At 41.4% G+C, this 72089-nt stretch overlaps 1 protein-coding gene across 2 annotated transcripts; it reads right to left on the bottom strand.

Moving 5' to 3' along the window:
• Positions 1-1231: 1231 nt before the first annotated feature.
• On the bottom strand, positions 1232-52252 carry RANBP3 (RAN binding protein 3). 2 transcript variants are annotated; one of them, XM_066205912.1, is made up of 18 exons: positions 52147-52252; positions 40290-40345; positions 32139-32342; positions 25897-25933; positions 25722-25808; positions 23196-23267; positions 21931-21996; positions 20906-20998; positions 19687-19790; positions 13803-13922; positions 13119-13222; positions 10758-10836; positions 9746-9848; positions 8762-8886; positions 6725-6845; positions 5376-5518; positions 3552-3732; positions 1232-2680 (listed from the first exon to the last, which is right to left on the bottom strand). In XM_066205912.1, exons 1-18 carry the CDS (start codon positions 52166-52168, stop codon positions 2637-2639), a joined length of 1761 nt encoding a protein of 586 aa, XP_066062009.1. In that variant the 5' UTR covers positions 52169-52252; the 3' UTR covers positions 1232-2636. The 2 variants fall into 2 exon arrangements, with proteins under 2 accessions (XP_066062009.1, XP_066062010.1); XM_066205913.1 differs by lacking the exon at positions 32139-32342.
• Between the last annotated feature and the right edge of the window lie 19837 nt (positions 52253-72089).

Consider the following 72089-nt stretch of genomic DNA (forward strand, 5'->3'; position numbering starts at 1 on the left):
AGTAACATTTCTGCCTCCACTACAAACATTTATGCAAAGCTTCTAGCTAAAAATAAAATCTGCATCAGTAAATAGTTGCTGAATTTTTTAGAAAGCTGTAGGTGACTTTGTACCAGGAAACCCCAAATCAAGAATGCTTATTCCATTTTTCTGAATCTTCATGCACCACCAATTGCATTTTAGGTAAAACATTTCAAAGTGAGACTCAGCGCAGACCCCCACAGAGCCCGGGACCAGGAAATAATGCCTATTTTCCCAGAAGTAGGCTGTGGTGGCCAAGACACCTTATCAATTTTCCTTATGAACAAGCTGCTGACAAGAAACAGCTTTACAATGTAAGGGTATTTGAAAAGCGTAGTTTAAATCTGAGTACCCCAAGAATGTAAAAAGATTCCACATCCAAAATGCAGATCACTTACTTGAAAGTCCCCACACTTTGTGGTGCAGAAACAATTGTGATGAGTACTAGGGAACCTGCCATGTTCCTTTTGAAGCATGGCAAGAGTACAGGGCCCAGCAAGAGGTCTGTTCATTGGTAAAAACCCCTGTAACTCTAAGGCGTGAAAAAAGAAAATGCGAGAAGGCATGAGCAGACAATCCAGGGAGGTCAAGATGCAGTGGCACAGCTTATCATTAGCCCTTTTCAATTGCCAGAAAGTAAACACAGATGTTCCTTCAACTGACTATGAGGAAAAGTAAAAGCACCCTCTGCCCCAACAGCATCAGTCTTCAGTGATGGTCAACAACAGAAATCGGGAAGACTTGTTCTTGACTGCCAGTGAAAAGTGTGTTTCATTAAAATAGAGGCAATAAGGACTGTTTTGCTATATGAATACTCAATTTCAAAGTTGATTCTGTGCTATAACCTGGGTTTCTGTTTTAAATTCATGCTATATCAAACGCTTCTTCCTCTTTCACTTTCTTTTAGGCGATGCATTTTAGATCCTTAACCTACAAAGGAGCAAGCATGCAAGTCAGAAATTATCTATCAGCAAATTATTTATAAAGGAAATAGAACAATTTTATAGTGAAAGTGACCTGGTGACTACCAAATTCCAACCTTGCTGGACAAGAATATACCATATGTTTCAATAAGAAAATAAAACTCAGCTTTCACACAAAAGGCTCAAATGATTAAAAAACACCCAAAAAAAAAAAAAAAAAAAAAAAAAAAAAAAAAAAAAAAAAAAAAAAAAAGGTGGGTTATGGTTACAATAGGAGTACTTTAGAATTACACACAGAAAACCACATTCTTGCTTTTATTTGTGGTGGAACAGAATACAATAACCTTCAGCCCAAACTACTCAAGGCTGGCAGTATTACCTTTTTCTTCATGCTGCAAGACTTCAGGAAACAGAATGGGGACAGGAAGGGTTAGAAGTTAAATTTTATATTTAAGGCCATTAATTCAGCAAGATTTTTAAAAATGTCCTCAACTTTAAGCATGAAGAGCTGCATTGACTTCAGTAAGATAATACACATACAGTAAAGTCAGGCAAGTGCTTAAATGGCTTGTTGAATCAAGCCATTAAATGAGAGTTGCTTTATTATACAGATTTATTTTAATGGCTTGCAGAGCTCATTACATGAGCCTATTTTATTCTTCCAAGGGCTAACAGCTGTTCTGTCTTTAACTTTTCTGAGGGTGTAACCTGTATGCCTCCTGCACTTTACTGTAGCCACAGAAACATAAAATTTTCTAAGAAAAATTGTATGCAACACCTATTATATATAGTGGCTTAGCTCTCCCTTAAATAGTAACAGAAAAGAACAGTACAAAACAATAGTTTCACTTTTTCAACACACAAGAGCATCTTACTGAAAAACTAAAATAAAAAAGTCTCACCACAATAAAAATCCCCCCAAAAATAATGAAATGGGAAGAAAAAAGGAGTTAGCAAGATGTCCTGCAGACTTTAAAGTCTCTTATTATCACATTAAAAAAGCTTTTCTGATGAACAACGTTTTGCTTCTTTCTGTTTACAAACCCACTAGACAGCAAACAATGGCGTCCACATCCACAACTATGTTGGGATTAAAAGGTAAAAACATAACCTGCCCCATCTGCAGTCCAAAAAAAAAAAAAAAAAAAAAAAAAAAAAGGAACCCAAAAGGGCAGCCAGTGAGCATAGGAGCTGGTGAAGACTGGGTTTCCCTGTGTAAAGGGGAGTAGGGGTTATAAAACCAGAATTCAAGTTGGAACCGTGTCAAAAAGTTCTATCTTGGAGACCTGCAAGACATGAACTACTGAAAAAACAGCCAAAAGGTCCCAATGAAAAGCTGTGACAAGCTGTAATGTGCCATTTTAATTACAAGGAAGAGGGGAAATGGTTAGGGGTAGTTGATTTTGTATTTTTGTTGTTTTGGGGTTGGATTTTTTTTTTTTTTTTTTGCTCATCAATATGATGAGCTTTCAACGTCCCAAACCACATTCAGGTAGTTTCCAAGTCTGCTTTTTTTTTTTGTATGGAATCTACTGATCCAGACCAAAAACCCAAATGAACAGAACAGAGATGCACAGTTCTTAAGTCCTGGAGCTTTCAATACTGCCTGAAATAATCGCTGGCCTGGGGTATCCAGAGATGCCTGCAAGATGGTGTTCATAGCAGCCTTGCAAGCAGATCGGCTCACATCTGCTATGTGCTGCCGATGTTCTGCCCATCACCTTCATCATTAGGACCTGAAACAATAAAAGTAGTTCTTGGTCATAAGAAGTATCTTTTGTTTCTTGCCTTGCAGTGAGAGAGCCATCCCAAGCAGCCTACTGAAGTCTCAGATTCAGGTGTTCAATGAGAAATGAGAACTCTAGAATTCCTCCTCCCTTGCCTTGAATATGCCTTCTCCAGACTAAGATCTCCCTACTGTAGAATTTTATGTTCTTGACTAATCTGGTTCAGGAAACCCAGCAGCATCTCAAAACCTAAAAGCTCAGTTTTCAACCTCTTCAATTTTCCCACTGCATTTTTTCATATTAATTTCTTTTTTCCCCCTTCTGTGAATCAGGATGGAGGACTTTCAAACTTTGCTGGATGTTCTCAGCTGCAAGAAAGCAAAGCACAGATGACATCCAAGTTGAGTGTACATAAGGAAGCCTCCCTCAAACTGAAGACTAGTATTTTTCTTAAATTATGGTCTCCTCATGCATAATAAAAAACCTTACACTCCTTCCATGCCCCTCCGTAAATCTGCTTTCCAGACAGCTCTCTACTGAAAAGTCAGTCTGGATGCTGTCTACTGATTCCAAGTCATCTCGGGTTTAACAAGCAACTCCTGGCCATGGTGAAGACAAAAATGAAACTCAGAACTACCCTCAAAAATTCTGTAAATGATAAAAGGCACAGAACACCTCTGCTTAACTGTGGCAAGTAACTCAGAGGCAGCACATGGCCCTTTAACCAGTTTGGAGAAGCAGCAAGAAGTAGTTGCATTCAAAACGGAAATCCATGCAATAGTCCTACTCCACAGACATACACAAAGAGCACAGTCTGCCTTAAGAAATGACACAGGAAAATGCATGAAAAACAGGAAACACCACTGTCTTTCTTACTTACCACTTCCAACTGATCCTGAAGCTGCAATGACATCGTCATCACTGTCTTCCTCATTTGACTGTGTTACCTCTGGCTCAGGTGCTACATTCTTGACTTCTTGCTCTTGTTCCACTCTACTGCGCAAGGCCAAGATCCGATGGTGTAATGCAGCATACAACTGCCCTGTATCTTTAGAGCTTGCCTGCATTTTTTAATATTCAGAAATAAGAAAAAGGTGCACGGAATTATAACACAATAAAACACTGCTGACATAATGCACACCAGTCACGCCAATTTTCACAATATACTTTTTAGTTTTCTCAAAGTGTTTTTCAAACCAGTCAGAATAGGCTGTGGTACACACAGCAGGACATTAGATACACAGAACTCCAGTGGTGAGAATATATTCCTCTGCTTAGTTTCAACTTTCTCTGGCTAACATACCCAGTATTTGCTGATCTCATATAGCCTTCTTCACACAGAAATCACAAAACTTTCCTGACACCTCCCAAAAGCTCATATTAAAAAGACCTTCAATTAAAATCTTACAGATTTTTGCTGGCCTGTCAATAATTTAACTTCACACATTAGTTAATCATAATCAAGCCAATTGTTTCATGAGGTACTGGCATAAAATTTCAATATGAGCTATGATGAGAAAACTCAATGGACAGTCAGGCTGGCAATTATTCCAAAAATTTTTTGAACAGTTCTCTGTTTCAGAGGGAAGCATTTTTGACAATCTGTCAAATTCTTTCATAAAAAATAGTTTCCATCTGCCCTGACACCTGAATCTGTCACCTCTGTATCTGCAAAATTCCCCTGCAATGAGCTGTAATGAAAAAAATAATTCCAAACAAGACACTTCTTATCAGTACTAAAATCAAGAGTGAATAACCTGATCACAGATTAACTCAAAACTTTTAAATCTAGAAAAATATGGAGAAAAAACTTATCCAATAATTTCAGTTCTTTTTCTTCATCAATGCATATTTGGTATCCCTAAGTTCCATTTTGGGACTTCAGATCCAAGCCCTACAAACCTAATGTCACAGGGAAAGCTGACCATTTGTTGATGGTCTCAATTTCTGATCCCTAGGAACACTAAATCGAACACTAAATCTTTTGCAACGCCTTGTGTAGAATCAGTGTAAATTAAAAGGATGTTTTCAGACCTCTCCCTATCTATAAGCACTTCAGCAGGCATTAGGGAATGACCTTTCTTCCTTGCTGACTGTATTATCAGATCACAAGTGTTTTAGTAATTCTGGCTGGGGTTGCCGTTCCCCATTTAGCAAGCACAGAAATCACTTCCACTATCCTGTTACTGCTTTAATACTCTGCATTAAAAGAAAATTGAAGATAAAATGTGTTACCCTTAACACTAACATGATGTTCTTCACAGTTTTAGAGTTTCCTTTTCAGTAGGCATCTATCCACCCTCCCACGCTGCAGACAATGACAGCTTTCCTGTGCTGGAAGTTCCAGCAGATCTAATTTTGGTTAAACTAGTGCATAGAATTTATGAAATAATGTTCATTTTTCTTAAATCAGAAAACAATCTGTATTAAACACTATAGTTAAAGTCTCCATATGTATGGAACAGATCCCATGACTCCATGGGCAATGCTCTGGCTTCCTAGGGCAGCCTTTGATGTAGCATTTTTTCATAACTAGCAAGACTTTTTAGACAAGCAAATATGCCAAGTGCCTTATCTTTGGGGCAGGGGTGATGGTAAGACAGTGTAGGGTGCAAAGAAAAATGGGAATGCTACCTCAACTACAGTTTAAGTAAGTACCAACTTTAGTATGATAGTTAAGACATAAACAAAAAACTGTACTCACTGATATAAGAAAAACTTTAACTCCTTGGTCCTCTGTATCCATGGCAGTGATCCGGATACTCTTCTCACTGGCTTTATCGATCTGCATCTGAGCCCACAGCTTGGTATTTAAGATTAACCTGAGACTCCCCTGAGTCCTCATCACTAAAGCCAAGTTACAAGATCAGTTAGGTAGAAAAAGACACATCAGGAAGCTCAAAACAGTTAAGACACTATTTATTGTATAATGGTTTCAATCTTTCTACAAATAAGCCCTCTTTGGCTTTTGTCACAATTGTAAATGAGAAGAATTAGGCTTGTGCTGGTTTTGGCTGGGGTAGAGTTAACTTTTCTTCTCAGTCATTGGTATGGAGCTGTCTTGGGTTTGTGCTGAACATACAGTTGACTATATAGAGATGTTTCTGTTATTGCTGAGCAGTGCTTGCACAGAGCCAAGGACTTTTCTGCTTTTCATGCTACTACACTGATGAGGATGATAGGAGTATGTGGGAGGTTGGGAGCAGACACAGCTGGGACAGGTGACCCAAACTGAACAAATAATACCATGCTGAGGATATAAAGCAGGGGGAAGAAGAGGAAGGGAAGATGTTTGGAGGGATGGTGTTTGTCCTCCCAAGTCACCATTACATGTGATGGGGTCCTGCTGTCCTGGAGATGAACGAACACCTGCTTGCCCATGGGAAGCAGTGAATTAATTTCTTGTTTTGCTTTGTTTGCATGCACCCCTTTTGCTTTCTTAATTGAGGTGTTTTTATCTTAACCCAGGAGTTTTCTAACTTTTATACACTTCCAGTTCTCTCCCTGATCCTGCTGGAGGGGGAATGAGCAAGTGGCTGCAAGGGGCTTAGCTGCTGGCTGGGTTTTAACTGCAACAAGGCTAATAAAGATTATGAGTCATATCTAAAGCTATTTAGTCTGAAGCATTATATGTTAATAAAATAAAGTTCAGCAGTTGTATATGAGTAGATAATCTCAGACTAATGCGCATTCCAACCAGCCTGTTTGAATAGTGCATGATTGCTCAGACTTCCCCCACCACAAGCAACCCACCCAGAACAGCCAGATCTGAATGATGTTACCATAAATTTCTAAGCAAATATTCTAGTTAGTAAACATGGTTTGCTTTTATGGGGGGAAAAAGTAACTGGAACATCTGCTGTAATAGAAGGGTATGAAGATACTCTTTTTGGAGGCAATATTCACTAACTGAAGCAAAAGAAAAGGTCCAAACTGCTTCTGACTTGCTGGAGCTAAGACAAACTAAAGTGAATGCTGCTGTGTGTCAAGGAACAACCTTATGAAAATAGCATGACTGTCATCCAGTATTGCATTTCCCCTGGTTCCCCTTACCCAGTCGAGATTGTAATGTTCCATCATCTGTTGAGGCCATATCATTGAGTCTCAGGAGCCCTCGACCTCTTTCCACCCAAGACTGAGAGATTTTATCAAATACGAACAGCTTGCACTGAATCTGTAACAGAAAATATCTCTATGGCATAGTGGTTGATTGAAGTAATCATTTATTTCTTAGTCACCTACAATTGGTTAAAAAAATTTCAGATTTTATGTTGGAATTTTTTTTTGTTTACAGCTGTGGAAAACGAAACAGTCATCGTCTCTTTTGCAATAAATTTCTCAAAATATGCTGTCTGTTTTCATCAGGTTTTATTAAAAGAACCTATATATTCTTAAAGAATAAGAGGGTTCAAGGTCAAAGCAAGTAATTTTCAGGTAATGTCGTAAGAGACTACCTTATATCAATCAATTCTTTTAAAAGCCTTAGGTATATATTGCACCACTGAAAATGGTATTTGCTGCTGGTAAGACCCAGCAAATATAATGAAAGCAAAGCAAAATTCTTCCTGTAAGGAAGCAAAGGATGAACAAACATGCTAGCTAACTATCAAAGCCTGAAAGACACAAAGTCATTAATAAGTGAGATATTTTTAGTGACTCCAAGCAGGGTTCATGGGTTATAAAAATCTAAAGATGTATGTATTTTTTCCAACAGTAGGAATACTCCTTCTTGACCTACAAGCTCCCTTTTTCTTCCATGCCAAACATCTCTGCTCTATACCACCCTCTCTAATCCAACTTCACTGTTACTGGTGAGGTTTTATACCTCAAACCATCATCCCTCAAGTTCCTCACAGATGAGCATGCACTAAGTGGAAAATATACTAAATATACTTCCATTTTCATTCCCTCCATTTCCCATTTTCTTCACCCCAAAACATCTAGCTCTGTATGTTTCTGCAACATTAACATAGTTCTGTCTGTACAAGTCCCATTTGGAATTTTAATGCATTCCATTTCACAAGAAAAAAAAAAATTAAAGGCAAGAGGTTGGTTAAATTACAACATATTCACGCAACTCTTAATAGAGTTGTGGTTTTCCTAAGTGAAACAGGATTCTTATCTCTTTAGTATCTTGGTGTCTTATTCAATTATGTGAAGCATCCAGACATTTCTGAATTACACAGAAACAGAGACGTATCAGAAGAACCATTTAAAGACCATTTATATCTGGTAAAAAGAAGTCCAAGAAGATAAACATTATAGAGTATCATTTTGTAAGGCAATACAAGTATAACTGGTAGGCATTAGATACTGACAGTGCAACTGTTTGGTGTCAGAATAGATCATCCTGTCTGTAATAATAAAAAAGCTATCCTTGAAAATAACACAGTTCAAATGCTGCGGAACAAAGTATCTCAAGGAAAGAATGAAAGTATAATTGGAGGATAAAGAGATGGTAAAAAAATATATATACCACTTCATTTTATATGAAAACTCTGCTTTTAAGGATATACTTGAGTTATTTAAGTAAGAATATTTAAGTTAATGAATAACTACAATGTTAAATATATCATGATTAAAATCAGGAGTCTAAGTCATGACTAAATATTCTTCTACAACATCACTAATTCAATTAAGTACCTCAAGCCAAATTCCTAAGTGTTTGTGATATAGTTTCTGTTTTGCAAGAAACTAGACTGCTGGCATACATAGTCCATTCTAAGTTTTAGAAAATCTTCAGTAGTACAACAATTAAAGAACTTAAAAATATTTAGTTCATTTCAATTTTCTTCAAATTGCCTCATAGAAAATAAAAGCTTCTATGTGATGGATCTAAGAAAGCTTAAGATACTCCTGGATGGCTTATACACAAAAATTTGTTCAAAAAGAAGAAATTAAAAAACAATGGATAACAAGTTAATAAATAAGGATCTGATACAAATATCTAAAGTTTGCATTTTAATACAAGAAAATACATTAGCGATATAGAGGAAGGCTGAGTTGTAGGGAATCAGATGGTCAGCATTCACTGGACATCCATATGAATCCCCACAAACTCATATCTCCTCTACTCTATCTGTTTCTTACCTGTAACACGTTACTTTCAGCTTCCTCCCCAGTAATCACTTCTACCTTCGCTAATAAACACTTCCTTGCTGTTGCTTTAGTATAGGCTGCTGCAGACTCTGCCAGTGATTCTGAAATATTATTAGCTGAACAACATTTTGAGAGTCTGAGAATGATTAGTATAAAATTTTATAAGATGTACAATGGTCTCACACAAGTACACCAGAGTTTTGAGACCTTTTAAAAGTATAGAAGACAGACCTTAATAGAACATGTAAAAAAGGATTGAAATTTAAGCAGAAGTTAAAGTTTGTCTTTTAATACTTGTTTTACAAGCATAATGGACGAAAGAGGTAAGTTCTCAAGAATTTTTGTCCCCACACACAATAGTTCAAAACCTTTGCATGGACACCTGCTTATCTGCAGATGTTCCAGCAGTACTTGCCAGCCATACAGCTGTGCCTGTGCATGGACAGTGCAATTAATTTTCCACTTTCATTTGGGCTTGCAAGCAGTTTACTGAAGAAAACCCATAGTTCCCAGAATTTCCATAATATCTTGACAACTTGAAGTCACAGAATCCAGCAAACAGTTCTGAGTTCAAGCAACATGTGGGGCACCCACTCAATGCAACACACATTCGAGTCAGAAATTCAGTCACTTGAAATAAAACAGAATTGTTAGAAAAAAGTTTGCCTCGTTTCTCCTACATTCTCTACCACGTCCTACTACCAGTTTTGTTAATTCCCTCTAATTTTATTCGGTTGAAGATACTCCCACTACCACAAAATGACAATGAAAAAGACAGTGCAGCCCGTTCATGTTTAATATTAGAGGATCTACAGCATCCAGCGATTTCCACACCCACACCCTCTATCTCTGGTTACAGGAGATATAAAGGCAACATAAAAATCTTATGTTTTTGAAAAGTAACATGATATTGAAAAATACAGTAATTTAAAAAATTATTAACTACCACTCCTAATATAATATTCTGTTTTTCACCTTTTTCTGGCGTGGCCTCCTGAGAAGATGATTCAGACCCAGACTCTGTAGCAGCATTCTCCTTATTACTCTCGGTACTACCTTCATTTGATTTTGGTGGACTCTATTAAGAAATAAGAGGAGGTAAACAGAAGAGAGAAAACATATACTAATTCTGCTGAACAGGACTAGTGACCAAGTACTGAGGGCAGCTCCAGTGTTTATAAAACCATATGGTAAAAAAAGAATCTCACGGACAACATGCCTCCACAGTTAAAGCTATCCTACTACCTCAGCCAAGGAACTGAATGGACTGTGATGTAAAAACCAATTCAAATTATTTCCCCGTGAACTGACACCAAATTTCAATCCTTATTTTGAGGCTTTTTGGCTTGCTTTGTTCAACACAGCAAATCAACTTCAGCTACAGCGACTCATGGCATAATTGACTGAACTCCCACTTAGTAGCTGGGTCTGAACACTCAGCATTAAATGTTTCCATTTTGTTCCAGCACAGGAATAAAAACAACAGCAGGAAACAGTGAGGTACTAGAAGTTATTCCTTAGGTTGGTACATCATAAACAGCATTTCCAGAATCATACCTCAGTCTTCAGCAGAGGCAGCTGCTTTACTGCTGGGCTTGAAATCCCATCCTTGGGGGGGTCACATGACTGAACTGCTCTCAATTTTGAGGACATAAAATACCCTCTAATACTGATACTCCAATAGCCATTTAAAGCAACAAGCTGTGCCATAAAATGCTTGGGCACATGAACCACAGGCACTAGAGAGACAGCACTGAATCTCCTTACATGGAGAGACTTTGGCAGGGAAATCCTGAAGAGTATTGCTGGGCAGACAATAGCTCATAATGAACTTCCCATGTGGCACTCAAAGTTAACTTCAAGGGAAACCACTGAAAAAACCCCCATACTCAAGTGACAAGTATTATTAAAGGCTCTCAAAATTCCTGAGTGAGAATCCATAACAAACTGCTGGCAAAATTACAACATATACATAGTGGATACTCACTAGGACTCGCTCACTCATGTTCTGTCCAAAAACAAACTTGTTGCTAGACGCATCTGCACTGTTCGTAGAATTCTCTACACTGAAAAAAACCCAAGAAATAAGCCAGGTTTTACAGGATAGAAAATAATACCTCTTTTATTTTCTACCAATAAAATTCCTCAGAAAGTGAGTAATTGTCGCTGGCTTTAAAAAAGTAAGCACCGGTTGACACAAACATAGGTAAAAATTAATTCAACTTAACATGAGAGCACATTCTAGTTTTACAGAATGAAAATTCTCTCAGAATGACAACAAATTATCTTGTCTCTGTAAAAATCTTCCCCTTCAGATAACTAATAACATACAAAGCAGTGCTGAATGATAAGTGAGGGCTTACTGTCTAATCATATAACATACTGTTTTTAAACAGTGTTCTATATGCACAGATTTGAACTACTACACATTTTTAGGTCAATTCTCTCAGAAATGGAAAGAATGGAAACAAAAGCACTTCCAGTATCATACAGGAAGCAAAGGCAGCAGGGATAAGTAATGCCTTTAATCAGATTACCTGCAATACCACAGCCTCTCCAAGAAGTTTCACCATCAAATCTCAGCCTTGACTTCTTCCTTATTCTATAAGCATCCTCCTCCCATTAGTATTTTTATTAACAGATTTTAAATCCTATTTAGGAAGGACAGGAGTTTTATTCTTTTACAGGCTCAAAAGACCTAACGAGTCATTGTTCCTGTCCCTTCCCATCAGGCATACCTTTCTAAGACACCAGCTTGCTCACAAAGTGAACATACAAAAGGCAGACCAGTCTGATTCAAGCCTACATGCATTTCACCAAGTTTGGAAAATGGTGACTCACATCTACATGGTTCGAGTGAAACTAAACAAACCTTAAAACGGTACATGTAGAGTTGCTACTTCTGATTAAGGAGATTCCTAGAACAAAGGAGATCCTCAGTGGAAGACAGTTTTCCCTACTAAGGAAATTAAATACCACAGTTCTGAGCGCCAAACGTTGACACGGAAGTCAATGTGGCCTACCAGTATCTGCCACACCACCTAGCACATTTAGAGTTTTTAAAGCATTGACAGTGTTGCACAAAGGGAGAAGTTTCCTTTAAAGTTGATTACCATAATGCTTTGCCATCTCAGCTGAAAACTAGAGCCAACTCCCCTTAGAGACACTTTTTTTAAAGACAAGTGCAAGACTAGGTTTCTGGCAATTGACTCACCACGAATAAATCTTCCCAAAGTAAAGACTCAAATGAAATGACAGTAGATGTCCTATGAGGTGAAAAGTATGAAAAAAATATTCCAGTATTTGAAGGCCACATATTAGTTATTGTCTGCCAAATCTGATTGAACAAGTTTGACTGTGTATATTGGAAAAACACTGATCTGGCATCAAGAGGGCAAAGGTGTCCTCTACCTCTCCAGTGCAACATCTGAAAAGTTCAGCATCAAAAGTTCATTGACTGCAAAACTGCCTACTGCCTTCTTCATGGTGAACAAGAGCATCTTAAAAATGCCAAATATAAGGTCAAAGAAAGCATATATTGGTGCTTTTCCTACAATTATTTCATTGCTTCAATCTGAAGTTCAGCTTACTCCAGGAGCAGAGATGCTGTTCTGCGTCATCACTCTTGGTGGGATTTCCCCTCAGACTCTTCCAGTGTGAATTCACATCTCTGTATTCCATTTTCTCATTCTGTACACTACTTCATTTTTTTGAACACTACTAAACTAGCATTTTCACAGAGCTGTATCACTACCTTAGCCTCAGGTGAAGGCTGTCAGCTCTGAGCTCATCACTACGTAAGACAGGATTAGCAGTTTTCTCCTGGCTGCCTCACTTTACCTATACATCACATTTCTTCTAATGTTATTGCCTCATCAGAAGTTCTCTCTAAAACCTCCCACAGTTAGGCTCCTACTTATTCATACAGGCCACTCTGAAAAGCTTACTATCATGAAAAAATTTCAACTATTCCTCCTTTTATCTGTATCATATATGAAACCTACTGAACAACACAAATACAGTGCAGATCTCCACAAGATTCTACTGGTAGCTCAAATTTAGTCCATCACTGTTTCTAATCATTCATGAGAAGCCTTCTTGTGTCATGCTTGTTGGTTTTCTGAAGAGGTTTTGGTGAGGATGTGGTCAAATAAATAGTATCAAATGCATCTCCCTTGACGAGATGATTGAGGATTCCCCCAGATCTGAAGATTGCCATTCTCATTCTTCAGAAGTCTGAGTCCTCACTGACCCAGTCTAAGCCCTGCATCCAATAAAGAGCAGAATCATAAAGAATTTTCAATACAGAGTACAGAGAATTGTTCTGCTGGTTTCCCTGCAGTCTCACCTGGAACTGATGTACTGTAGAAAATAGTTTGTTGCAGAAGGTATATCTGATGTCAGAAGGCCAGCATTCTGCACATCAGCAGTTTCATCACTTTCATCTCCTAACTGGAAAAAGAACAAGTATACATCAATAATTTTAATTACTGACCACAAATTCTTCAACTCATTCTTCCTGAAGACATTTATCCTCAAATGATTTCTACAATAAAACAAGGTAAGTCTACGTCCCAATATTATACTTTCTTTTATCATGCTAGGAAACCTGAGCAAACCCGTCTTCAACAGGAGGTACTAACAATCCAACTCAGCTATTCCATGCACAAGTTTAAGCCCAGGTTCAGCCTATTTTTCCATCTTTTCTGTGAAGTCTTGGTTGCATGGGAGCATCTTACAACCACATTTCAACTTCATTCTAACTCAAAAGTTAAGAGAAAACACTACATTCTTGTGAGCTTTAGCTGTTACTCATGATTGCAGTAAATGCACTTATTTATGAAAAAGTTTCTTATGCTACTTAACAGAATTCATTTATTAAATGTCCAGAATACTAGTTCTATTAAACAGTCAACTTTACTGTGTTCATAGCTTTTAATTTTACATATATACACAGAGGTTTTAACCTTTTCATATAATAGCTTCCCAGTACTTCATAAACTCTTAGTCAAGAGAACAAAAGCGTGTTTACCTTGACTCTATCTCTTAAATTCTGCCCAAAAACAAATGCTTGCTGTGCATTTAGTTCAGCCTTCTCACAGCTGTCATCATCTGAAGTATTGTTGGATTCCTTTTTCTGACATTCTGCTGCCTAAAGAAATGGAAAAATGTAGCCTAAGAAGTTCAGTTTCTTTAAATAAAAACACCTTATGACAAGGTGAGTCACACACTCATTTACAATGACAAGGCAATAACGCTTCCAGATCTACAAGGCATGTTTTGTATTTAAATAATGTCTCTGTTGTTAAGTGTTTTTCTTAGCAAATCACAGAACATTAAAGGTTCAGAGAACTAACAATCACTTGGTCCAAACCGTGTACAAGGCAGCATCAACTTCAAATTTATATTAGGCTGCCCAAGATCTCATACCAAGCTTCAAAAAATCCACGTGACACTTTTACATTTTGGTAGTCTGAATCAACGTTCAACTACACTAAGTATGAGAGTTATGTCCTAAAACCCATTTGGAATCCCCTGCACACCACACCTGCAGCTTCTTATCTGTTTGATAAACACTTCCTAATTTCATTCTGGTCTTGCCACTGCCTACCACTTGAGAGCTGAGGGGAACAATCCAAATCCCCTCCCCTAGTCCAAGCAGGACATATACTCAGCTTTTTCATTTCTCTCATCACATATCTTGTGCTCCAGCCACTAGTCCCCTTGGAGATTATTAAGTGCCTTTCATGTACTGTAAAGCCACAACAAACTATATAGTATTCCTGATAACATCCATCAGTGGCATGAAGAGAGAACGATCACTTTCCTGAACTTAATGGCTGCAGTTTTAGTAAAGCAGCCCATAAGTCCTCTTAACAAAACGATACTTATTCATGTTCAATCTGTTGTTCATCAGTGCTGCACAGCACCTGAAGGTTCCTGAACTTTATGTTCTCCTAAGGATTTTGTATTCTCCATCTCTACCACCTGCTTTCCACAAGTGGCTTCGTGACTTCTCCCTGCACATGCCGTGGTGGCACTTTTCCTCATTATTGCCGTATTATAGTTCTTCTTCCACTATACTCAGAGCCTTGCACTTACAAACCCCTAAAGTAGTGTTGGAAAGCAATTGCAATCTGCATGGGAATCACTCCCTCCTGCTTCGGTCCTAACCTCCTACCCCATAGCTCTTGACACTGACGGGAAGACCCAACACTATGCACACACATAACCTCAGAAGTGACCCTCATACAGCAGTTGCCCCTCAGCAAAGCACACTCCCATCAGCATCAACAGCACCATAAGCAGAAAAAAAACCCCCCTAACCACAGAAGCCTGAGCATATTATGAAGAAAACTATATAGTTACTATGGGAAGAGGATTAGGGGGTACCACCTGCTCCACTGGAGAGGACACTCGGGGAAGATGCCTGTCTAGGGAACCCATTACTAGTATTTGACTGGCCAATGTGAAGTTTTCCCTTTTCTTTCCCTTTTTGATCTCCCTTCCTCCGAAATAAAATAACTGTCACCTTTAGAAGCAATACTATCAGCTATAGATCTGCTAACAAATTCTGTATGGGAGAACTTGTCTCAACACTTTTCATGCAGTATCAGGATCTCCAAGACTTGTCTGCACAGCTGCTTTCTAGCCAGTCCCTCTTCAGTCCTTGTGATACATGGGTTCTCTAACCCAGGGTACAGAATTTTGCATTTGCTGACCATCCGCTAGTTTTTCTCAGCTTGTTTTTCCAACCTGCTCAGATCCTGCTGAACAGCCCCTATCTTCCCACACACTGACCATTTCCCCTTCCCACAGTGTACTAGTATCCACAAACAAGATTTATTCCACATTGCCAGGCTGCTTGTGTATATGTTGAACAGTCCTAAGGAATGCCTCTAGTGACTGACACTTGTCAGACTTCCAACCACTGACTGCTACCCTCAAAGGTCACTGCTTCAGCCAATTTTTTACCCACTTTAAATTCTATCCAACCAGTATACCTCTCCATTTTGGCTATGACAGTGATACTTCAGACCATACAAAGATCTTGCCTGAAGTCAAAATTAACAAGTAGGGCTCTCTGCAAAGCAAATAATCTTAGAGGATAAAAAACCCATCAGGTTGGTCTCTGTTTTATCTATGCTGGCTGTTCTCAATCCCTTTAACGTGCCTCATATCCTAGGATTCCTTCACCACAAAGGTAGAGAAAGGAGCTGAGCCATTTCTACTTTCCTGGAACCTCTTTCTTGCCATTCGTGGAAATGTGTGCCATGCTTTCTTCTTCCCCAGTAACTGGGACCCACCACATTACCACAACTCTCTGAGGACAAACAGTGGTCTCACACTAGCATCCCCCAGCTCCCTGCCCTGAGTTCATTTTCTTGCCAGTACAACACTGTATTCTGGACCCAGGATGAGAATGATCTTGATCACACACTAGTATTTTGGTTGTGGCTCTGTTGTGCTCACCCCAAGTCAAGAACTCTTAGTGTCCATACTCTGCCAGCAAGGAGCTGCACAAGAAGCTGTGGGGGAGCACAGCCAGGACAGCTGACCCAAACTGGCCAGAGGGATATTCCATACCACAGAATGCCCTGCCCAGTGTGTAAACTGGGGAAGCTGCTGTGGTGAAGGGCTGATTGCTGCTGGGAGACAAGACACAGATCAGTGGGTGCTGAGAACCTACACTGGGCATCACTTCTTTTCTTTGTGCTTTGTTTACCTGTCTCTCTTGCCTCTTTAATTACAATCACTATACTTTACTCTGTTTCAACACTTAACTGTTTTTACCTCAATCCATTAGCTTATTTTTTTTCCTGATTCTTCTCCCCATCACACCTGAGCAGAGGGAGTGAACAAGTGGCTCCATGGTACTTAGCTGCCAGCTGGGGTTAAACCATGACTCTCCTTCTACACCCATAGATACATCCTGTCTGGTCCCATGGGCCTCTGTATGTCAAACTGTCTAAAAAAGTCCTTACGCAAATTTATTGTAAGAATTCACTCCATCAAACTTCCCCTAAAAAAAGGGACTTGGTAGACCTGACGGCCGACCTCTTCAGTAGAAATGGAAACAAGACAAAGGCATTGAGTACCTCAGGTTTTTTTCATTTTTTTCACCAAGAGGTTCCCTTCAACATTCTGCAGAAGGCGTACAATTTGCCTTCATTTTCCCTTTGCTGCCAATACCTGCAGAAGCCTTGCCTGCAGCTATTCATTCCCTCTCATTTCCAACTCCAACTGGCAAATTTAGGCTTTCCCAGTTCTTCCACACATCCAGACAATCCTTCTGTGTACTTCTTGGGCGTCTTAACTGCTTTCACAAGTTATATGCACGTTCTCTTTCTGGATTTAATGAGCTCCCAAGCCTATATGTACTGGCCTCCTGCCACACTTGCACAATTTCATGTACTTTGGGACAGATTATTCATTCTCTGAGGTGGTTGTCCATGGAGGTAAATGAGCTCTTGTAAGCCCTGCCATCCTTCAGAATCCTACCAACCAGCTCAATGAACAACGTGACAGCTTCTCTCCTGAAGTCTGGATCTTTACTCAGCTACTTATTAGTTACCTCAGGATCTCAAACTCCATCTCATTAATGCTGCAATGACAACTACTCTCAACCTTTGCATTTCTAGCCAGTAGTTTGCCGTGAATACCAGGTACAGCTAAATACCTCCCATGTCAACTTACCCAGCATCTGCAAATATTCTCATCAACTTATTTCTAAAATCTCCAGGAGTATTCTGAAGGATTTCTACTGGGACATGTTGCCATTTTATTGGGTGTCCAAGTACTAAAGTTCTCCTTTAGAACCAAGGCCTCTAATTGTGAAGTTTCTAGTTTTTCAAGGGCGTTAGTTACCTTCTCTACTTGATCAGTCCAAATCTGGTGAAGGTTCACTTTAATCTCCCTCTTGTTGGCTTACCCTCAGATCTTAGTCTATAAAGCCTTGACCAATTCAGTACCTTCTTGCATTCAAACAGTTTCTTTTAGCACAGCAGAACCCATCCATCCCTGTCTTTCCTGCTTTATTTCCTAAAAAACCCTTAGCTATCTAATACAGTACTCCAGTTGCCCAAGTGAACCTCCTGTATCCATGATCCCAATGAAACCTCACTAAACACAGATTGCCAATTCCTTCTGTTAGTTTCTCATGCAGGGTGTTGTTATCTCCATATGCCAGCCATGGCACTTCCTGCACTTATCATATAGGTCAAAAAAAGGATATAGGTTGTAGGAAAACAACACTAGATTAGGTCCAAGAGTTTCACAAATCCCATTCTATGTTTAAGGGACAACTTTTGCATAACCCAACTGTTTCATTTGCCTTCAGATTCTAATTCTGGTATTTCAAAGACATTGTTTTTTTGCTTGCACTTAGAAATGGGCCAGTGTTGATCACTGGGAGTAGTCCTTCACCACTGAACGAGACATAGGTTGAAGGAGCATTCTGTTGAACACAAGGAAAAATCATTAGCCTAGGATTTCCTTAATAGGTCCTCCTCCTTCCCGACAAGGATCAGCATCTCCCCACTACCAGAAAGGCTGAGTGCTGTCAAGTTTCCTTGATGACTTTCAGCCACCTGACTCTACTACCAATTGAGGAAGGTTGGATCAAAGGCTGCAGCTTGTACCCATCTGGGGACAATATTGCTCAGGGCTCCTATAATTTCCTAGAGGTTTTCAAGACAGAAGAGACTAGATGGGTGGAAGTTGCCACAGAGCTGCTCATGGTATGACAACCACCTGTCTGAGAACATTCCCCCTCTGCTACCTTGTATAAGCAGAAGACAGAGACATCAGAGAAAAATCTTTTCTGACAGTAAAGTAAGACCGTGACTCATATCTGCTCTAACGAAAGTAGACCATGCTCATGTAATACTGCAAATAACATATACTTGCCCTCACAAGGAAGCTCTCTCTCTGTGGTGCATCAAATCTACGCCACAGATCTGCACATGCAATTACCCATTTGAAACAATTCCAGAAGTAATCTTTCACTCTCACCAAGCCATCTAATATTCTGCAGAGACTCCAGCATTTAACACAACTACTGCATGAACTCAAATGACTTTCAGCTTGCTGGAAAGTTTCAGGGAGACAAAACTGACTACAAATGCCAAGACAATAAAATATCTCATCACAACCCTTGGTAAAACTGCAAATGTTCAGTTATGAAGCTTTATACCATTAAGCTTCCAGAAATCCTTAGTAACCAGATTTTAGAGCTTTTGTCTACCAGAAAACTTTCTCCAAGGTCAGCTGATTAAAAAACTTAAGAGGACTTGTGGATGTCAAAAGCAGAGAGAGGGTGTCCCTAATGACATACACAGCTAGTTTACAAGCTTGACTCACAGTTTTCACACTGGTACATACATTCAATTTATTTATCAATACTTAGTTGTGGCAGTAGCTTTTCACTAAACCTTAAAAAGCCATTCACACTGCAATTGTTTCTGCTTGCATACTCAGGATTAAGACTTGAATTTCAAGTGAACTCTTCCATACTCTTGTCCTCTCAACACTATTTCTATGCTCAATATGGCAACAAAAAGCAAAAAACTGCCTAATGAAGCTACAAAAAAACTTAAGCACACTCAAAATCCCCAAACATCCTCCTCATGCTATCAGTCACGACCTTCAGATGCTAATGGTTAGCTCAAAATCTGAAGGTAAGGACTGGACACACTACACAGAACTGGAAGTAAATATTTCATTACCTTTCTTTCATGATAGCCAATAAACAACTTCCAATGCACTTAGATGTCTTTTGCTCAAGGTGAAGCTTTTCAGCCCCTCATTGCCTGCACTGTTCACTTCCTGTAGGGAATTCATGTGCTGCTACTGGCCTTTCACTCTGTTCAGAGCACATTTATGTCTGTCACCTTAAGTCTCCTTCTCCAACTCACCTTTTCTTCAGAGTCTGAACTTTTCAGTGTTGCATCACTTGCTGATTCTGATGTGGCTGCAGAATCTGGAGGGATATTTACACCATTGGTGCCACTGCTGAGAACTGCAACACAGAAATAAAAGATTACATTAACTCTCTAGATATTTAGACTGTCATAAAAGTTTTCTTATACAAATTGCATACAGTTTTCTTGTTTATGTCCATTAAATGTTGCAATGTAAACTAAAAAGTTACCACAGTATTTTGCAAGAGACATGAGGACCACAATTCAGCAATTCTTAGCAGAATCAAAATTCCACATGTAGAAACCCAAATCAGCAAATTAATCTATACAAATGTTAAAGGACTTCAATACGTACAACTTCAAGCAACCATCCTACTCCAATCTGTTCACAGCCAGCAGGGCTTTTCTTCAGACTGATCTACCTGCTCATATACTGAACTTCCACTGAATATTTTTACCCCAATATTAAGTCCTCTGTAGAGTCCAGTCTGTGTCAGGAGGCATGTCAAGAAATCAAGCTGGAAATGTTCGGATTCTGCACTCCCTGAAGTTACTCCTGTTTCTATTCAACTAAACTTCCACATAAAAAATGCCATCAGGCTGGGGAAACATGGGGTTTAGGAGACAGGGATAGTTTAAACAGTTTTTTACATTAATTTCCACACTTTAATTGGGCCTATTTCCATCAGCTGTATCAAATTCTGTAACTCCATAATACAATAAACATTATATGAATGACCATACTTAAGAATTAACATTGTATGTTCAGAATTAAAATTGTACTTCAAAGTCCCAACTCCAAAATGGTCCCCAAGCCCCGAGGTACCTCTCACTGATTTAGGTACTTCACTGTTAATCAGTTATCAGTAATAGCTTATTACACCATGGTCAGTGCTGTCGTTTGAGATTGACTGCTATACCACATTCTTAAAAGTCTTTTTATTCTAAAACTCAAGCATGGACCAAAGTGAGACAAACACCAAAGTTAGAGGTCTGTTGACACCAGACAGTCATCCTACACAAGATCGTAAGGTTCCACTATGCTATCCTTCCTGTTATACAGATACACTTACCATTTAAGATGTTTATTTTCTTAAAGGAGAAAACCAGAAAAACCAAGATCGATGTTGAGTAAAACCAAAGCATGACACTAAACAAATTCAGTATTTTTGTTCTCTCTCCACAGTATTTAGAATGCAAAAGCATTATTTACCCATCTGTGAGAAAGCTTTTGGCTGCGGTGCCTGTAATACTGCTGGACGAAGCACACTTCGCTGCTGTTCCTTAGGTTTCTGGCTAGGGAGACCTGCAAGTGCAAAGTTTTTTTGTGAAGTATAAAGCTTTAGAGTTGGAAAATATCAACTCTAGAAGGTTATGGCAAGCCCAGAAGGTTCAGTTTTCTCCACTAAAAAAAAGTCAAAATGAACTATTGACCCAATAAAATACTGCAACAGAACTCACTCATAACAATTAGTTCCATTTCAGGTCACCCATATTCAAAGGGCATGATATCCGATTATTAAGCTATCCTAAGTTCAAATATTCATAAGCTCAAAACAGCTTCTTCCTTTCTTAAATTTACCACTCATCCTGCAAGTGAAATGAAGTTTCCATATAGTTATGCAGTAAGAGCTTTCATTACCTAAATAGTTTTGGGGTTGTTTTTTTCCCCCCTCAAATTCCTACAGAGCAGCAATACTAGTATCTTTCTGATAGTGGCTGGATCTACATCAGTAAATAGGAAACTGAGTCATAGCCAACGTGTAGTGCAGAACAGGCATGACCAAGGACTAGCCACTCACATTGCTGCCAAAAGCCAGGGAGAGCAGAAATGGGCACTCTCCGACACTTCCAGCTGCCCTGGCCTGGTCGCAGACTGTACACTCACTAATGGCTGGAACTTGCTCAAGGCACTGCTGGAACACCCATTTTCTTACAATTTGCTACCAAAGGAATCACATTCACCGTCTGTGGAATTACTCAAGCACAAACACAAGCTTGCTAAGCAGTGACAGCTGGGAGATGCACTCCAGACATGCACAACTGATCCAATGCAAAACACAGATGCATCCACACATGTTACACAGTGGATATGAGCGCTACGACCCTAGAGAAGACTTTTTTCTGCATTCACATAGGTATTGCCACCTATTTACAACAGCCGATTGATGAAACTATTAACTAAATAAAATGCTTGAGCTGGTTTCTTAGTACTGTTGCAGTGAACAGTGAACTCACCTGCACTAGGTGCCTGACCATGGATAAGTATTGGTGGCTTCAGCCGGAATCCACTGCTCTTTTCCTCTGGAAGTGAAATACAAAATTACAACAGACAGCTGTAATATATTCGAAATATCCATTCAATCATAAAATTCCTCATGTTGTCCTCACTGTAACAACCCACAAGTTCTATAAATATGCAAAGTTATTAGGAGATTTCCAAAGAATAAATTGTCTTCTGTTCAAAGAAACCTGAATTTCCATTGATCATCACAGCAAATACACATCACAGACAAACACATGGTGTCACAAGCAAAAAGTTCAAAATTTTTTCAAAAGAAACAGGAAAGACTGTGTTCACCAGAGAAATGGGTGAACACATTAAGACACGTTAAGACATGAAGACATTAAGTCCGTCTGTAAAGGACTTAATATAAATAATAAAGGTTTTAAGTGAAAATCGAAATAAAGAAAACAATCAAAATTATGACTGAACATGACACTGCTAACAAGTATCTAACTGCTAATTATCATAAATTAAGTTAAACTTAATTGCTTAATGTTCGTTTCTTGTAATAATAATAAGGTTTTACTCGTGCTTTTGTAGTATGAAGATAAAAGAAATTCCTTTGTTCACACTCACTATAGTCATAGTTTTTAAAGTACCAAAATCTCAAAAAATATATTATAAATCTACAGCTATTAAAAATCAAATTCCAAAGAACAAAATAATAATTACACTTTTTTCCTTAAAGGGGCTTAATATCTGTACTCAGAATAAGACAACTCAGCATCTTACAGCCTTACTGTGCTTGGTTATAAGCATAGGATACCGATTTGCACTACAGTTATACCAACAAAACCAAACCAAAACTACAGAAACTAACAAAATCAGCAGTTCTGTCAACACAGGGCTCACAGGTCATAGCTGAACACATTCATGACCATACCTTATGGTTGTTTTGCTTTCCAACATAAAGGAACAGTTTTCTGAAGTAGATAAATGAGAATTTCCTACATTTTATTGTGAGGCTAGCAGGAAAGGGTCATACTGCAGTATTCTACCATTACTCCCAACATATTTAACGATTTCGATATAATTTTAATTACCTCCAGCAAGGGTGAAGTCAAACAACCAACAGAGCAAGAGAACAGCTCTAAGATCGGAACCGTCATCATTTCTATTCTCACAGATAGGGTTTTACTTCTGAAGTATCAGAGTACTTTGGATCACGGCAAATTAACAACAGTTCAAGAAAAAAGCAGAAAATGAGGAAGGTCACCTGGTTCTGAGTCAGAATTGCCTGTAGAAGGTTCACAGAAGCTTGATGGCATAAAGACATTGTTCTTTGTTACTGCAGTCAAGGAAAAAGGAAAAAAAAAGGGAAGTTGTGTTATGTTGTTCTTTAATATAAACTTGTTCCCAGACTTCAAAGTGAAAATAACTTTTCTTGTAATTTGTTTTCTTCTAAACTAAAACAGTATCACAGCCAAAGTAGCAAACAAACCACTGTCCATAAAATCTTGTCAGTGTCTCCTGAACCAGAGAAAGAACAAATTTCATTTTTTCTGATTTCTGTATAAATACAGGATTCCCAATCTGAACTGTATCTGAATTAGGAATTAGAAGTGGTGTTATAATATATAATAGCATTGTAAAATGTATAATACCACTTCAAAAGGTCCCTGCAGAGAGAGAGCAGGAAAGCATCTAATGCCTGCTAGAGAGTAAGAGTGAACATGTGGACTCTGATGGACTGCATTGCCTGCACCAAGAGGCAACTCAGGTTTGAACTACCTTGCAAAGACAAAACTACTACAGAAACAGAGGAGAGCACATCGGAGTACTGTCAGATGTCACTTCAGCAGCCTAACAGTCAACAAAAGGGAAAAAAAAATGTTTGAAAAAACAGGCAACGGACAGCATTTCTTTTCCACCCTTTGCTGGGACTGAAAGAAGCAAGTAATAGGGAGTTTGGCTGATGCCCTGTCCAGCAGTTCTAGTACTTCTGGTGTTATACAAAAATCACAATCCAGTTTATGAAATAGGGCAATCAGAGAAGGAGACAGATTACTCCAACAGATCATTTTGCATGAAGAAAAGCATAACAGTATTTATTATCTCTTTTAGCTTTTATAAGGCTGTAGAAAAAGCTTAAGTATGTTGAAAAGAGAAATCGGAGCATCACTGTACTAAGAGATGTGGCATTTACCTTTTATAATAAAGCCTTAAATATTTTTTTCGTATTCCATTTAATTCCACCTTCTCTCTTTTTATTATTGTCTGCCTTAAGCTTAAACATGACACAGGTTTCATACAAGTAAAATTTGCCTACTCTTGAGAGAAACATAACACTACAAAAAGAAGTAAGAAGGTGGGAAAGTAAAAGATTTTCTGGAAACCAAAGCCATTGAATAATGTCAGTAATATTCAAAGAGGTGTTTATGGAAGTTGCAATTCAAATCAAAATTGTTACTGTTTGACAACAACACACACCAGAAGAGAACAAAGGCATCAAGGAATAAATTACCACATCTTCTCAAAATACATTAGCTAAGCAGAGGCTTGAGAAAGGATACTGGACTCTTGGAACATACAGTATTTAACCATGAAAGAGTTAATTGTTTTCCTCCACTTCTTAACAGCTGTTAGCATAGAGATTCTAATCTTTTAAGACAAAGGCATTGTGGAATGGAAGTGTTAGAGATTATGGGGAATCTGGGTGTACACATACTGTTAAACATGAAATCTACAAAACCCCATTATTTTTGTGCATTCCTTTACTAAGAGTGGTTGGCAAGCAGACAGCAGCAACGCTGGTTACTCAATTCACTGGACAGCATCTGGAGACCCACTGAGCTGCACACCAGAAAACTGGGATCTGAAAGAGAAGGGCCTCTTCCCCTGACTAGAGCTGGTGCATGAATTTAGAATGCTGTACCCATACAGTATCAGCAACTATATTTTGGATTTCAGAGTAATTTAGTTCTTTAAAATTAAAATTAAAACAACTAGGCTTTCACCTTTTAGTCACATCTACAGAATGTGCAGCATATGACAGGAATATATTTTACTGTTCTCTCCTTCAAGGTTTTTCATCTCCTTAATTCAACCTAAGATGGTAGAAATAAAGTAGCAGTCTCGAAATATGCCTCAGACACTGACATATCTTAACTAAAGTAACCGTTGACCAAAGCTAAAACCTTCATATGATCTGTGAGGAGAGACAGCACAAACTGACACTGTTCCTGTGAGTGAACAAATATCAAATGTGACCATTCCTGTGCAACTGAACTGCATAAATTTACCCCAGTGATTTCACTGCCCTGACTGCACACACACAGGCTGTGGTCATTCTCTCCTGTGTATGTCAGGTGTTTAAGAAATGCACTGAATCCTCCCCATTTTAAAAGGAATGGGAGAAAAGGAAAGGACTAAAACAGGAGCTGGGACTTGAAAATTTTCCCTGGCAGCAGAGTAAATAAGATAAAAGGTAGCACTTTGTATAAATTTGGAAAGAAGCAACCTGATTACAACAAATTGGGAAGATTTCTGGTTAATTCTGCAATTTAACAGCACAAGAGTAAAAGCTGAAACTACAAATACACATAAACTTACAGACAGAAAACGTTTTTTTAAATTATCTATCATCTCCTTTGGCTTCACCAAATTTGTGAACATGAGTACATGGTTGCTGTGGTCTTAACCCAAAGCACAGCAGACAGTAATAAGACTGCTTACATGACTGAAAAAAGAATGTCTAGGAGGGAAAATTGCCCCACATATGTAATACTGTAGCAATACTTACCTGACTGAGAAGGAGGGAACTGAGTTAAAGATGAAGTTCTCTCACGTTTTACAGGTGGACAGTAGCTTCCATCCTCTCGATCAGAATCTGTAGAAAACAAAAATTATTAGAGAAAATACAAAATATCCCAGCAAGACACACTGAAGGCTTTTAATTTTACAATAAAATTTCTTACCTTCTCCATCTTCTGGACTTGATCCATCTGCAGATCTCTGAAATCAGATTACACTGATCAAACAAAGATCACATACTGAAAGCTTCAGTCTCTTCAGTTTGATACAAATGCTTTAAACATCAGTTAGATTTTTTTCTTTACTGTCAATGATACACACTCAATGCAATAATCTTCTGTGACTTTCATGTGAGCATAGAGTTTCACATAGACACTATCAAATACAATTAATTCAAAATATTTACCAAGTAAGATTGCAGAAAATTCATATTCCAAGCACTAATATCTTTAGGGACTGGGTAACAATCACTACAGTTAAATTTTCTATATACTGAAAATTTGAAAACGACAGTTTTCAAAATTGGTTTCATTTTTAAAATATAAAGTTTCAAGCTCCACATAAACATACCCCTTATTTGGGAGTTCATTCCAAAGCACTTTACCTAATTACTCTAGGTGCTATTAGTTCCTTCAACAAAATTATAGCATTGGAGGAATGTCTTTCAAAGTATGCTCTAAAAACCAGTACGACAGTATTTTTATTGGAATTAGCAATGGATAGTCCAATAACATCTTCCACAGTACCAGGAAAAACAAAAGAAGCATCATAGGTTATGAAATACTGCAGATATTCAAAAAGTCTTTGAACAAAGGTTTTACGTATTTTCTGAGGACTTATACAGCTCTTTCCTCCTATTTCTCTGCCAGTTCATCAACTAATATAATCTCCCTTGCTCCTCCAAAAAATAACCCCATGACAGATTCCTTTTACTATGGAAGATGATTAGGGCAGCATCAGCATTTTCATCTCATTGTGAAACTTCTTAAAATCATCAAATGGCTTACGTTAGCAAGAACATTTAGGAGCACTGAGTCTAAGAGATCCCAGAGAATTGCCATGCCCAATGCTAAAACATGTCCACAAGTGCCACATCCACACATCTTACAAATCCCTGCAGGGATGATGGCTCCACCACTGCCATGGGCAGCCTGTTCCAGGGCTGCACAAACCTTTCGTGGAACATGTTTTTTCTAATACCCAATCTAAATGTTCAACTTGAGGCCATTTCCTCTTGCCCTGTACCTTGCAAACTGGAAGAACAAACCAACCCCCACCTTGGCTACCCCCATCTTTTCAGATAGCTCTGACATATCGGACCATCTACCTAGTCCAAGACTACTGTTGCATCCCACTCCTGCCCCAGGACATGCAGATGGACACCTCCCCCTTCACTCAGTCTTACTTCAGAGATTGGCTGATAAATGGAGGAATGGCAGCTCATGGGCAGAGCCCACTGATTCCCCAAAACTCCTTCCCCACCATGATCTGACCCACTTGGGCACTGAGAGCAGGCAGACAAACAGAAGGACTGCACAAGTCTGCACAGGACTGACATCTGAGGCACACCTTGTGTGTAAGAATACCAGAAAAGTACAAAAATTTCTATTTAGCACTGCACACATTTAGAACCCAGATAATACTGTACTATCAGTACTCCACTAAATGCTAATAAAAACACACTTACACTGTACTTCGCATATTTAATTGCCTTGAAGGGCTTTTCTGTTTTGTTTTACGTTCATAGAAAAGTATCTTCCTTACTGGCACCCTAGGTGAGTACTTTTGAAACCTTCAGCATTGGGAATAAGAAGCTACTGACAGTTCTAGAACGCAACTCCCTGCATTTACACACACCTATCAGCCTAGCCGTGTTAATACTGCATTTGATGATCCATAGCTCTTCCCACATAATTAGTCAAGTAGTCCATGGTACTACCGGAAGGCGGTCTTATTAGTCACTGCCCTTGCTAACATACAATACTTTCCCAAAAGATAAGGCTAAAATGGAAAACCATGATATCACGTATTTCAGCAACCAGCATCTGAACTCAGAAAATATTTGATTTTGCACATAAAGTGTTGTCACGTATTGTCTTGGTTTGGAAAGACAGGTGTTTGTTAGGGAAGACAGGAGTCTCTCTTGGAACGGAGAATGCAAACAAACCCCTTCCTTCTGAATTATTATAATTTTTAAATTAAAGGGCTCTCAGGCAAAGTTATGAGGATAGGAATTACAGTTCTTTACTAGTACGTATAATAAGGCAAACAAACAATAACTATGGCATTAACAACAAAAACAGAGCTAGGAACTTCATGACAGCCTTCTCAGCTGAGACGGGAAGGGATGGAGGAGAGGTTTTGCTTCACAAAACCCTGAGGCAGTTTGATCCCCGTGCCCTTGCAGGACTTTGAGAAGCACTAAGCTGGAGTAGCAGGAAAGAGCAGAAATCCCAGGCTGGTGGATGAGATGTACCAGAAGCTCCGTGGTGGTAGCTGGAACTGCCGGACGTCCCAGCAGGGCAGAGGGTATGGGGCTATAGCATAGAAATGACTTAGAGTAGAGCTGAAGAAGTGGCAGGGGTGGGGCACCGGCGGCCCGGCTCCCAGCAGGGCAGGAAAAGGTGAGCTCAGATTCCGGGGCATACGAGCAGATGGTGGTAGGTTTTTAGGACTGGACCCTAGTGGTGACCGTGAGTTCTCTCCACAGTAAGCAACAGCTTGACCCTTTTCTTTCTGATGCTGAGAGTGACCGAGAGCACAGCTGCCCCAACTCCATCTTTTACCTGCCTCCTGCAAAACTCATCTTCTCTCTCAGAGAGAAACTCCTAGAGACAAAAGAAGTGTAACCAGGTGCTGCACTCCTCTCCTGACTTTGGCCACTTCTGTTTTGCTTAAGTACCCGTTAAGTTGCTAGTAGTTAGTTTTATAACAACTTAAGGGAAAAAATTCTGTAAGTAAAAAAGAAAGAAATCTAACTCCTAACACACACACAAGCAATTTATTTCCACTTTTATCAAAAATCCTGAAAACAAAAAGAAAACACCAGGTAAAAATTTGCATGAGTGGAACTACAGATCTCTATATACAAAAATCCTTAAAAATAAACAAGTGATTTTCACCTGAACATCAAAAATTTAAGATTTTACTAACATATGCTTCATTCTTAATGCTCAAGTAACATACAAAAAAAGTCAAACTTTTATAGCACAAGCCTCATATCATCTTACTGTAATTTTGTAACTGACAAGCACAACTAATGCACCATCACCATGTTTAGTGGGCAACAGGCATCAATATCCAGAACCAACTCTGTACCCTACTGAGGGCAAAGCAGAACAGAGAATCTGTTCCATGTTATTTCCATGCTTCCTAGCCCAAGAGTTTTGGGAGATTAAAGCTATGTACCTTTGGACAAATGGATGCCAAGTAGATTCCAAGGGGGTGGGAGTAGACAGATCTACTGTATTAGAATAAGCTTCACTTTTCTGTGAAGCCACAGATCAAGTCAGTCACCACTGCATCAAGAATTGCACACCAGTCCTGCTTCAGAGAAGGCTGGGTAGACTAGACAAAAAACAGAGGCATATACGCATGACAAGCCTGACAGACTGGAAAAATGGCAAATTACATTTTTTGACAATGAACAGCAGCCCAGCCTCTCCATTTTACATTTCACCTCTCAACCTACTCAGTCTGTATTTTACAGTAACACGTGCTTTACACAAGTACCCCACACAATGGAAACAAAAGGAGGACAATCTCATCTTGTAAGAAACCACCAAGGTGATTAAATTTATCTCCATTCAGTTTTTTGGACTTAGACGCTGAAGAGACACAAACTAGTAACAGCAAAATCCAACCTAGAATACCTAGAATTTTCTCATTTAAGAGCAGAAGCCACTTTTCATTTATTCCCTCTGCCCCCCGCTTTCAGAAATCCAGTTAGAGAAAAGTTACATTTATGCATAAATAGAAGCTCCTACAATTATGACACATTTCTAGTTAAGAAAATTAGCTTCATAAAGACTACCAACTGCTTCTCAAAAGTGTAAGTCACAGTAATTAAATAAATAAACACATTAATTCCTCACACAATTGTTACATCAAGCTAAGGGAAGAACTTCAAAGCTCCAAAAAATGTCAAGTTTTGCTTATTCACACTAGCAAGCAGAAACAGGGACAGGAAAGGAGAATTTGGGTAAAGCAGAAAAGGTCAATGTAATTCAGGGAGAGCTTTAAGAGTACACTCTAGTGTTAATCTTTGAAAATGCATTTTAAGATGCAAAAAGTCATATATAAAGGACTTCAGAGCAAGTCTTCAGTCCAGACACTCTGCACATACACAGGCATTATTGAACTGCCAGGATTTGCTTAAAGGCTATTCCAGAACCTCTTAATCAGTGGAGTCTTGATGCCAGACAACCAGATGCTGTGGGTTAGCAAAGAGTTTAGGACATAACCATCAGCTCTCCAAGGGGCTGTACCTATGCAAACACTAAATTCATGTCATATCAAAAATATCTGCCAGTGTGTGTACAAACAAGAAATATGCAGCGTCTCTTCTTCTATCTTAACTCATCCAACTTCCCAGGCCCTGGGAAGATTGCATGAAAACTGCCCCTCCAACGAACCAGTACAAGTACTCTTAAGATGCATCAACCTTCTCTAGATTTCAAGGTAAGGGATAGTTTTACTCTAAGACACAAGAATAATTTGAAAAGTACTTGCCAGTGCATGCCAGTTACATGCCCATACTGAGCACCATACAATTCAGTACATTTAATTGAATGGAGTCAAAAAGAATGCTGAAGCAGCTATTCCATACAGCCACTAATTTCTGCATATGATCCCAAACAGCATTTGTGGGTTTTGCATTTCATTCAGAACAGGGTTAACTGGGGTAAGATTATCTGCTCTCTAAGAGCAAGACGAAGATAACCACATGCTGCTGTGTTCCTGAAAGTCTGGTTAATACCATTCTCTTGGACAGTTCTAGTAACATGGCAATTTCAAATGACAGAAAACTGAGATAAAAGTCTGTGATTCTGTTTGATAGGAAAGATGTGTGATAAGGTCTTTACAAACAATTCTGGGGTGAGGGTACGGGTGTAAACATCTTTGAAATGGGTCTTAATGTCTCAACTAACTTCACGCAGCACATTTGTTACAGAGTCCAGACAGCCTGACTCCTGAAACAGACAAATGGGGGAGTCTGCACAAGCCGGAACTTCTGAACTTTGGGGTAAAATGACAGGTTCAAGGGGGAATATGTGGTAGGCGGTTCGGGAAGGCTGTACCTTCCTAGTACCTCAGCCAATGGGGAAATGAAGAGGGCACTGTGTGGTTGGGAGTTTAGGATAAAAGGGAGGCTGCGCCCTCCAAAACATCGAGAGAGAAAATCCAGTGGAGGGAGGCGTGTGGCCTAGTGGACTCTCTCTTTATTTGAATAAAGTTGCAGGACTCCTCTGTCTCCTATATGGACACTAGCTTTTCAGAGCGTGATTTTCTGCACGTGTTTAACCGCTATATTTTAAAATATTAACCCTTGAAAGTTTTAACCTTAAGAAACTGAAAGATTCCATTCAATACTGGATTTACTTCAAATGGCTGATTCTTGGACAAAAAAACCCAGAAAAAAAAACCAGAAAAACGTGCAGGTATTGGGTGAAGCAGCCTTAACAAAGATCTAGCAAAGAGCACATGCCTAGGGTGTGATGCCAGAATGAACAGTGACGCCCACCTTCACCAACAAAACATGGTCCATCAACCAGAAAGATCAGGAGCACTAAAGCTTCTCTAAACGACTGTATGGTAGCAGTCATTTAGTCATCCAATCTTTCAAAGATTTTGCTCTATCACCGGTAGAAAAATCAAACTATGAGCACTGACAGCTTTTCCACAAGATACTGATTTCCTCGCCACTCCGAACACCTAAATTCAAAACTCTGCTATGATGCTTGGTGCTTTTAATCTGTTAAATACCTTATGGGTTGGCATGACATATCCAGTGGAAGCAGTATTAGCTGCTCACTTTGTCAAGCTGCAGCATTATGGCCCATGAGGGAACAAAGAGCTCTCTTCAAACTGCTTGAAGCAAATCCCTCAAATACAGACCTGTTTTCTTATTTAGAAGTGCTCTCACCCTTAGCAAACACACACTTTTAATTTTAAAATACTTGCATACTTGCAGTGTCTTCTACAGTTACACTACTAGGGAGACTCACAAATTCCATTTCTTCTTATTGGAACGAAGGTTTAGAGAGGACTAACACTTGAGATCAAAGAACCAGACAGACTGTGATTTGCACTACCTAAAGTGAACAGCAACAGATTCCACCTAGCAGAAGGGACTTTTTCTTCTAATCCACTCAGCAGCAGAAGTACTTGGTAGGTTGACACTTACCCCTGCCAGTTCTTGTTGAATAGGAGCAAGCTGGGCTTCAGAAGCAGGACTCAGGGTAGCACTGACTGAGGCCACAGCAGGAGCAGGGTGCTCAGAGTCGCACTCACCAGCTGGTTCTGGGTGACCCAGACCATGGAAGGGGGGCTCAACCTCTCCCTGGGAGTCCTCGCCTGTATCCGACAAAGCTTTTTGCTCTGCAGGGGACTGTGAGCAGAAAAGACAATGTCCCTTCAATGCAAGGCTGCAACATGAGAGATCGGTTGTCCTAGTGAGAAAGGATCCATTTTTAAATTTCACTGTTTTCACAGTATGGCAGAAGGAGCTGCTTGTTGCTGAGACACCAATTAAAATACATAGAAACTCTGTAACAGAACCTGCTAACAGAGTAAGTTCCCCTCCCTGCGAAAAGCCTCAGCTGAAGCAAAGGCACGCTTTTGAAAGTTACCAAAATCATCTGTGTCCCCAGCAAAGAGGATTTTGCCAGCTAGAGTCTTGTTGGGGTTTAACCCCTCCCCTCTCTCAAGGACTGAAGGACAACGTTTAGCTTTTACCTACAGATTCAGATACAAAAATAAGACTATTACTCTAAATAAGTGTCTGTCGCTGTCTCTTCAGCCCACTTTTGAGGGAGGTGAGGTTGGCTATAAAATTCTCACAGAATTTAATTATTTTAGCATTCACACAAGACACAGGATCCTTTCATATTCACATGATGGTGAATTATCTGAAAAGCAACACTAATGCTTTTTTTCATAAATTAGCAAGTTTCAATCTATTTCAAGGAGGGAGGTGACAGTGCACCCTAATGGGATTTGGTATTTGCGGAACTTCTGCCACAGGCTTTTCATTCCTTCACATCATTTAATGCTGCACATCCCTGCTTGTACAAGTTAGCATTATCATATTCTGTACACATCTGAAGAATGAAAAAGTTAAAAAGGCTTTCAGCACAAACAACTGTATTGTGATTAAGGACTAAGTTACAGCCCACGGCTAACATGCAGGCCAAAGATGTGCTCCCACTTGCAATCTGTGGGCTGAGCTTCCTTGCATCTTATGATTGAAGTATCTGAAGAATTAAGCAGTAAGGAAAAGATGGCACTCAAAAGCACAAAACCTTGGCTTGCACCCAGGAAACACCTGGTAGAACAAAGAGACTAAAGATGTTCATCACTGCCCAGATCCATGCAAGAAAGTAAGCAAAGCCTCAAAAATAAACAGCAGCACTTAACACCTTAAGAGCCAAGTTCTTCAAGTAACACTTGTCCTGTTGTGAGATAACAAAAGCCAGCAATACATTAAATTTTATCATGCAAGAAATTACTATAATTAAGGCTCAAAACAGTCAAAATATTATTTATGGGGACAATAGTATGGATGTCAGGCAAAAGTTCAGGATACTGGGTTTTTGTACTGTCAAAGTTATCTAACATTTTAATATTTAGTTGTTAAAAACAGACCCAAACACTAACTTAAAACCTCACAGAATAATAAGAGATTAAGACATTTTTTTCACCTAACATTTAAAAAAATCTAGCAGTCTAGCAACCTATCCTTACCTTTTCATCTGGAGATAACAGCAAGAAAAGGCTACCTGGAACTGGCCATAGCACTTACAATATATGTTTTTAAAAAAAAAAAAAAGCCTTACCAGAAATTTACACTGACTTCTAGGTACAGTTCAGAAAACTGCTAATAATGAAGAAGAGGCAAGAACATTCAATACACACTTGTGCTAAGCACTTAAAATTGGAAATTCCAATATTGACACAGTTATGACTATCCTAAAGTAGGCTATATAAACATCCAACATATTTTAATAACTCTTGTAATACTTGAAATACTTGGTCTCAAGCATTTCAAAAAGTGAAAATAAGCATAAATCTAATTTCTATCCTAAGCAAGACTGCAATATCTGCTTCAAGACCCACAAAAGAAAAAAGTAAAAAATAATTATTGCAAATTACCACTTCTATGAAGAAAAAGTTAAATCCAAGATAAGAATTTCATGGCCAATATATAAATACATAAAAATACCTAAAATTATATTACAAAAAATTATATTAATCAAAAAATACTGTAAGTTTCAGAATTTTGTGAATAGTATGTGGTTTAAGTCATGGAAGACAAGACCAGCAAAGGACTCAAGGATTTATCAAACCAGAATTGCTCCAGGCAGAAGTTGTACAGCCATTCTCAAAAAAGCATATCCAAAGGAAATTGCAAACTCTTAAAATGAATTTTAATCCTTAGTCATGCATACTGTTGAAAGTGTTTCCTAGTCTCTTAGCTTCGTGAATTCTGATCTAAGCTCTTTATGGAAGCTCTTTGGAGCTGGTGAACAATCCACTCTCTTTCTTTTTGCTGGAATATTTTGTTTGAGAAATGTGTCCCTCCGTGAGCCTCCTCTTCTCTAGAGAAAACATTCCTTATAAAATACAGTTCTAAGGAGAACTTGACAGAAACCTGTTCCTGTCTCTTAAAACACTATGGCAAAGATCAAGGGAGAGATCAATAATGTTAGGAAGCCACCTACACAAATTCACCTTGCTCAGCCAGATCAAACAACTTCTACCTTCCTAAAACAAAGAACATCACACCCAGACTAAATACATCTAAGTCTTTTTGGAGATTTGGCTTCTTCTGCATTGCAGAAAACCAAAGAAATGAAGGAATACTTAAAAGCTAAGACTCTCATGATACTAAAGTCACCAAACATAGGCAAGGAAATAATATTCTTTTTCAGTGAAGACTGGTACAAGCACTCTTGGACCAGCTTTTCCTCCCATTTCTAAGTTGAGCTATTTGCAACTCCTTTCTTCATTCTCTTCACTCTAGCACCTCTATCCAATGGCCTAAAAAGACTACTCTCAGTGTATCTCTTCACATTTTGTACCTGCTTAGAGCCAAGGACAACTCTTGCCTATATACCTAACAGTGTTTGACTTCATCAGCCTCTCTATATTCTTCCGAGTGTTTTCTTGCACAACTGTCTGTCCAAATACCTTCATGATTGTTCTCTTTATGTACAGCAATATATTCACGATTATGAACTCTTAAGCATAAATTTTAACTCTTTAAGTATACTATGAATTTACAGTTCCACTGGGTATCCTAACAAAGCCTCTTAGCAGACATGCTAGCAATGCTGAGACAGACTGGGAAAGGGAATGCTTTGTCTCTCCATACACAAATTACTTCATTCACAGTTCTCTCTCTGCCACTATCCTAAACCTGTAAGTCATGGCCACAGCATGAAGAGCCTTTTCTAGTCATATGCCTCCCCAAACCACCAAAACCCAAGCATTTCCACATAACACTGCATCAAAGTAGGACTTCAACTAACCCCTACTTTACATACCTTAAAAAAGAAAAAAAAAACCTAATGATTTTGCTCTCCAGGCTACCTGGGAATGCCAACTTCTAATTACCAACATCACTTTTACAACTCCATACCTAGTTCTAAAACTCCATAGTTAAGACCGTGATGACAGGTACAACAATTTAACAACAAAATCCCTTGTTCACTTCAGAACCTCTGCATTTAGGACCCAGTTACCCCTTAAACTCTTTGTGCTGCTTTGGTATATGGAACATGACCCAAGTGACATATAACTTACCTTTTTTCAGTCAGCTTTAAAAGACCACCACTATCAATTCACACACGGAAAGCAGTACACTCATCAAAACTAGTTAAACAAACCAGAAATAATGTGCTCTTTTCTATATTCTACCAATACCCCAACCCAGACTGGTGGAGGGAAGAGGACAAGGCACAAGCTACATCATAAACAATGGCGTTTTCAAGTGCAGAAGTTTTTTAAGTCTGAGTGAAGAATCTATCTTTTCCTATTCTTGTGACTAGGGAGGTGATAATGACCTCAATCCTGTAAGATGACAATCAGTAACAACCAGATTACCATTGTTCAAACTTGCAGAACAAATAACACTACTTCAAAAACATTTTTGGACAAAGTGTTCCTTTACACTACTACTGATTAAATTTGTTTGAGCTAATATACTTGCTTAAAAATGTGTCAATTCAAAAACAACAGAATACTTTCACCTCAGAAATGCATGTTAAAAGTTAACTTCAGAAAATTACTTAAAGTAACCTATGGCCAGAACTTGTCATGAAATGGTTTTATGGCAGAAGCTAGAATCAGTTTCAGAGCAGAAACACCACATAAAGAAGCGTCTAATATTAAGCACAGATATAAGTTGTATCCATCGATTTAAATATTTAATTCAGATCTTGACAGTTTGAGCCTTAAGCTGATGTAATTCTCCAATTGGCGTCAGCACTAGAAACTTTGCTTAACACAAATAGCAGTGCTACTATTCAGATATTCGCAAGATTATATTTCACACACAGTAAAAACAGTTCTCAAATAGCTAAGGACACATGAAAATCATGAAAATGCAGACTCACTCATATTTAGTAACTACCAACCTGACATCCACCATTAATAGACATCTAAATTGAAAACAAGGACACATTAATCCTGTCTTAAACTGAAAAAGAAAACTCAAACCTCCTTATGGAAAGCAAAGGGGCAGCACTATGAACACCGTGCATTTTTGTCCCCTCTAAATAAACATGTCAAATTGCACGTTCTGATGTTTTATTCAAGTGTGTACATCTTTAGCTGAAACATGCAGCTGAAAAATTAATTTCCAGACTAGTATGAACTCTGTCCTAGAACATGCTGAATATTTCCAATTTCTAGTGGAGAAAAAGATCATAAAACCACAGAATTGTTCAGGTTGGAAAACTCCTCCAAGATCAGAGTCCAGCCATTCCCTCAGTACTGCCAAGTCCATCACTAACCCATGTCCCCAAATGCCACAACCACACAGCTTTTAAATCCCTGTAGGGATGGGGATTCCATCACTGTCCTGTGCAGCTGTGACAAGGCCAAGCAGCCTTTCAGTGAAGAAATTTCTAATATCCAACCTAAACCATGCCAGCACAATTTGAGGTAATTTCCTCTCATCCTGTCCCTTGTTCCCTGCTAGCCGGCACCCACCTGGCTCCACCCTCCTGTCAGGGAGTTGTAGAAGAGTGAGAAGGTCTCCTTTTCTCCAGGCTGAGCCCCCCCAGCTCCCTCAGCTGCTCCTTATCAGCCTTGTGCTCCAGATCCTTCCCCAGCTCTGCTGCCCTTCTCTGGACATGCTCCAGCTCTTCAATGACTTTCTTGTCATGAGGGGCCTAAAACTGAACCCAGAATCTGAAATGCCTCAGCAGTGCCCAGCACAGAGGCAGTCACTGCCCTGGTCCTGTTGGCCACACTATTGCTGGGTACAGGCCGGGTGCCATTGGCCTTCTTGGCCACCTGGGCTCATGTTCAGCTGCTGTTGACCAGGACCACAAGGTCCTTCTCCACCAGGCAGCTTTCCAGCCACTCTGCTCTAAGCCTCAAATGTTTCATGATGTTGGTATGACCCAAATGTCAGACACCTTCCAAGCAACAAACTTAAGATTTCTAGAAAAAGAAATAGAAAAAATTCATTTAATAGTAGACACTAGTGTTAGTTCCAGAAAAGTCAGTAAGACCACTGAATTGTATCAAGCCAGCTGTAGTACTAAGGATGTGTATCTACACATGAATTGAAATAATTCTGCTCAGGATGCCCAGGTTCATGTGGAAAAACACTAGGCAAACATATAAATAACCATCACAGACAACTGTGATAATTACTGAATACACAATGCAATGCTTTTTCCTCCTCCTCAGCTTATTGTCAGCCTGCTGTATCAGCACTATAAAGCCTCCACTAACACTTTTGCTTACAGAAAAATGTTACTTGACAGACATTTTGCTAAATTAAAACTGTAATTTATATTAAGAAATTACATATTTAAGTAGTGTGGTGTTTGACAACTATTTTGAAGTTACTTTTGCATTTTCTTTGAAATATTGCTCTAGAAAAACTCCTCTGTTTACAGGATTTCCCTGTTAACTTTAGTAAGGATAGTTTTTTGTGGTAGGCAATGCATTTAACCAAGCACCTTTTACAGAAACAATAACAGAGTTTATCCTTCTTGGAAACACTTAGTGGAAATACTATTAAGTCTTTCTGAAAATACAGTGAAAGATCTCAACCAGTACATAATCTGAGGCACTTTTCCTTAATTAAGTCGATTAAAGATGGCCTGAATGCTAGGTTCTGATACATACAGCATAGATTCAGCGGCTGTTACTTTGGGCTCACAGCATCACGTACTGACTAGACTACTACTGTATCTATACTACAAAAAAGCAATTACTGGCACAGGCAACAAGCTCTTAATTTAATCAAACTGCAAGAAGCACAGCACTGATGCTTCTACAAGTCCTTCTCTGCAGTGCCAAATACACTACAATAAAAGTGACTAAAGTTATTAGTCACTCTCCCTTCCCCTTTAAAAAAATCCTACATCTCCACGCAATACACAGTTTAGCACAAGCATTTATGTCTGTTCCTGCTTTGAAAATTGGCAGCTAACTGACAGATGCTACTACCAGACTCTCTGATCTGTTTCAAGGAACAGGCCCTATTCGCCACCCACACTTACTCCATGCCCAAAGCAAGTAGACTTATTCCACGCCCAAGTTGCTAGCCCTAATGACAGCACCACCACCACTTGGCATTTAGATCAATTTATAACTTATCTCAAACTCCTGTGCCTTCAAGATGCTCAGGAAACCCAGACTCTCCACTAAACAAAGCCAGACTTTGTCCGTGCCAAGGCAGAAGCGGTCTTGAAGACAGCTACCTGCTTAGCACCACCTCAGCATCCTCAGAGGCAGCCAGGCAGATAAAATAACAGATCTCCCTTCCTAGATCCTCTCTGCCAGCCCCAAAATACATTATGCCTGTAATTAATATATTTTTACAAATATTTTGTTGACACCTATCAGGCTGCAACAGATCTCTCAGCCTGATGTAGGAGCTTGCACAGCTTAATGCTGATGGCATGCAGGGTACAGGCCGCTGGAGGGGGTGCAGAAGCGAAGGCATAACATGAACAAACTTGAGAGCACAAGAACTGCTATCTTGGCATGTAAGGACCAGGCCAGCAAAAAAGGACACAGGACCATGTCACTCTGCCTGGATTGCACACTGCTATGATCACCACCAGGGTAAAGAACACCTGCAGAGAACACTCACCATAATGCAACTCAGAAGGGACTTCAGGACAGTCTAAGCAACAGTGGGTGATTGAGAGCTGTTTCCTAAAAGGAAACGTGATCGAAATTGGTAGTGCAAACACTAACACTCCCTTCATTCCAAGGTATATGTAAACAGCCACTGTAAAAAATGTAATTAAAAGGTCTTGAAAGTACTTTCTGGCAGATTTAATTTGATCAGCTAATATTAGCAGGACAGCAGACTTCAATCCTTTCCAAGCTGAGAAACTATTTCAAGCTCCTGCTGAGGAATATGCCCACTAAACCTGTGAGAAAGCTTAAGTCTGGTACTTGTTCCAAACCAAAGAAAAGCTATCAACTGAAAAGTGGTTCAGTATTTCAATTCAAACATTTCTGAATCCACAGGTAACAAAACAATCCAGTGATCCAACAGAAAGTGTATCATATACTTTTTGTGGCTCCCACCATCTTCAACAGAAACAAAAGTAACCTTGATTTTTTCCCCCATAACTCTTAATAGCTGTTACTATTAAATAGACAGAATTATATACCATACTGAGACGAGGGAACAGAATTACAACTTCCCAAGGCAACCAGACACTTCACAGCATACCAAATATATGAGAAACGTTTAAATACGCTGAGGTGAAAAGCAATAATCTAGACCAGTTTTCTTTGCTTTATCTTAACCCTATTATCAGAAGAACATATTTCATAGCTTTGTCATGCAACTCCAGTGTCAGCACTCCTCTGCCACATGTTCAAGATACACCTTCACCATACTTTTTCTTCCACATTGATCCATCTTCTGACTGAAGAGCTAACTGTACTGTGAAACCACCATACATCTTCCCACTTTTAGCCCTTCAGTACCTGCTTGCCCTATGCCCATTAATGATGTTAATGCTCTATTAGCCATCTTCAGCTTCACAACAATAGAGATAAAGGGCTGATCATGGAAGGAAGGAGTCAGCGCTAAGAACAAAACAAAACAAAAGTATCAATATCACCTTACCTTCTGTGCTTTATCCTTCTGAAATACAAAGACAGGTGGAGCAATGGCAGGTTTTTCTGTAAAAAGAGAAATCATTGGGGTTTTTTCCAACCACATTCATATTTGACTATTATGAAAGTGTTATGTTCTATGATGCTTTTACCAACAATGAATCCTTAAGCTGGTTAAATCTCAGTTACACATATTGTTTCGACCAGTTCCTGGTAATAGATGCTTATAAGGACTTGATCTCCAAAAGTAAAAAGGAGTGTTTGAAGGCAAAGAACATGACTAATATCTGAAAGCCATTTGTGTTTCCCCTCAAGATCACTTTCAAGCTAGTACTTGTACCATACTTTGGTAAATCAGAAGGAAAAGACCCTTTGCTGCAGCAGTTCACTAGCTGAACAGATGCTTTTCTTTCCCCATTGTCACACATTAATGAAAATGGAGTTTGTTGTATACCCCCACATATTCCTTTCTTAAAGGTCACCTAACATTGATATTTGATTATACTTGCATTTCATTATCATTGAAAACTTCAAAAAGGACCTAAATCAATATTTGCAGGTCTAAAATTCAAACTGGATATATTACACATTACAGAGGAACCAGTCTTCTCTGCATAATTTAAGAGCACATGTGCTTTCATCTTAAAGCTCTGAATCAAGTATTAGCAGGATGCTGTTTTCTAAATCAGCACATCAGCATCTAGTCTACAAGAGTAGAATTAATGTCTAGAATAAGTGTACATTTCCATTGTCCTTCGAGATTTCACAACTACCTCACTGTCCTGAATAACAAAAGTACAAATACACAAGGAGAGTGTGTGTGATAAAGCAGACATGAGAATTCCTGAGAGTTCAACAAACTGATGCACCTTGTATGTGAGTTATATTTGAAGAGAAGTTGCACACACACTATGCAGTCAGCAGCCCTCCTGTATATTTGTAGGGCTAAAGATGAGCACAATATTTCAGTCTGTCTTTCAATCTGAAAAATGGGATTTAGGGAGAGCTTCCAATTTGGCTAATTGCAAAGAAATTAGCCAAAGAGTTCCATCTTTGCAGTTATCCAGTCTTATAAAGAAGTCCAGACATCTAAGAAGATTAAAAATTTTAAAACTTCCAGAGCTTGAAAGGCTAGCATAACAAAACAAAACACTAATAATTTTTTTTTTAAAAAAAATTTATATATATATATATATATATATATATATATAAAAAAAGCTACCTTGGACCAAAAAAAACCAAACCAGTATCACAAAATCTTCCATAAATCAGCTGTAGCATCTGTACAGTACTTCGATCACCATATAAGGAAAAAGGGATGAAACTGTCCATTTGGGAACTGCTAGAGTTATATCAGTTTGGCTGAAAAAGTGAAACTAGTTGACATACACAAAATTATTACCAGAACTGTGCATTTGAATTGTGAGGGCAGAAGAGCCTCTCTCTACTTTTTTTGTGGATATAACTCAAAGGGATAACCCAGCAAAACCAAAAAACACTGCAAGACTGATCTTGCAAGACTGGCATAACTTGTTTTACAAACAGTAAAATTAATCAAGAAATTAAGCTACTTACAACATCATTTTGCCTGCTCTTTTTTTTCCCCTTTTTTTAAGAACATCTATCCATCAAATGCTGCTGAATTTTAAAAATGCTTATTAATAAGAGCAGTGCAGACAATCCACTTCAGAAGTGAAAGCAATAGAGATCCTTAAATGTAATACCTGTCCCAAAAACCAGAGTGTGTTGAAACAAGCCAGGGATCCATTTTCATTCCCTTGGCCTTGGTATAACCTGCCTCTGGGAGGCTTCACTGAGGCAATGGACAAGTTTTTAACCCTTGGCCTTCAAAGTGACAGTTATTTCTTAATACCATGTGGTGTACTTTAGTGCTGTTAATGCTACTGCTACAGCAGCAGCCCTCTGCCAAACCAATCAACAGGGAGATCTTCCAGAATGCTCGACTTGATTGTCATGCAAACCTTGCAAGAGACTCCTGCACCGAATTCCACAAATACCAAGAACTGAACAAAAAAACCTACTGGTCTGTCTAGTGCATAATAAAGGATTGAAGTACTGAGAGAGAAGAAAGCAAAGAAAAAGATCCAACAACAATGCAGAGCACAGAGAAAAGCATGAGACAACTGGTGAAAGATGGAATGGGTAGCCAGAGAAATTGATTCGAAGTAACACAACAAAACAGGAGATGGAATTCAGCGATTGAAAACTAAGCACTCAAGAAAAGAGAAGACAGATGTCAGGAACAGCAGAAAGCTCCTAGGAAAAAAAGAAATAGATGAAAGAACAAAGAACAAAAGAGTGAAAAAACTCTCTTTAAGATTTGAAATTGTGTCCAGCTATGACAAATAAGAATGGTAAAAGGATCTAATGAAGCAAACTATGGCCAGGCCTGCTAGTCAACCTGAAAAAGAGAACACTGGTGCAACATTTGATAGTCTTCGTCCACTGAAGGAACACAGTCATCCAGTATTTAAGGTCCAAGAATCTCACTACTTCTCTCGCCGACTGTGAGACCAGCTGGCAGGGATGACAATGAGACAACAGGCACTCACAGCTAATAACTGTACCAGTGCTTACTCAGAAACAGACACAGAGAACACTTGTTTATCGTGTCCTTTCGGATGTCTGCAACAAGACCACAGTACTGGAAACACCTCCCTTATTCTAGCCCAAGGCAAGAAGGGATCACTAGACTGCCTAATCTCACCACCTTCATTAAATACTCCGTATTTTTCTAAGCCTTATATTTTGGGTAGACATTTTCATTGAAGGCATCAAAAGCAAAGTATTACTGCCCTCAATCATCCATTTCTGCACTTGGTAAAAAATTCTAGTATCAAATTTCCCATTCAAATGTCCAGCTCCAGCTTTTGGTTCCTATTTCTAGTTAAGTTTTTAAATGCATTTATGTAGAGCCCTCTAGCATTTAATGTTTTTTGTACGAAAGCACTTACACATACCATGTTTCAACCAACTGAAGAATCCCCATACCAAGTTTTATTTTTGCAGATCAAAAATGCAGATGTTAGGTTGTTCTTCAGTTTTTCCAGTCAAGTGCTGGTGCAAAACAAGAATTCCACTGTTATTAGTACTAGCCAGCCTCTGGACCAGACGGTCATGTCCTCGAGCATGCTTTTGTTACAGCAGGGTGTCTGAAGGATGACCTATGGTAAAATGGATCTGCCAGGTCCACTAAACCGTGAGCAACTTAAAAAGCATATAAAGCATGATATATAAAGGAAAAATCCTCAACCTTCAAACTTCAGGTAGAATGCATGTAAGAGAACATGAGATCACCTTCATCAAGAAATGAGTAGTCAGAGCACAGAGTTCTTAAAAACTAAGGATTAGACTTTGATTGGTTTGATTTGGTTTTAGATTGGTTTGATTAGATTGTTTTTTTTCTTCAGAGAAGCAGCCAGAAACAAAACAAAAATCTGGAGAAATGTCAATTTTCTAACCAAGTCAGTCTTGATAAAGGTGTTCAGATAAAGTCTAAGCATGTAAAAAGGAAAGCAAACCTTCAATAACTAGCATCAGAGACAGTACCTCTCCAATCTCAAGACCTGGAACCACACAAATCTGAATGGTTTTAGGCTGTCAAATCAAATTGGATCCACAACTAAAAACCAACTGAATCCACAGGAATCCTTCCTGCAGTTTATTCACTTTGCAGATATTTCAACATGCATGAATTAACTACAAAACTATCAGGAGCCGGATTTCACAGGCTGAATTTCTTTAACATATTTTACCATCAAGTCATTAGATAAATGCCCTGTGTGCTGTCAGAAAAACATGTATTATTAAACCTGCTGAGCTTCCTTCACAAGCTGTGGAAATCAGAACGCAGAAACAGAAAATACTACCTCCATAGCTCATACAGAGATACTATCTTCAAATCATATATACTATTTACCATGAGATTTTTAACCTAGACGCATGACCACTAGTACTGTAGCAAACTCTCCCATGTAAACCACATTTACCACAGGCAAACAAAACATCCACTCACACAAATGCAACCATGGCAGCTGGGGCACCTCTAGCAGCCACAAGGTGTCACATTCTTATTGGAGCATGAAATGACTCATTGAAAAAAATCCAAGGAGTAAAGAGGGACAAAAAAAAGCTTCAGTAGGTACACTGATGATAAGAGAAAGGCTGGGAAAAAACGTAGGCCCTCTCCAGCGGGAAACAGGAGACCTGGTTTCCGTGGATATGGAGAACTGAGGTACCCAATGTTGTTTTTGACTCTGTCTTCACCAAAAAATGCTCCAAACACTCCACCCAAGTTATAAAAGGGGAAGGCAGCAGGGACTGGCAGAATGAAGGAGCACCTGCTATAGGAAAACAGGCTTGAGACCATCCAAGGAAGCTGAAAGGTGCACAAGTCCACAGGAACTGATGAAATGTATCCATGAGTCCTAAGGGAACTGTCAGAGGTAGTGGCTAAGCCACTCTCCATTCAATGAGAAGTCGTGGCCACCTGAGGAAGCTCCCAGTGGCTGGAAAAGGGGAAGCATAACACCCCCATTTACAAAAAGGGAGAAAAGGCAGACTTGGGGCACTACAGGCTGGCCAGCCTCACTTCTGCGCCTGGCAAAATGGTGAAGCAGACCGTTCTAGAAACTGTGCTAAGGCACATGGAAAATAAGGCAAACATGGCTTCACTTAGAGCAAACCACTCCTGACAAATTTGGTTCTATGATTGTGTCGGTGGAAAAGGGAAGAGCAACTAACACTCTGCCTAGACTCTTGCAAAACATTTGACACTGTCCCACAGAAAATTCTTGTCTCTAAATTGGACAGATGGACCAACCCCCGAATAAGGAATTTGCTGGTGGCTGCACTCAAGAGTTGCAGTCAATAGCTCAGTGTCCAAGTGTAGACCAAGTCTGGGACCAGCACTGCTTAATATCTCTGCTGCTGACATGAGCAGTGGGATTGAGGGCACCCACAGGAAGTCTGACAATGACACCAAGCTGTGTAGTGTAGCTGATATGCTGGAAGGAAGGGATGTCACCTGGACAGGCTGGAGAGGTGGGACTGTGCAAACCTTATGAATGTCTACAAGTCCAAGTGCAACTCCTGCCCATGTGTCAGGGCAATCCCAAGCACAAACACAGGCTGAGCGGAGGACGGATTGAGAAAAGGCCTGGGGAGAAGGACTTGTGGGTGCAGGTGGATAAGCTCAACATGCCCCAGCCACGGGCACTGGCACACAGAAACACCCCCTGTGCTGGACTGAGCCCCCAGCATGGGCAGCAGGGGGGGGGGGGATTCTGCCCCTCTGCCCCACTCAGGTGAGACCCCACCTGCAGAGCTTCCCCAGCCCTGGGGAACAACATCAGCAGGACGTGGAGCTGCTGGAGCCAGTGCAGAGGAGGCCACAGAGATGCTCTGATGGCTGAAGCCCCTCTGCTCTGGGGACAGACTGGGAGAGCTCTGGGGGTGTTCACCTGGAGAAGAAAAGGCTCTGGAGAGACCTTAAAGCCTGCTACAAGGCTTAAAGGGTCTCCACAGAAGAGGGACTTTGGACAAGGAGTAACAGCTTCAAACTGACAGAGGGTAAATTTAGATGAAATATTTGGAAGAAATTCTTCACTGGAAGGGTGGCAAGGCTCTGGCACAGGTTACTTCATGGACCTGTGGATGGCATTCCTGACAACACTCATGGCACAGCAGTGACAAGCGCCAAAGAAGCAGTCACGTTCTTCACTGCTGAGCCCACTGTGCCTCTGACATAAGGACACAGCATAAATCAGGTTGGAGGTCTCTAGTCCAATCTCCCGCTTCAAGTAAGGTCAGTTAGGATACCAGGCCAGACTAATCAGGCTATTCAGCCTGGTCTTAACATCCGAGGATGGAGGCTGAGCAGCCTCCCAGGGTAATCTCTTCTCTACTGCTTGACTGCCCTTAAGGTGAAAAAACCTACTACCACAACAAAAACCCAACCTTTCCCCTATTTCCAGTCTGAACATCTCATTCCACCTCTCACCTTTTGTCTTTGTCCTTTCAACATACACTGCTCCGATGGGCCTGGGTGTGTCTCTAAGAACCTCTTCACAGACCCTGATAAGCTCCAGATATGTCTCTTTGAAGACTTCTTTCCTCTAGGCAGATCACATCCAGTCTCCTCACAGGACACGGCAATCCAGATCACCAAATATCTTGGCGATTCATGTTAATCTTTAAACTTTAGAAAGAACCATGTCATGAAAAAAACTTTCAAGACCCCACCAGATCTGCTGTAGCCACGTTATTAAGATGAGAATTTATTTTTAAAGCTAAGAACCACAATGTTTCAAACACATTTTCTTTTAAAATTTACTCCAAATTACATTTAGAAACGGTATAGCGCCTGATTACATGGAAAACTACTTAAGACAGGGGAAAAAAATCTACAATGCAACTTCTTGGCAAGCAACTCCTTGCTTTGATTTTAAGAAGCACTCTTCGACACCACAAAAGCAAAAGTTGGGAATAGCTACTCCAACTGTAACTCTTTGTAATAACATCACCTGAGAGAAAACGTGTACCTGTGAACAATGAATGAGTGTTAAAAAGAAGAGCAATTAAGCTGTTAACTAACTGAAAATACTCAGAGTAATAATTTATCACTTGTGAAGCACTTACCTAAGAGGCAAAAAAATAAAAGTTCAGAATTAGGTTTAATTATGCTTACTGGAACATTGCAGGCCACAAAAAATGTTCTTGGGGATTTTTTCACCATTTACATTACAAAGAGCAGAACAATCATACTAAATGTAACCTATAAAGAGATACAGACAATTTGCAGCACTACAAAATTCAAAAGGTGTTGGTAAGAACACAAGACTCTCTCAATAGCTAACAAGAGATTCAAAGCAAAGAGCAAGCTGCCACTAAGAGCTTATCTGCAGAAAGACCCGCACAAGTAAAATCCAGCTACACTTCATATCAGAAGGAAGGAAAAACACAAGCGGAAAAATTATCTCCAAACTTCGTAAGTGATGTCATGATGAATAGAATTGACAAGGGGAAAAGAGATACTTCTGCAAATGTTAAAAGTCAGAAAAGAAAAAGGTAGCTTATTTTCACATGACAGGAAAAGGAAAGCCATGAGGCAGGCCAACTATTTTGTACTGTAGATAAAATATACATAAAGAATTAAAAAAAAAAAGCTTTATCAAGAAGTATTAAAGCATTTAGATAGCTCCATCTTGTCAATTAAATAGATCTTTATGGTGTCTGGACATGAATTATTAGGACACGTCACTCAGCCTAACTTTGCACACACTAATCCATCTGAAGTCACCATGGGAAAAAAACAAACAAACAAAAAACAAAAACACAAAAACCCCCAAACAAACAAAAAAACCCCCAACTTGTTTCTAGTCAGCAGACAGAGTCAGTGGTGAATGCCACGTTTTCCCTCAAAGTAACAGCAGACCTTCCTCTGTCCAAAAGCTACCATCAGACAAGCTGAATAAAACAATCAGGGAAAACCCCCAACCCCTTGCACACCCCTCCCACCACCACCAAAACAGCACAGAAGCAATGTCAGCATCCTACAAGTCTAGTAAAGAAATGATACTGATTAGTCTGAAAGGAACTACTTCAGTTTGCTCACCTTCTGTACATTTCATAAAATCATAAAATACACTGAGTTGGAAGGGACCTATTAGGATCATCAAGTCCAGCTCCTGGCCCTGCACAGGGCACCCCAACAATCCCACCCTATGACTGAGAGCACTGTCCAACACTCCTTGAACTCAGGCTTGGTGCTGTGACCACTGTCCTGAGAAGTCTTACGTGCTCAGTCTCCCTCTGGGTGAAAAACCTTTTTCTGATATCCAAGCTAAACCTCCCCTGACTCGGCTTCATGCTGTTTCCTCAAGCTCTGTCATTGGTCACGAGAGTGTAGAGACTGGTACCTGCCCCTCATGAGGAGGTTAAGACTCCCCTCAGTCTCCCCTTCTTCAGGCTGAACAAACCAAGTGCCCTCAGCAGCTCCTCATACAGCTTCCCCTCTAGATCCTTCCCCATCCTTGCGGTCCTTCTTTGGACACTCTCTATTAGCTTAATGTCTTTTTTATACTATGGTGCCCAAAAGTGCCACCCTAACTCAAGGTGAGGCTGCCCCAGGGCAGAACAGAGAGACACAATCCCCTCCCTCACCTGACTGTGCCTGATGTCCCCCCAGGACATGGTTGGCCCTCCTGGCTACAGGGCACTACTGACTCAGATCCAACTTGACATCGACCAGAATCCCTGAAATCCCTTCCTGCAACACTGCTCTCTAGCCTCTAATTAACTTAAGGCTGTTACATACAGTAAATCTGTTATGATTGTGAACTGTATGCTCAGCAATTTCATAAAGCAAAGTAGTTGCAAACACATCCTGAAAGGGAAATGTGAACACACCCTTCAAATTTTAGCCCTGAGAAAAATCTGCACCACCTTTCAGCCATTGAAAAATAAAGGAATTCATTCCCCACACAAGGGAATCCTGTTGTCTTGAAAGTGCAGTTTCAGCAGTAAGTTACAAACAAGCAAATTACTAGTTGTGTATAAGCTGCAAGTTAATGAGAAAAGCATTCAGGTTCCCATAAATATTTAGGACCGACAGGAAGGTGCTAGTTCTCTTTGGTATTCTAGCTGGACTGTCTTAAAAGCAACACACACATGTGGCAGTGGAGTACCAAAGACTTCAAAGAAAGTTTCTAAGAACACTCAGTATGTACTTTATACATTAGTACCAATAACAGTTGTGCTTACCAGTCTAAAATACTGGTTTTTAATAGTCACTCTCACAATGACAGTCTCCAAAACCTTTATCACAATGTCACTATATCTTTGCAGCAAAATTGATCAAACTTCACACACCTATGGAGAAGTTACTCTCTCCTCTCTTCATTAGCTCCATACTTATCAGCTCATCTTCCAACACATCAGACAATGCCAAGACCTGTTCCTAGGAAGCTTCACGGTACAAACTGCTTTGGAAAGTGGCACTAAGATTACTTCATCTTTTAGCCCCCTTTTATGCAGCACAGGACCCCCTTAAAAAACCAAGAATCTTCTGCCAAGATACAGCTGGTCATCGCTCGAATATTAAGAGACAGGGAGCAGTTTCACCTACTCATTAGAAACTAAGGAAAGATGAGGGGGGAAAAAGATTTGAGGAACAATAAGAATTTTAAAAAATGAAGTAATTATTAGAGGAAATGCTTGTAGCTTTGAAGAAATGCATCACAGAACAATCATCCATTAAAATAGTTCAAAATTGTAAAGGACATTGGTAAAATGGTTACTTGGAGGCAGTACTGACAGCACAGCAGTGATTTAAGACATTCAGTAGTCTAAGAGACATCCGAACCTAGAAGGTAAAGATAACTAATATGCTGTTGGAAACAGAAACACTAATCAATGAAATGAAAGACGGGTGTCATGGTAAAAGTTACAAGTTAAAAGAGCTTTGTATTACTAAGATGAGAGGACACGGGCAGCATGAAACTCAGCACTTTTCAAGGCCAAGAAAAGGTTTGTTGCAGTAATCAAACAGGTAAAAATATTGAGTTTCACCTGCATGAACAGACAATAAAAGCTACTGTTTAAACATGCCAAACAAAAACAGTCTGCAAGAATGACTGAAACCTCATTCTAGATACTTGTGCCTACTATGTGTTAAAGAATAATTAGCTTCACACATCACAACGAAGTATGATTGAGGCAGCACTGTTGTACAGATCAATCAAGATTAAGGAATGTTAAGAACTTTGCAGTAATTACACTTTTTGTGAACATGAACACTGAGCTATCAAATGTTATAAACAACATCAGACCAATATGAAACAGAAGGTCAAAGAATTATCAGTACCAAAACAGTTACTTAACAGATTAAGATGAAAATACTTGAGCACAAGGAAGTAAAGCATTCACCTAAATAATGGAAAAATAAAACTAAATTATATGTTTAAGAACGAGGAGAAAACAGTCACCTGAGAAGATCCTTGCCATGACAGAGACTGCAAATAAGCCAAGTAGAAAGACTACAGAATTCTTAAAGTTCCAGCAGAAAGATGCAAATTCTGGGAGTGCATGTATTTTCACTGTTACACCTCAAAAATGGAACTGAACAAAACTAGCAACAGTCAATGATATTAGAATTAGGAGACAATAGTTCCAAAGCAAATTGATCTTGCTTCATCTGAGGAAAGATTGTATCACACTCTTATTGCAAGAAGAAACAACAGCAACAAATGAAGGTGACAACTCTGGAAAGGCAGGCGAATATAAACTAAAGAGGTTTACAGGTGAGGTAAGTCTCTGGAGGCAGGAAAGGGTCGTAAGGATGGGATCACACTCCCCTTGCCATCCCAGCCAGTCTATAAGACCCTGCAGAAAAAGAGAAGTAAAGATAGAAATAGACAACAATTTATCATCAAAAGATGTAATAAATATTGATAAACTGTTGGGCTTAATGTTCCCCAGCAGAAAGAGGAGGTAAAGTGATGGGCTTGCATGACTTAAGACAGCTATTGCCAAGCTTCTGGTTCTAAGAGGACAAAAGAACTCATTAAAATGTATTATAAAGTCATTATAACAGCAGTATATAAACTAAATACTGATATTAAGTTTCTCACAAATAGTCATCACAGATTTGGCTGCTACTATTCTTGAGACCACTTATCATGCCTCCTCAGGCACTCACAACTCATCTTGAGTCTGGAAGCCAACAGCCCAAGACATGCCGCATCGCAGGATTTGTTAACTTAAGTGTAATTATATTGTTAGCTGCTGGTAGGTTTCGTCTTCAAAAGCTGCACATACAACATTTATTTGCTTCCTGTTGTTTAACATTAATATCAGAACAGTAATTGCCACTGACACAGAGTTCAAGAGTAAGAAGACAGTCCTGAAAGAACGGGCCTCACACACACTTTCATTCACCTTCCTCTGGGCATTTCTTTCCCTCTTCCATTAGCTGAGAAGAATAATGAGATACAACAGAGACAGCAGGGCAAACTGGCTTTTGCCAAAACACAGAGACATTTGTCATTCCCAACAGCAAAATACAGATACCCTCTGCCACTTAAAACACCAGTGTACACACCCTGGGGCAGAATACCCGAACACCGCAGTATTTCAGCTCAGGTTCTCCTAAACTCTTCAGGGGAGGAAAAAAAAAAAAAGCCACTTTACTAGCGGACTCATGATGCTTTCAACTCAAAAAAATACAATGTATCTACTACGATACCCCGCCTTGTTTTACAGCCCTTCTATTAATCCTTTAACTAAAGAAAGGATTAACATGAGTGTAAGCAAAGAAAGATTTACAGTGGTGTGAAAGTTGCGGACAATAACTTCAAAAAGCAATTGGACAAGGCGGGGCATAAAGCGGCTCAGAGCCGGGCTCAAGACGCAGCGCTCGCTACCGCGCTCCAGGCCCGTGCCCAGCGCCAGGCCCCCTTGTACGCGTTCAGGAAACACCGACCCGCCGGCGGCCACTGGCCACGGACTCGCCGCATCGCGGGCCCGGAGCCACCGACCCGCGGGAGGCACCTAAAGACGCAGGCCCCAGCCTGGCTTCGTCAGCTCCCGCCTCGAGGACAGCCCGATGGCCCGACCAAGGCGCTCCCTTTGTCCGGCCGCTCGCCCCACTGGGACCAGGACGGCCGCGGGGAGGTGGCGCTCCCAGACGCGCACCTGAACGCGGATCGCAGCGCCGGGCCAGGGCCAGGGCCAGGGCCAGGGCCAGGGCCAGGGCCAGGGCCAGGGCCAGGGCCAGGGCCAGGGCCAGGGCCACGCACGCGGGGCCGCTGCGGGCCAGGGTAGCGACGCCTGCAACTCCCACCTACCTTCGTTCGCCAGATCCGCCATTTTACTTCCTCAGCCGCGCCCACAATGCATCGCGCGGCCGGACGGCACCGCTCACGGCGGGCCCCGCGCGCCGCGCACGCCCCGATTTACCGCTGCTCCGGGACGGTGCTGCGCGTGCGCGGGGGGCGGGGCCGTCCCCGGCGGACTCGCGGGCTCCTCCCGGTGCCCGAGTGGTTCGCGATCGGTTCTGCAGCTGCGAGCGGGCAATCCGGGCAGCGTCCCCGTAGGCCCGCTCGTTACGGGGCCCCCGTTGGCCCGATCACTCCTTGCGGCCCGCGCACCGTGTATATCGTGGCGGCCGCATCCGTCGGAACGGGGCCAGTTGCCCGCGAGTCTCCGTCCTGTGCGCGGCCTTGCCCTCCGCACCTCCTCCTGTGGCTACGGAGCCCAGGCGGGCAGGCCGTGAGCTGCTCCTGGTGCCACGTCCTGCACTCACAGTGCTGCTGCTCGGGCCGTTAACGGAGCAGCAATCCCCGTGCCTGCTCTGGGACATGACTCTGGGATGCCGTCAGCCTGAACATTGACTCATCGAACATCCTGAGTGGAATCATCGAGTCCAACTCCCAGTACTGCAGAGGACAGCCCAACAATCTCGCCCTGGTTCTGAGAGCATTGTCCAAACACTCCTTGAGTTCGAGAAGCCTTGGGTCTGTGACCACTGCCATGGGGAGCCTGGTCAGTGCCTGACCACCCTCTGGTGGGAGAACCTTTGCCTAATAACCAACCTAAACCTCCCATGACACAGCTTCATACCATTCGCTTAGTCGTGGATCATACCTTTCCAAGCCTTTTCTCCAGACTAAAGATTCAAACTCAGTTTTAGGGAGGATGCTGCTCCATCCCATACATTTGTGTTTGCTGTTCTTTGTGACATCTAGCTCTACAGAAATCCACACTGCTCTGTGGGTGCACCAGAGTGTTACATGGTCACAGAGGGTCAGTCCAAAGACTACAGTGTGTAACCACACTAGTGCTCTCATTCTCTTGATGATGCCGCATATTTTGTTGGCTGCTTTGTTCGGCACCCCAGAGCTCTCCTGACTGCATTGTCTCAGTCAATATGCATTAGTCAACAGCAGCTGGCACGGGGTAGAAACTGAGCAATTGATGATTCTGATCTTACCGTTAATGATTGCTTCAAGGCTCATTTAACAACAGCATGCACAGTGTCCACCATTTGACTACATCCCTCACAAGCTATCACACTAGCACAAGGCAGAATCCAAGGGCAAGGCTCTTGACTCCTTTTGCAAGTACCATGCATTGAAACCATCTGGTTTGCCTGTTAGGAGAATTTATAACAACGGAACTGACAAAACTTGGTAAGAATAGATGAATGGCACTAATTTAGAAAAAGCAATCATCACAGAATGGGTTGGGTTCCAAGGAACCTTAAAGCCCATTTCATTCCCCACCTTGCCATAGACAAGGACACCTTCGTCTAGACCACGTTGCTCCAAGCCGCATCCAACCTGGCCTTGCACACCCAGGGATGGGTTAGCCATATCTTCTCTGGGCAGCCTGTGCCAGGGCTTCAGTGTACCAGCCAAGAATTTCTTCCCACTATCCCACCTAACCCTGCCCTCTGGCAGTGGTGAGTCATTCCCCCTTGTCCTGTCATTCTAGACTCCTGTTCAAAGTCCCTCTCCAGCTCTCTTGGAGCCCCTTTAGGCCCTGTAACAGGCTTTAAAGTCTCTCTCTCTTTAAAGAGCCTTCTCTTCTCCAGGTGAACACCCCCAGAGCTCTCCCAGCCTGTCCCCAGAGCAGAGGGGCTTCAGCCATCAGAGCATCTCTGTGGCCTCCTCTGCACTGGCTCCAGCAGCTCCACGTCCTGCTGATGTTGTTCCCCAGGGCTGGGGAAGCTCTGCAGGTGGGGTCTCACCTGAGTGGGGCAGAGGGGCAGAATCCCCCCCTCCCCTGCTGCCCATGCTGGGGGCTCAGTCCAGCACAGGGGGTGTTTCTATGTGCCAGTGCCCGTGGCTGGGGCATGTTGAGCTTATCCACCTGCACCCACAAGTCCTTCTCCCCAGGCCTTTTCTCAATCCGTCCTCCGCTCAGCCTGTGTTTGTGCTTGGGATTGCCCTGACACGTGCAGGAGTTGCACTTGGCCTTGTAGAAGTTTGTAAGTTCCACCTCTCAACCCTGTCCAGGTCCTCCTGGATGGTATCCCTTCCCTCCAGCACGTTGACCACACCACACATGATACCTATCTTTAAATACAGAACACCTATCTGTAAATAACTGTCCATCTTCAGCATATGATGGAATACTTCCATACATCAGACACTACTCTTTGGAGTTTTATGATGGCTAGTGCATTATCAGTTGAATTAGCAAGACAGTGGGCACAAGAAATCCAGGTGTTATCTAAAGCACATTAAGGACAAATTTTTACCACACTTGCTAGACAGACCATGTAGATCAGCTGGACACCCAACTGTATCTGGTACTTATGACCAAGCGAGGAATGTTTGGGGACATGATAATCAGTGGTCATGCTGCATGTAACAACCATGAAATTGTGGCATTCAAGGTTCTGAGGGGAGTAACAAAGATAAATGGCAGACTGCATCCCCTTCTAGAGAATGACTTTGGGTTGTTCAAATGAAGTGAGATTCTGTGAGAGTTAGCTCTGAAGGACAAAGGAGCTCAAAAGAGCTGGCAGTTTGTTAAGGACTTTCTCAACACACAAGAACAGTCTGTCCCAGCAATCAGAGGAGTAAGTAAATGTGTTGGGAGACAAACTTGGTAAACATAGAACTTGCGAATGAACACAAAAAAAACTATACATGGAATGGAAGCAAGGACAGACTACTGAAGTGGAATATAGGAATACTTCTTCAGCATGCAGAGATAGTATTAGGAAAACCAAAGCTCAACTAGAGTTGGCACTACGAAGGGACTTCAAAAGCTTTCCTGGTTTTACTTTCCACCGAGGAAGTCCCCCAGGTCTCTGAGCTTTGAGACAGGATTCAGAGACTGGATCAAGTCAAAAATCTCTTGAGAACTCTCAGTCCACCTGAGTCCAAGGGACCTGTAGTGGTGTGGTTTTGGTTTTATCAGTTCTGTGTATTTATTTGTTCCTTGTTTTATACTGTTTTATATAAGTAATAATGGTTTGTTCCATGCACCCCATGTTTTACCCCTTTATGGTATACCCCAGTTATTGTTATTAATCAATCATCATTTATGTGACACCTGGGCCCAGTCAATCACTTTGAAGCCTCACCCTGGGTCTAGGAAGTTCCAGTGAGGGTGTCAAGTGATTGGGCAGGGTCTCTGTTATTCCCTCCCTTGCATTACTGATTTGTTATATTTGTCATTTAAGTATACAGTCACACCCTTCACACCCCGGATAGGTCCCAAGCTGTACCCTACCCCCTGCTCCTCCCCTGTTTATAATGTGCTGTACAGAGAGGATCCCCGCTTTGGTGGGCAGACTCTCTGGGTGTGAACAAGTCCCATATAGGCTTAATAAACCCCAGCTGAAGTTCCCCATCAGAGTCCTTCCTTTATTCCTCATCACCGTTCATGCTTCTGCGGGGCAAAACCCACAGGATCAGGGACATACCCGATGGATATGGAACTGTAGCTATCTGCGGCCGGTGCCAGGGCTATCCAGGCAACACAGGACACGGGTCCTGAGAGACACACCGGACCACCGCAGGGACCCAGCGGGCTGTGTGGGAGGGGCCTGAAAGCTGGCTGATGTTACTGAACAGACACATTCCATCAGTTTTAAAGGGTCCTGGAGATCAGTGAAGACCAAATCTGCATTCCAGGGGTACTTTAAGCAGCAGGAGGCTCTGTTTAACCTCTCACTCTCCAGCTACCAAGGCAGAAGAAAAAGACCATTGAGAGTGTTGCTTTTCACTTGAGATGAGTCCTGTCATGTTTCCCTAGCTTAAATAAATTTGCCACTACTCAATTAGCTACATGGCTAATTACTTGAACAAGTAATCCCCATTTTCCCTGAGGGTAGACCCCCAGCCCTGGTATCCACAGATATTTGGGGCTCCAGCATCTTTAATTTGATCCCAGCTGACTTAAAGCTGAATTTAGCATATCCTCTGATCATGACCTGAGACTTTGAATAGCTTTGTAAGATTTTTTTTTTTTTTTTTAATTTTTTTGTTGTTGTTGTTCATGTTCACTGGGAGCTTACAGGGCTGGACATTAGTGCTGGCAGCTGCATGAAGTCCACATGGCAGCCTGAGTCTGTGTGTGGTTCTAGACCTTGTCTGTGCCTTTTCCCTGGAGAACATTTGGTGCAGACGATTTGCAGAGAATTTAGCCAAAAGAATTAACATGTTTCTATTCACACAAGAACTGTAATTTTCAGGGATATACAACATGGCTGACTTAGCTCCAGTCTTTATGGAATTAAGTGCCTTTTCCAAAGCAGACATGTCCTACAAACTCAGCCAAACACCCAAACACTAATCTTGAAAAGTGACAGAGTAATTACTTATTATATGTGTAAAGGACAATAATTACATTTTAAATTTAAGTACTTATTCTGATACAGATATTCATTACAGAAAATTTCACTTTAGAGCATTAAAACCTATTAAACCTATAAGAAACTGCTTTTATCATGAAAATGTTGGGCAACTTTAATTATAGGAATTACTGTCCTGTGCTTCTCTAATGAGTGTGTGGTACCAGCATAGTGAGTGATATGACCTATTTAAGGGGAGTGCTTTAGAAAGAATGTACCTCAGAAAGTTACACTACACTTAAGAACCAGCAGGTCACAGTGTGTTCGCTATTCATGTTCTAATTAGAGCCCATACTTCTCAGAATCATTAACGTAAGAGAGGAAAATTAACAGTTTTATTCTAATAGTGTTGGGAGGTTTCTGATTGTGATTTAATTTACCTTCAAGTAAATCTGTAGCAATACCAGGATAAATGTGATTCTAGCAATTTATTATTTCAATAAAAAGTAAACTCCACCCACACCAACTTCATAGTTCTTGTGACTTTTAGAAATTAATTACAAGAGTTATCTGTACCCTATGAGCTTGTCAACTTGCTGATATAACTAGAATCTATTTTGGGTGCATGCCATTAAGATACTATAAATGCCATACTTTCTGATTAGTACTATTGTTAGGTCAGTATTTCTAAAGGGACATGACCTAAAAGTCACTATGACTTTGACAAATTAAATATTTTTCCATAGCTGGCCTGTCTCTAAAAAACCCCCCAAAAACCAAATAAAAACAAACAAACAAACAAACAAAAAACCAAAACCAAAATCAACCCCACAAAAAACAACGCACCAAAAAACCCCCAAACAAACAAAATAAAATCAAATTGACAAACAAACAAACAAACAAACCCACAAAGGCAAAAAGCACTTCACAAAGAAAACCCCAGCCAAAACCAACCCACCCTGGTTGAAGACTTTCTGCTTCTGAGACTGTCATTTGGATGGACTCAGACCCTGGAGCATTCACAGTTGCTCTACAGCATGACAGTGCCATTTTGAGCCATAGTCCTAAGCATTCATCAGCAAGAAAAGAAACAGAGGCTCTAGAGGGAAGATAGCACCACAGGTAATCACTATCTCATTTCTAGCTCTATTTCTCTATCAGTGTCCTGGACAAGAAGGGAGTTTCTAGATGCTCACACCATCTAGGTCAGTTAATATACTATCTTGTCTGCTTCTGGTGGCAGACCTGGATCAAGCAGAAAGTTATACCTGAGGCCTCCAGAGGTCCATTCTGCCCACACCTCTATGATTTACAGCAGTACAGTAATTATTAATGAGGAAATATATCCAGGACTCTGTGTAAGTTAGGTTCTGCTGGAGTTGATTCAGTTGAAACCTATTTTTTTAACTTGTTTCTGAGCTGATGAAGTTATTTCTCAGAAAACTCATTCCTTACAGCATGGGGGAGCTGGCAAGGACAAGCAACCTTAAGAGGAATAGGGCTTGCTTTCTCAACAGCAGCACGGATTTATGCCACACTCAACTGAACAACGTCACATGCTTTCCCAGCTGCCAGACCATTTCTGTGGGTCTTCCACTTTAGAATATTTCGTTAAGGTCCTGCTCCCCCTTGTGGCAGTTCACACTCTCCGTGACATCATGACCGTGAGCCAGAAACTGCTGTATTAATGACACTGGGTGACCGAGCAGCGGCCAAGCCACGTATTTTCAAATACTTGTTTGCTGGAAATTTCAACAATAAAGAAAACACATCTGGTAACCTGCTTTCAGGCAACATGCAATGTGAAGGCAGTGGTTCATCCCTGGAAACTAATAGTTGCATGTAACCCTAAAGTCATTGGGGTGGAGCCAGCCACGCACCCCACGTCTGAGGGTCTTTAACAACATGACAATGATGTCGGTTACTACCATTAATGTTTTCAGAGGTTCAAACTCAGCAGGGGATTTCTTATGAAGCATTTGTTTCCTCCTTTGTGAGGACTGAATCATAATTTTTTCTTTGAGGAAAGACAGCCATCATTCTTTCTCCAACTGTAAGGAAAGAGGTCATCTCATAACAGTTTTGAGGAACCAACCAGCTACACAGCCTACACCTTGTCTTTTCTCTGGCATCTGGTGCAGTTTCAGAAGGTTTTCAGGTTGTTATTAAATTCAGTTCCTTCTAGTAGCCCCATCTGCATGGATTTACAATTATTTCAGTGGGAAAATTCACAGGGTAAAATACTTGCTAAAGTGGAATGATCAATATGTCCTATGAGTGAATTGATTAATGAGTGAAGCTACTCACATGCTCAACACACTCCAGAACTCAATCTCGCTTTATAAAAATAAGGGGCTATTTGGGGGCTTACTCAGCATTTCCAGGAATTGTAAGCAATTTCAACTGCAGATCTTATAACAGCATGGGCCAAGGCACCACTGACACAAAGGGGAAGGTTTTTTCTGTTTACATGCTTTGCATGTAACCAACAGCCCAGCTGAGTGAAACTCCAGAATTCCAATGATGTCCCTCTGTCACACTGCTCTGCTTATCCAGCCATCACTTAAGGGTGCTCAAAAGAGCAGCCTGTTGTCCTTAGGCCATTGCATAGCCCTCCTCCCTGGCTGTGGTGGGATCTCCAGCACCCACTAGATGGTGATCTGGGATAACAAGAAGGAGGCTGATGAAGCACTGAGAGCAAAGGAACGGGGATTGTTCCACATGAGGGGCTGAAGGGATTTGTCAAGACCTAGGGAAAAAGGGCTAAAAACACTAGGGGAGGGTCATTAAAGCTACCTTCCTGATATTTTTTCTCAGAGGAAACAAGCTTGGTTGTTACAAGTTGTGGCTTGCTTCTAGCAAAGTGCATCCGTGCCGGGGCAACTTGGTCCACTCACAAATACAAAGAAATACCTTAGAAGGATTCATCATTTGAGATTCATTTCTCTAATTAACCTGCAATGTCAGTGCTGCTCCTGAGCTGTGACTCTCAAAGGAACACTGGCCAAGGACTCTAGAGCCTGAAGGCATGAGCAAAGCTGTCAGTAATTAGGGCTATTCAGGGCCTGAACTAAAAAGCTTAGAAATCTCACTCACCACCCTGCATTGCTGGGAGACCCTAGCAGTTTGAGCCTGTTCTTGGCACAACCTAAGAGCTAAAATGCAAACACCATCTTCCTCTACAGACATCACAGTGTGCAAGAAAAAGGGGATCTGCACTCCCATTCCCTGTCAGGACCTGGGAGCACTTGTTTTGCTAGTACTTTGTTTTCTTCAAGTGCTTTCCCAAGCTGGTGGAACAGTACTGGTATACGGACTGAGGTGATATATTCACTGAGGTGATGAATCTCCATCCTTGGAGAGTTTCAAATTTAGCTGGTTTAAATTCGACTGAATAACCTGATCTAACTTTGCAGACAGCTTTGTTTCAAGTAGCAACTTAAAGTACAAAATGTCTTGCCCTACCTATACCTTTCTATGATTTTGTGATATATTTGATTTCTTTCACTCTTAAAAGATTCTCTGAAATGAGGTGTGCCAGGTAGAAGGAGAAGAGGACATGGACAGTTATAACTGCAACTCTCTGTCTACCTAAATAGCATCAATGTGCAAAAACACGTAAAACCACATTTGTGGTGTTTGATCTTAGTGCATGCACATAGCCCCAGCCTCCAGAGACTAGCAGCTTTTATTTACTGGAACATTCTTCCTTCTGAATATAACCACTAGATGGGGAAACAAGCACTTGATTTTCACATTTTCTTACTGAAAAATTGTACTTCTGTGATTTTGGCTATGCTTATACAATTCATTGTGTTCTTGCCTCTCTGTGTAACATCTTTTAATGGGTACCTGCTTTAGTACCTTGTATTGTAGCACCGAACCTCAGGATTTCAGCCTATCAACATTTAAAGAAGGCTCTGCACAAGACCACAAAATAAAGGCCCTAAATGTGGAGGTGTATAGTCATAGAATGACAGACAGGTTTGAGTTAGTAGGGACCTTAAAGCCCATCTGTAGTGGTTTGAAAGCAAAACCAGGGAGAGAATCCAAGTCGGAAATACAATTTAATACAAAGAAAAAAAAGAAGTAAAATAAAATAAATGCAATAATACAAAAGACCACTGACAGTGCCAGAATACAACCTGAGCAGGGTGGTGGAAGCAGTCCAGATGAGGTGGCCTTCTTGAAGCAGTGACCCCATAAAAAGGTCTGGTAACTCTTGCCCACTGGAAATCCAGTGAGCAAGAACCACTGGTGCTGTCCCAAATCTCAGATTATATCCAGGTGGGAATGCTTGGCTCCTCCCCCTGGGCAGAGCATCTCATAATGGGATGATATCATTCTATGAGTCATGCAGTGGGTCCTTGATTGGCCATTAAACAGAGATAGCTCCCGGAGGGAGTTACCTATGAGCCATGCAGCAAGGCATTGATGGGCCCATTAACAGAAGATAGTCTGGAAGGAGGGGGCAAGGGAAACACTGCCCCACCTGGTTTCAACAGCTCATGAAGATGGTGATAGAATACATACTTTGGGAACATCGTACACTGCAACCCAGGACACCATCTCGTTTCATCCCATGTCGCAGGCAGAGAGAGTTTCCATTAGACCAGGTTGCTCCCAGCCCCGTCCCACCTGGATTTGAACACTTCCAGAGATGGGGCAGCCATAGATTCTCTGGGCAACCTGTGCCAGGGCCTCATCACCCTCATATGGAAGAATTTCCTCCTAATGACTCAGCATTATCTAAATCTCTCCTCTCTTAGATTAAAACTATTCCCCCTTGTCCTATCACTATCTGCCTCTGTAAAAAGTCACTCTCCTCTTCTTATAAGCTCCCTTTAAGCACTGAAAGGCTGCAGTTGAGGTCGCCCCAGAGCCTTCTCCTCTGAGAAGGTTATGAGGCAGGCAATTTATTTCAGCTTGAGCTGGTGTTTTCAAAGAGGGACCCTGAACAGCGCAACTCCTGGGCCTTTATCTGCTCACAGTCAGTGCACCTGACCTTCACATGCTCTTCACACACTCTGTACATGATTCTTGGTCCAATAGCAAATTATGATCTGGGGTCTTCTAACACCTCATTGGATTCTGTTCTCCATGTCCAGTGGGCAGACCATTAACTGCCCTTCTCTTCCAGCTTGGGTAACCTTGGGGCCCCTCCAGGGTCTCAGCTCTTATCTGAAGATCTCCAGATTTCTGTCTCCTCCTCTGCTCAGCCTTTCATGTTCACCGAGTTCATTTACAGCTCACCTCAAAGCCAACCTTTGAGCAGGACCCATTCATGCTCAACTGTAAGCAGTAAAAATTAAACTTCAATCTACACAATTAACTTCTAATAATCTATAAGTAAACCTACTTTAATTCTCAACAGACCACATATCTCTGGCTGTGGACTCCACACAATTTCTTAGCCACCTATCCTGGTTTCAGACAGCACAGTGTTAATTTCTGCAGTAGCCAAGAAAGAGGTGTGGCTGAGGTCCAGATGTTGACACAAAAGGGACACTGCCTCTGTCTTGTCCAGGGAGAAAAGGTTCCTTCTAGCCAAGAAAACATGGTGGACTGAATGGTCCTGTATTGTTTATTTTTTTTTTTTTTGGGGGGGGGGCTTTCCATGTAAATAACTTATTTTTCTTGTACCTTTTGTTATTAATATTTTTGCTGTTAATGTTAGTTTTCTTATCTCATTGCTGTTTCCAGTAAATCATTCTTATGTCAACCCATGATCTCTGCCTTTTTAGCCTCCAGTTGGAGGAGATTGGAGGGGAAGCAGCGCATAGTGTTAGCAGGAGTACTAAACTGGAGAATACCATTCTTAAACCACACCACCACCAAACAGTCCACCCTTCAAATCTGTATCTCCCCAGTTTAGAGATTAGGATGCTATTAGGGACCATGTCACAGGCTTTACATAATTCTAGGTAGATAAAATTGGTCATCTTCCTTTGTCAGTTGTTGCACTAACTCTGTCATAGAAGGCCACCAAACTGGTCAGGCACGACTTGCTCTTGGTAAAGCTAGGCTGGCTGTCTCAGGTCAACTCCTTGTCTTGCATGTGCCTTAATACTGTTTCCATGAAGATCTGCTCAAGTCCCTTCTGTGTCAGGGACTAAAGATGTGTCCAAGGCCTGCCATATTTGGTCCACCATTATGAAGGTTGACAAGACATAAAGTAGAAGATGATCTTATTGTTAGTAAGTAAGACTTTTAACCTTTAGCAATAAAACTATGTATCGGTCACCTGGTAGGGGATTCAACCTGTGAAAGGGGATTAATATTCAATAAAGCCATTGTTGGCATGGAGGTTATCATGGGCTGTTATGACCTCATCTCACACACTGGCCCCACAGGACATGATGTTGAAACTGGCAACTCCTATGGAGGAGATATAAGGTGTGGTCCTGGGGTGGAGGGGAGAGGAAGACAAGATGCGCACTGTTTTCATACAGGGGACACCCTGAAGGTGAACTGCCTCCCTACCCCTCCTACTCAGGAGCCATGCTCCATCTCCTTCTCCTGTTTGGTGGCTTTTCTAGAATCCAGGGGCCAATATATATTAATTGCTAATAATAAAATTAATAAAACTAATAAAATTAATTTGCTTTGCAATTCTGAATGTCTTGAGTTTTTTGTGCATGAGCATCCTCCTGAACTTCTAACACCTTCCCAGACACAGAGGTGATGGTCACTGGCATGTAGTTCCACGGGCCAGGACAGAGGTAATGTTCTTGCAGTAGCCATGAGGGGGCGGAGCCTGGAGCTGTGTGGCATGCCCAGGTTGTTATTCTGTACCATCCACATCACATCAGGGGAGGTGGGGTGGAAGTGAGGAATTCTCATTTCTGAGAAGGAAGGGAGAAAAAGGTGCATGTGGCCGGCCCAGTGGCCATTTTCTTCATTGTCTCAGAACCATGCAGCACCTGCTGGTTTGTTGGTTGGTTGGTCAGTGAGCAGTTTTCGAATGTAAATTACCCTCTTTTTGTATACTTTTGTTATTAAAATTGTTGCTGTTACAGTTCATTTTCTTATCACATTACTGTTTCCAGTAAATTGCTCTTGCCTCTGGCTTTTGTTTCTCTCTTACGGGAGGGGGTGAAAAGAGGGTAGCAGCTGTGTAAGGCTGAACTTCCAGCTGGACTTAAAAGCATGACACCATTTTAAAAACAGGATTGATGTTTTCCTTTTTCCAATCACTGGGACTTTGCCTGACCACCATTTTCTAATAGGATGGAGACTGGCTTGCCAGCTACATCAGCCCTTAGGACCTTGGGATGCATCCAATCAGGCTCCATAGATTTGTTCCTGTTCAGTTCCATCAGGTCATCTTGGACCTGGTCTTTGCTAATGGTGGGAGGGACATTGTCACCCAACCTTCACCTGGAGGTTCAGCAGCTTGGGAGAGGCAGGAAGTCAGATGGCCAGTGGAGTCTGAGGCAAGATCATGCACGGGTTCAGGTCTTGCAGGTTGTGCAGGAGAATGACTTACAGGGCAATGATTAAACAGACAGGTTTGCTGATCCACCTGCAAAGAATCAATACCTTGGGTCTCTTCAATCTTTACCTTCATTATGTTTTTAAAGATCCTTCAGCAGCCTGGAACATAACAAAAGCAGCTGAGGCCTGTCTTAGCTTCAATCTAGTACCTGAAACAACATCAACAACCATTTGGAAAATTGGATTTACAGACTGTGGACATTTAAAACTCTGGTGCATATTAAGGAGGAAATAAAAGTTTTGGGGGTTGGTTCTCATGTGCCTCAAAATCAGTGTCTGTCCCAAAGGCTGTTGCTAGCCAAGGTTATCCAGTGTGACTTTTGCCACAAGTTTGTGATTAGGCAGTTAGAATATTTGCTTGGGAAATCACTGACTATTGAATTCTATCTCTTATTCTAAATGGCACCTTCCTAGAGCAAGCAGTGCATGAGGCACACAGACAAAGGCATCTGACTAAGAATGGGGATCTGCAAATTCAGCTATGGCTCCATCTCAGGAACAGTGTTTGGTCCTCTGGCCATGCTGAGAAGGGCACTACACCTTTGTCAACAAGGGCACTAGACCTATGTTAGCCATGAACTAGAGCAACCTGACCCCTCTCAGGGCCCTCGCTGAGCAGCTGCAATTCAGCACAAGCTTCCCATGTGTTTCTACTTTTCCGGTATGAATTCAAACACACTCCTCCCTGGTTAACACCATGGTGGGCTTAGCCTCTGAGGGTATTAGGCATGGACACAAATTTCTGCTCAGCCGAAGTGGACAGGCTATGCACATGCTCTCACACCAGGGAGCATGAAGGGTCAGGGTGCTGGAAATGCTGAGATCAGGGTGTGGGGGAAGATCCCAAGGAACCAGAATGGCAGCCTGCACACCCTAATTTCTCAAATCGATGTTCTTTATGGCCACTGGAGGAGGCAAGTGCAGAGAGCCCAGATAACTTTTGAGAAGTCTACATTGACACTGCTCCTGCAACCACTTACATTGGCACATCTTATCTTCAGGAAGATTATAGGAGGCACTGTCCAAGAGATGTCATGCTGGAGATGCAATGGGGGGATATCAGCATGCCAGAGCTGTACAGAAAAGGAATATAGTTAGTAATGAAAATCTTGCAGTGATACAGACAAGCAACAACACAAGCTTCACTGACAAGTTGGGACCAGCACCAGCTCCCTGCCCCTAAAACTTTACTCTGGGGCCAAGTAGAGGCATAGCAGCAACATAACACCTGGAATAATGCAGGCACCTTGCACCACTCAGGGTAGATGACACCATATATTCCTGGCCAATTTATACCCTGTGCTCCTGTACTGGAAACTTAAGAAAGCAGCGATGGTGCATTTGCCACGTCTGCCAGAAAACAGCACAAGGAGCTGAACTGGACAATCTCTGCAACTTGCCCTTGAAAAGGGGTCTGCCACTGTAAACAGAGGGGTCATTGCAGAGAATCCCCTCAGCACCAAAGAGCCCCTTAGCTCCACTGAAGCTTCCCTAGGGGAGGTGCTGCAGGGTTAGACAGCACAGCTTTTGGCATTCCTGTCTGGGACTAAAAGTGGGGGGAGTGTTTGTAACCATAAAGACTGATTCTCTAGCAAAAGTACCTTGATCTCTGCAGATCAGTAAATATCGCAAATACCCACAACTGTTGCATGCTTTGCATATCAGTGCCTATAGCAGCAGCACTCCCATTGCCACACATGGATGGGGGTGTCACTTCCCATGCTGGACCTGAACGATCGTCTGTTTCCTTTTGCATAATGTTTTCTGGGTGCCATCTCAGATTAAAGGAACATGACTTACCCTTTTTCCAAGCTAAGTGCTTGTATGCAAACTAGAAATGAGAAAGTGCTAGGGTGGACAACAGAATTTTTCAAATGTGAGATTAATGCAGAGGAGGCAACTGTCTCTGTACAACAGGAAGTTTCCTGAAATATGAGAATATGAATTTTGATGTATACAAAACCCCAAGGGAACATATTTTGCTGCTTCTTTTTAATAATAATAACAAAAAGCTTTCAGGGCTTTTAAAGTTTGATATAAACACACTCAGAATGTACTGTCAGCCTCCTTCCTCAGCTTTGCCAAACAACCTTACACAGACTTTCACAGCAGCGCTGTACAAATCTTGTATCAGTCTCCAGTAGTCAAACTTTCTGTGTTTCAAAGCAGAATAAGTGAGCATCTCTTACAAAGATTATTCAGATTATTGTTGCCATTCTGCTGATGAGGTCCAAGCAGATCAGAGCCACAACAAGTGTGTTTATGACAGCTGGCCCAGGCTACTGATACGTGTTTATCTCTAGATCCAGAAAGGAAATGTTTCAAGTGGAAAATTAGGTGCGTAAGATGCAGGGCAGTGGTGGACTTCCCTCAGGTACTGTTCTTCTCTACGAAACAGCATTATGGACTGCCTTGTACCTCACTGGCCTAAAATATTTAGAAATATAAAACTGCTGAATGATTGAGCCATCCCTTCCTTGCTAATAGTGCAATCCTGATGGAAGTAGGAAGGCTGCAGAGGATATAGCCATAATAATGAAGGCAGGCTATGAAAAGTGCAGAGTAACATGTGGCAGATTGCCTCATTGGCTTTTACCCCCAGTCAGGTCTGTGGAACCTGGTTCCTCCAAATTGGCAGAGAAGCAATTGTGTGTAAAATCTCACTCTGAGAAGCCAGTGTCCACAAAGGAGACAGAGGAGTCCTGCAACTTTATTCAAATAAAAAAGGAGATAGTCCACGGGGGCATATCCCTGTGGGGTCTCTCTCGATGTTTTGGAAGACACAGTCTCCCTTTTATCCTAAACTCCCGGCCGCACGGTGCCCTCTTCGTTTCCTCATCGGCTGAGGTACTAGGAAGGCACAGCCTTCCCGAACCGCCTACCACGTATTCCCCCTTGAACCTGTCCATTTACCAAGTTCCGGCTTGTGCAGAGTCCCTCACTTGTCTGTTTCAGGAGTCAGGCTGTCTGGGCTCTGTAACAAACCTTGCAGTAGCGTGGCAGGATGGAGAAACGCTACCTTCTCCAAGTGTCTCCTTCAGAAGCCGCTCAGAGCAGGCCACAGGAGCAGCCATTTCAAGTCCATGCGCACATACATGCCTCGGCGGAGGAAAGGCAGGAAGGCTCTCCTGTATGGCATGTTCCAGCAGAGGTTATTCCAGCGCCCCAAAGGATCGCGGACAGAAAACACACACCATACACTGCTCAGGGGTTAAGTATGGGGTCAGTGGCCAATGATCTTGAGGGCACAGGGGCGGTACAAAGGGCAAGGCAAGCTATAGGGGGAGATAAGGGAATGGACAGTGGAGTGGGGGTGGTTACGTGGCCAATGAAGGAAGCAAGCCGGGGTAGATTTGCAGTAGTTTTGCGAGGCACCGTGGAGGAAGTTTTCTCTTTCAGCCTAGGCAGGGAACTCTATGGTAAATCTTCCCAGGGCAAAGCCTAGAAATTTCTCTGAGGGGGTTTTTAGGGTTCCCACATAACCTGTTGCTTGAAGTTAGTGGAGACATTAAGACCCATTTCAACGACGTCAACCCATCGAGTTACTTAAAAAGACATTAGCACACATCTTCCCTATCAAGGCCCCTGGCTCTTGTTTGTGTTCTGCCGCTGCAGCCCGGCAGAAGCTCAGACGCCGCTGCCCGGCATTTCCCTGAGCCCTACGAGTGCCTGCTGCAGCCGTGCCGCTGCTCACAGAGCAGCGGGGGATAAGGCGGACCGCACTTGTCTGCAGCCCACCTTGGCCCTCATCCGCCCGGCCTTGGCAGCGGCCCCGGGCTGGGCGTGGGACGGGGCCTTGCTCACTGGGGCCAGCGGAACTCACGGGCACAAAGGAGTAAGAAACGAGCTGTGGATGTGATGACTGTGGCTAACCCCTCCTTTCCATCTTCAAAAGTTCGGTGTTACTGTGCAGCTGGAAGTGGGCAGAGCCTGTCATTCGACCTGAGCAGGCAGAGCTTGGTTCCTGAGACAGTTTGAGCTCTCCCTCCTCACAAGCCCTCCACAAGCTTTACTCCAGGTCTACAGTTTGAAGGTATGGTGAGCACCGTGTAAAGGTAATACTCTGCTCAATTGTGCGTGAAGACTTTGTTAATCATACAGGAGATCCCAAATGTGGGCAGGATTCCTGATCCAGGGAAGCATTAAAGATGTTAAGTGACTTGAAATTATCAGAAATACTCTTTCTTATTTCTGGTTTTCAGAGTTTAATGCATTTCCCACCATCACAGGAAGAGGGGATGAGGTGTCACTAATAGAATTTGTCCTTACAGATTTTATGTGAATCCAGGTTTTGTGAACAGACGTTCATACACTTCTGACCTTCAAGAAGCAGCTTTGCTCTTGGGCTGTAAAGGAGCTGAATTGCCTAAGGCAGTATATTGGCTATGTCACTGCTTTCTATCAATCTTTTACATGTTCTCTGACAGCTATGCAAAATACGTATTTTAACCAGAACTCAGGATGTAATTTTTTTTATGCTAGATGCCTGGTTGGTTAGACTGAGCAAGGACTACTTCTTTAAATTTCATTCTCTTTTCTGATACCACATTTTAAATTATCTGACCTGAAAAGTGCTAACAGACCTCCCCCATCAACTGGTTTTTGAGACAATGTTTTAAACATCTGGATGAAATATTTGTGCATATAAAACGTCATCCAAGGGAAGTTTATAATGGAATTGACGCCTTACTAAGTAACCTTGGTACTGCATACCTAAATAAAATCCCACAGAGAACACTTGATCCTGAGGCTCATTCGCCTTCTTGGCACTGCCTAAGCATGTTTCTTCTACAAGGTGGGGACGACTGGCCTCGCCTTGCCACCATTGCCGGGATCGGGATCGTTTGTGGAGCCACTTGCTCTGCGTTTCCTCTTCCATGGTGTCATCAGAGGCAGGGGGTGCCTTGAGCCATTAGCAAGTGAGACACACCATGGTATAGGAGTGTTAGAGAGGAGATTCTGAATAATAGTATGTGTTAATAATGAATTCTTTATTTGCTGGTTTTGTATCATTTAATTGCATAGTGTTGCAAGGGGATCAGCAATAGTATATTCACAGTGTGAAGCATAGTTTCCAGGATTTACAGCTGTGTAATTCCCATGGAATTCCTTCTCACTGGTTAGCACTGGCTGTACACTGGTGACCTGAGTGACACTGTAGCTCAAAGCTTTAAGCCCAGACACTCGCATGCTTTTCTCACCTCTTCACAGGGAACTAAACAAACCTGCTCTGAGCACAGCTGCAGATCAGGGAGGTAAGAGTGTGTTTGTGTGTGGAAAAGCACCGGGAAGAGGGGCAGATAAGTCAAAGCCAGAGCACACCAAGGCTTTCAGACCGTCAGCTGGGATTCCTGAATTCTTAAAAGGCTGGCATTCATTAGTCACTTTATCATTCATATCATTAAGTAAGAGGAGTCTGTAAGTTTGACCAATTTTACACAAGGTAGCAGGGTTTGAGTTAACCTGGGATGAGGAGATGTCCAGAGCTGATCACTTGCAGAGATGCAAGGAGTGTAAGCATCAGGGAACAGGGTTCTTGTGCTTAACATGGCCAGAGCTGAAGGAGAGGTTGGTTCTGTTGGTCCCCATGCTGGAGCCTCACCCTTCATGTTGCACTGCATTGACTGTCAGCAGTGCTAAAAAAAATATTTCAAAGCAGAGCAAAGTATGCCAGATGCTATTCCAGAGGCACTTCTTATCACAGTGCTAAAAGAGGGCTGAGCAGATAGTTCAGGTATCCTGGCAAATGTATACAATTCATGGGATCAAAGCTGAGCAGCAGCCTGGCAAGCAGATAAACACATGGTTGGTTTGCTTCCCAAGTTCTTCAGCATGGTGTGCTGTGATGAAGAAGAGTGGAATTTTCCATCTGGTTAATCAGACTTTGTGTGCCATGCTGCTGTCTCCCCACTATGGCTGCTTGCAGATGCCCATTTAGCTGCAGGCTATGAACAGTGAGATTTCTCAGGGGCTTTCCTAGGTCAGGAACAATCACTGGAAAAGTAGATCAGAGAGCTCACAGAGGAGGTGGCCTGATAAGCTGGGAACGTGCCTTCCCTTCGGCTCAGTTTCTGTAATGAGCTGTGAGATAGCTTGTGTTGCCTCTGTTGACAGTGTGCAGCCAGCACAGGACTACTCCAGGCTTTTCTGAGCAAGGACTTGAGCCCCATATGCCTGCCTGAGCTCAGCCTAACACCTACAGGCATCTGGGGCCACCTCATTGACCCATCTGCTTTATGATACATGAGAAGGGATGGGGAGAGAACTCCCTGTGTGGGAATTTGGAAAGGATGCTTGGTTGGAGGCAGGAAAGATTGACTGTGTGACTCCCTCTACATGACTGTCCTGTGTGCTGGCACAGGACAGCCAACTTGGAGCACCCCTCCCATGTATGGAGACCTTCAGAATCACATCCCTGTACTGTCTGTGCATGCTGCCTGCATGGGCCAGGGAGGTCCAGGCACCAAATCCGTGCAGTCTTAGTTGGTGAAGTGTGCTCAACAAACTCTTCTGTAGCACCAAAGGGGGAAAACCAATCCCTGAGTCACCAGCTCTGGAGAACTGTTTGAAGAGGCAGCCATGCTTCACCTTGTAATACATCAAAGATGTGGCAAAAAGGACACAGCTTATGAAGCTGCACTTGTTCACCTGTTAATTTGAAAGCTGGTTTATTGACTTCAGACTGCATTAATATGTTAATATATTAATATATAAAAGAGTGATTTGACAGAAATCTTGCTGACAGGACAAGATACAAAGATAGCAGATAGCTACATATGCCTTTGGTATGAGATAGCATTTGATAACAAAGGCAGTTTGGCAAGGAGATGCATGTAGTGTCACCTGCAGTGACAGTTCACTTGAGTTCTCCACTTGGGGTCTTACAGCAAGGCTCTACCCCAAGGTGAACAGATGTTTTGTCAAAATTAGGAGCCTAAGAAACATGACAGAAGAGTGTCATTAACAGAGTGAAATAGAGCCTCTGAAGAAGAGGGAAGTAGACTGTGCTTTTTCTAGACAAAACTTGAGAGAATGAAATACAAAGTCCATGAGGAATGGTTGAAAGCAGGTTTTAGGAGATTCTGCAATTCAGTGAAGGAAAGCCAATGGTGTAGATTTCCTCTAGAGCTGTCTGCATTTTCTGAAGTCTGGTTTTTAATTCTTCTCCTTCCAGAAAGCCATTGAATAACAGGCAAGACTCCCAATGGAAACTAAATTGCAAAATCAAACCCCAGAAGTCAACATAATGCTGCAGTCTGTAGTTTAAGATCTCACTTGGAAGGAGAGGAAGAGGAACCATGTGAATCCATGCTGAGGGAAGTGGTGATTTGAGGGGGCATCTGGAAAAAACTTGGAGGTGCTGCTGTCCCAGTGACAGCTGCAGGATCATCCACCTTTACTAAGACTTTCATGCCACAGACCTCATTTGCATTTTAGTCTCTAACACTGCCCGCAGGTGCTGTATGCAGGGTATGTTTGTTTATCCATGGTGATTAAGCTACAGCCTCTTGGTGTGTCAATGTCAGCATTACCAATAGCATTAGTAGATTCAGTTCAACTCCTCTACAGCAGCTGCTGACTGATGGTCCATAGTGATTATGCATTATTTCCAGGGTCAGGTAGACCCAGGCTTATATAATTTGCATGAAACTGTGGTGAATTCATGACTACCAGAAGACAGTAATGCAGCTACTAAAATTTCTTCAAAATAGTATATTCTACTTTAAAGAAAATTAATTAACACGGGGCTATTCCTGTCCTGAAAAAGGAGGTCAGATTAGATGATCACACTTGGTCCCTTTTGTCCTTGTAATACATATACAAATACACAGCATTGGGTGGTGCTGGAAAAGAGCACAATGCCAGTGGTAATACCACATGAAGAACAGCAAAGAAAATGGGCCCAGTTAAATCTGGACAAATACATCATCAGAGCAGCAGATGTGAAGCCTTTTCATCCTGTTTTCCCAGCTCAGAGAAAGA

This window comes from Chamaea fasciata, unplaced genomic scaffold, assembly GCF_029207755.1.
Source record: "Chamaea fasciata isolate MVZ Bird 193981 ecotype frontalis unplaced genomic scaffold, bChaFas1.0.hap1 SCAF_28, whole genome shotgun sequence".
Lineage (NCBI taxonomy): Eukaryota > Metazoa > Chordata > Aves > Passeriformes > Sylviidae > Chamaea > Chamaea fasciata.

What these genes read in the sequence shown, in the direction of transcription:
- RANBP3 (XM_066205912.1), bottom strand. Translation starts at nt 52,168, where the DNA reads ATGGCGGATCTGGCGAACGAAG. An exon ending in AAAAGCTTTCTCACAGATGG is followed by an intron (nt 19,791 to 20,905) that starts GTAAATAATGCT and finishes TCTGTGTTGCAG; the next exon opens with TTCTCAGCAGTGGCACCAAT. An exon ending in CTACAGTACATCAGTTCCAG is followed by an intron (nt 10,837 to 13,118) that starts GTGAGACTGCAG and finishes GGTTTTTTTCAG; the next exon opens with TGTAGAGAATTCTACGAACA.